The sequence below is a fragment of the Dermacentor albipictus genome, chromosome 1, assembly GCF_038994185.2.
Source record: "Dermacentor albipictus isolate Rhodes 1998 colony chromosome 1, USDA_Dalb.pri_finalv2, whole genome shotgun sequence".
In the NCBI taxonomy this organism is placed as follows: Eukaryota; Metazoa; Arthropoda; class Arachnida; order Ixodida; family Ixodidae; genus Dermacentor; species Dermacentor albipictus.
In genome coordinates this window covers 415,752,792-415,824,880 of record NC_091821.1, presented here as the reverse complement: position 1 = coordinate 415,824,880, position 72,089 = coordinate 415,752,792, and the positions used below count along the sequence as shown (strand labels likewise).

The 72,089-nt window shown below is 45.3% G+C and overlaps 1 protein-coding gene across 1 annotated transcript; it reads right to left on the bottom strand.

Annotated features, from left to right (window-relative positions):
* Positions 1 to 40,329: 40,329 nt before the first annotated feature.
* LOC135908842 (uncharacterized) lies at positions 40,330 to 45,829 on the bottom strand. Its single transcript, XM_065440688.2, has 2 exons — positions 44,110 to 45,829; positions 40,330 to 44,038 (listed from the first exon to the last, which is right to left on the bottom strand). The coding sequence occupies exons 1-2, from the start codon at positions 45,827 to 45,829 to the stop codon at positions 40,359 to 40,361; spliced, it is 5,400 nt and encodes a 1,799-aa protein (XP_065296760.2). The 3' UTR covers positions 40,330 to 40,358.
* Positions 45,830 to 72,089: the final 26,260 nt, after the last annotated feature.

Below are 72,089 nucleotides of genomic sequence, written 5' to 3'. Positions count from 1 at the left end.
CAAGATAGAAAGCATAATCATTAATATATTGAACATCATCAAAAATGTACTCGAATAAAATTATTTTACTAAAAACTTGAACAAGTTCAAGCAGACATAAACACGTATCACGGGACACTGGAGTGAAGAAGCGAGGCCGCAGCAGCGAGAGAATTGACCTTCGCGCTGTCTCTCGCTTGGACGCGAACTAAGCCGCCATAACATAGCGCTCATGAAGCTATGAGCCCCCGGCGCACCTAGATTAGGTGCTCTTCGCACATCGCGTTTAAGATAGGGCCCGCGCGGATGCGCCATACGCAGCATCTGCCAGAATATAACTGCCCTCCCTCCCCTCTATCCGGTGCCATGCGCACGACCGAATACGGCGCGCCCCTTCCTTCCCGCTTTCCTGCATTACACGCGCGAGACTGAGCCGCCATCTTCGGCTCACCCTCTCATGCTTTCGCTCTCGCGCACACAGCATACGGAGAGCGGCGACGATGTTATCGACCTTGGTCTTCATACGGATCACGGCGACGATGACGGAATAAATGCGCCTGGAGTGTCCATATAATTGATATCGCAACAAAATTAGCTTCTTTTTTTCATCCTGCTCTTTTTTTTGTTTTTTGCGAGCCCTTCGGTCATCGAGTTTATTTCCAGTTATCTCCCATCCCGATTCCTGAGATTTGCTGCTTAATACGAGAAACGTGATCGCTGTCCATTGCGACCAGCTTTTACTTGTACGCTGGGTCTCTGGCGCAGGGAATTTTTCTTCTATATAATATTAGCTCTTACTTGCTCCTTTGATAACAATTTTCGTACCATTTCTTGCATATATATAAATATACTTTTTCCTTCAATATTGTTGGCTTAAACCTTTTTAGGCTTAGATAGGTTGGAACGCTAAGCTTGCCTAAGCACAAATACAATGTGAGCGTCGTCTTTTACACCACGGAGGACGTCCAACTACAACGGAAAAAAAATACACGAAAAACAACAACAAAAGTGGCGCAAAGGAAGCGACAACTGAAGAAGAGATGAGAAGAATCCGGGACGCAAAGAGCGAGTGGCTGCGCTCTTGTTTGCGGAAATGTCCAAAGTCCCAGGCATACGGGAAGGGCACGCAGCCACGGCTGGTCTCCTTGGCTGCTCTGAAAACTGAATCATGGCACGAAATTGAATTACGCTGGTGAAAAACGCTGCAGTGGTTCTTCTTTCTCCTTTTGCTACCGCCGGCGGGATATTGGCTCCCGTCGCACGCTCAATTACTTGCATGCGCTCTTTTTTTTTTTTACCTCATATGCACTGTACGCGCCAACCCCGTCGCTCACCATCTGAATGCTCGAGTTCCCCGGTCTTTGGCTTTATAATTTTATGGATAAGCACCAAGTTTTCCGACATCATGTACCAGGTTCGTGGAGAAAAAATGTTCTAGCACTAGACGACCCGTCACAAAAAAACGATCTTCTGAATTACGCGTCTGGGAATTAAGTTGCGTGAGAAGTGGGTAATGATCTGATGTACCGAATAATTGTAATTGATCATCATTGTGACTCGCAGTTCATTGAATCAGATACACATTCAAAAGTTATATGTGATAGGTGCAGCCAACTGATTCCACACGAACAGAAACATGACAAGCCTGGCTTAGGAAAGCAAAGAAAGAAATGCCTACTTTCATGTCACATGTTTATAAAATTTAGGGTTAGCTAAGGAGAATGCTGGCATATGCGTTTTTTCTGTGGTTGTGAGAGCTATTATGAATTTCGTTAGCTTGTGTCGCATTATAATCAAACGAAAGCAGATGCGCCTACTCGGCAAGTGTGATGTGGTGCACTTGTAGGAGACAGAGAGAGACAGAGAGCAAATGATAAATGAGAGGCAGGGAGGCTATCCAGGACTGAGCCCGGTTGGCCACCCTACACGGGGGAAAGGGAAAATTGGAGGGAAATATTAAATGAGGAGGGGAAAGTCCACTAGGGATGTCGATCGGTCACTCAGCCCGGACCACAGACGGTGACTCTGTCCGGTAGCTTTCCAATATCACAGCAGCGCTTTTGTGGCCTTTTGTAGCTGCGATGTGCGCAGCTACACGGTTATGCAATGCTGTATTGGCATCATTGTTGCAAAAAAAAAAATGGATCTCTCAAGAAGACGTACTTATCATTTAGAACTTGATTTATTTAGGAAAGCGACCTACTTCAAAACGACCTCGGAAGATATCAGCAATGTGCTAATAAAGTTGTAAGTTCTTTGCTTCTTATGCATCGGTGCGATTGCCTCAGTGGGTCTCCTGTTAAAAAAAAAAAGAGATATGCAGAAATATTAGACTATTAAGCTTCGCCTTTAAAAGTGGAATGCGACAGCTTTAAAAAATCCCTGACCGTTTCTCACGCTTCCTGGCAACTGCAGGTTATGTAACCATAATGTATACCGGGAAACACTGGCGGCGAACGCTATGCACGAACGCGAGCTTTCTGACAGAAATAGGGCCTCTTGTTTGGGCCAATCCAGGGGGTGGCGCAAAGCCGCCCGAAAACAGTTACATCATTTTCAGTTTTCTGTTATTGTTTCGCACATTTAATATTTCGGTCTGAGAAGATTTAACATAAAAGGCACGTACTGTCGGTGTTTTCTCTTATGAAATTTGTTTCTGGGCTGTCATTCTAAAGATTCCGAGGAATAACTTTGTCAAGATTGCAAGACAATGTCTGAGAAACTTTAGTAATTGAATTATTTGGCAATATAACATGTCATATCGTCAAATATAACATGTCATATCGCAACGCATGGCATATGCATATACTTAAATTTATATGCGGCATTTTTCGCTTGCAGACAACTCCTCCGGCACCGACACTGGATTGCCTGCAAGACGGGGCCCTTAACGCTTTAGCGTTAAGAAGTGACCGTGAGAGCTTTATTACCACATGGCTGAAATTTGTTGAAGATATTCCCAGATAGATCGTTTCCACATATGAATCAAACAGTAATTGACAACTACGATACTTGCATACGTTGAATTTCTGAACTAAGACGTGCATGAATTACGCAGCACCAAGCGGACGGCCTCCAAGAGAACGTGCCATTCATGCAAATTTATTCGGTTCGCCGAACCACAAGAAATTCTTTCTGACTTTCACAAACTTATAACCTGCTTGAAGCTCCACAAACGTGATTCATTTTGGCCTGTAAAGCGTGCGATGCTGCAATTCGTGCGGTACTGCAGTGAAGCAATATCAGTACGGACGGACGAGCACACTTTATTTAGAGAGGCGATCTGGTAGTACCTAGAACATGTGCTGCGTAAAGGAAATAGAAAAAAAAAGAACTGCCGCGCAGGATACTCGATAAAAATTGCGCGCGCATGAAATTACTTTGCTGAGAAATAATGCCGCCTACAAGGACTGCTGCGGTGACCTAAAGTTGTGTAAGCGCTTTGATACTGTTTAATCTTATGCTTTAGCGAAAAATTATTTGCGTAAAGCGAGTAGTTTATTGTTTGTCACCACAACATTTAGGCAGTACACGCGAGCGAACATTTACAAAAAATATCAGCAGCTGCTAGGCAAGATCATTTCTTTGTCTCTTTCATTCTGTGACCATCTACTATTTATTTATTTTTTTATTTGAATATACTGCAGGCCCCTCACGGCCCGTGCAGGAGTGGTACAGAGATGCAATGAAAAAAAAATCACGATGACAAGTCAATACACTGAATGCAGTTAATAAAAGAGTCGATGTTATTGCAACACACAATATCGTTAGTTAACTTGTTCCACTGGGAAATGACTGGCGGAAAAAGGGAATGCTTGTGAACATTAACGTGACTTGGGGGAAGATAGATTGTTTTGGAGTGATTAAGTCTGGTTGAACGTTTTGGAGGATCTTGGAGGTAATGAGAACGTGCTATTTGGAAATGACCATGGTATAATTGATAGATGAATTTTAGTCGCGAAATTGCTCTTCTCTGCGAGAGGGGTTTTAGGTTAGCCCTTACTAGCAGACCCGAGACGCTGGATTGCCTTTTGTAGTCCGAATATACAAACCTAACTGCTAATTTTTGTATGCGTTCTATTTTATTTATAAGGCATTTTTGATGAGGGCTCCAGATTAGATCAGCGTATTCTAGGCATGGTCTTATTAGTGTTTTGTACGCGTTTATTTTGAGGTGTGGTGGTGCTGCGCGCAGTCTCCTTTTTAAAAAGGTAAATTTGCCTATGGCTTTTTGACACATGGTCGAAATATGAGGCTCCCAGTTAAGGTTAGGTGTGAGTTTAATGCCTAGGTATTTTACCTGATTGCTTTTGTTGATTGTTGACCTTCCGATCAAATATGAAAAGTTAAGCGGGAGTTTCTTATTTGTGAAAGACATGTAATGTGTTTTTGATGTGTTTGGTTTCATGCCCCAAGTGTTGCACCAAGAGTAAATTGTTTGAAGTGAATTATGAAGTTCTATTTGGTCTTCTTGGTTGTGTACGACTGTGCACACGACACAGTCATCAGCAAACAGGCGCATCTGAATTGAGTTTTTAACGCAGAACTGGATGTCGTTTATGTAAATCAAGAACAAAAGTGGTGCCAGAACTGATCCTTGAGGTACTCCGGAGTAGACTTCGAGTGGTTGTGAAAGATTATGATCGATTGAAACGCTCTGTTTCCGATTGGTTAGAAAACTGTTGATCCAGGATATTATTTTATTACTAATACTGAAAGCCGATAATTTTGTGATTAAATCATGGTGCGGAACTACGTCAAACGCTTTAGAAAAGTCTAAAAAAACTGCATCTAATTGGCCATCATTTTTAAGTACGTTAGCTATGTCATGAGCTAACTCTGCTAGTTGGGTTATGGTTGACAGGCTTGTTCTGAAACCATCTTGTTGTTTATACAGGAGTTGGTTTGTTTCTAGGTGAGTTATTATGGCCTTAAATATTACGTGTTCCATTATTTTGCCGCATGAGCTTGTTAATGACACTGGGCGGTAGTTATTTAAATCTAATTTCGAGCCCGATTTATGTATTGGAATTATTGCAGCCTTGCGCCAATCGTCTGGTAGCACTGATGTTTGAAGAGAAAGAGTGAATATTTTAAATAGATACTTTGATGTCCAACTTGCGTATCGACTTAAGAATGAGTTAGAAATTTGATCGGGGCCGGTAGATTTTTTAGGATCGAGTTTATGCAATAGAGACAGTATACCACCTTCACTTACAGTTAATTCTTCCATTGGTATTTTGACATTGTAAGGTGTTAAAGCTGCATTTGTAACATGTTTCGTAAAAACTGTCTGAAAGAAGTTATTCATCTCTTTAGCAATGTGTTCATGGTCCTGAATAACATGATTCGAGATTTTGATTTGCGTTATTTTTTCTCGTTCATCTGACAAATATCGCCAGAATTTGTGAGGGTTATGCGCCATAAACGAAGGTAATGTAGTGTTGAAGAAACGGGCTTTTGCTTCCGATATTTTTTGTTTGAATGTACCGATAAGATCGTCTAACGTGCACGTGATTCCCTTTTTCCGCCGTCTTTTTATTTTTATTTTTAGTTGGATGATTTCACGTGTTATCCGCGGGTATTCTCGGTTAACGCGTTTCTTTTTATTAGGAATGAAGGTGTTTTCGGAATAATTAACAATATTTCTAAAACGTGTCCAGACATGTACATTTGTTAGTTCATTGAATGAATGAAACTGGAATTCTAGGAAACCTAGTACAGCAGGATCATTTGCGCGTGTGTAATCCTTAAAGTATATAGGTTGTGGTTTTTTGTGTTTTCGCGTCGTTGAAATGGGACAGGTTAGAATGAGCGCTTTGTGGTCTGAAATGCCATTATCGATGGACACGGAAGATTCTTCGAATGTATCACTTATAAGAACTAGGTCAAGTAAAGATGATGATGTTGAAGTGATACGGGTCTTATCAGTTACCATTTGGCTCAGTGAAAATGTAAATGCCAAGTCTAGTAGTGATTCTGAACTTGAGACATCACGGCCGTCATGCGAGCGGCTGTTCCAGTCTATTCCGGGAAGGTTAAAATCCCCGGCAATAATAAGTTTTGATTTAGAATTAGCATGTTTTGAGAGGTAATCATGAATCTGATCAATGAAGTCCGGAGCTGCATTTGGAGGCCGATAAACGCCCCCTATAGCTATGTTTTTGTTACAATATGTTATTTTGAACCCTAAACTTTCATGGTCCGGAATACCATCAAGTTCTAAGGACTTTATATTATTTTTAATTGCTATCGCGACACCGCCGCCTCTTGATCCTCTGTCCTTACGGAACAGTTTGTACGAAGGAGGAATAACTTCAGAATCACGTACACCAGGGTTAAGCCACGTTTCTGTTATTACTAAAATGTGAGGTTGATGAGACAGGATTAGGTTTTCTAATTGAGCAAATTTATTTACCACCCTTCGGGCATTTAGGGGAACGATTCGTAGACTTTTGGTACTGGGCTGTCATTTGGAAACTTTCTCGTTTTTAGAGGATTTCAGCGAAGTGGAAGTGGGAAGGGACTGTTTTGAAACACTTGCTTTCTGCGGTAATTCAGTCCTAATATTCTTCACTGGATCTCAAGTATACACTTTTTCATCGATTCTCAGTTTGTCGAATGTTAGCCTAACTTTTGCTCCGTTTGCCCTTTCATTCACCACTGAATGCCACAAGTGCGTGCGCATTTCCCTTACTCTCTTAGAAAAATCTTCGGAAACGGCTAATGGTGTGCCTTTCAGTTTGTAGCAGCAAGATAAGATTTTGGTTTTTTCGGCGTAATCAAACAATCTAAGGATGATCGGGTGGTCTCGGCTACTTGTGCGGGTACCTATCCTGTGAGTCATTTCAAGTGTTTTCACTTCAACGCCTAGCGTTTCTTTTAAAATGTTTTCTCTCACTATCTTTTCGAGTGAAGCTATATCTTCGTTAGGTGTGTCCGCTACGCCGTAAATAATCAAGTTGTTCCGTCGACTTCTATTTTCTAAATCGTCTAATTTCAATGCCAGATCTTGGATTTGATTTTTCGTGGTGTCATAATTATTTTCACATTCGGCCAACTTCTCTTCGCAATACTTCAGTCGTTCCATGTCGTTTTCAATCGCGGCAAGCCTAGTTTCCATGTTATCAACTGTTCACTCAACCTTTTTCAAGTTAGTTACTAGTTCTTTTAACGTTTTGTTGGTTTTAGATTGTTCTTTCAGAATTTGTTTCAGAAGGTCGTTATTAGGATGAGTATCCGATTCTGAGTCTGACGTCGAACCGGGGTTAAGCTCGACATCGCCCGATGTTAGTAGCAATAGCTTAAATACATCATAGCACTCAACAATCAGTACAGCAAGGAAGTGTGGAATTGGAAGCACCGTCAACGTTACATCATTGTCCTGTATTGTACTGTACTGTACTGTAGTTATAGGAGGTCGAATGTGGTCTTTATGAGTCTAGCATTCACCTTAATCAGGCGGACAGGACACCTCATCCTCAGATTCACCGTCGCTATCGAAAGAAAGAAAGCAAAATATTTCCACCGCCGCGCGGGGATATCGAAGTGATGCTCTCACGTCAACGAGTTTAGACCGGAGCCGGGCGTATATAAGACACTGCGCCATCAGGCCTACTCATTTGCGTGGGGTTTTACACAGACTCTGAGACCACTGGCATGCGTGCATGGGTTTCGGAGGCTAGAGCGGGGCAGGACTGCTGCGGAGGAAGTCGATGTTGCGTGTATCTGAAAGAGGTCGTGCTTTAGAAGATTGCAGCGTCCTAAAACAACAGTGTACGCTGCGTCAGCCTGCTTTGGTTTTGAATGAGAAAGGAAGGAATCGCCTGCTGTTTCGATTTTCTATGCACTCCTCAAATATGGTTGCATTAATTAGTGCTGAAGCAATGGCTACTATTAGTTCTCCGACTGTTGCGTTCTGCTCACGAGCACGAAGGCGGGCGTTCAATTACCCGCCGTGGAGGCCGCACTCATACGGATCGCGTGTAGTTGGTAAATGTGCAAGGCTAAGCACTCCATGTGGGAAAAATCATTTTGGTTGCCTCCCACACGGCTTCTCCCATAGTCCATGTGTCGTTTTCAGGCGTTAAACGCTATGAATCTTCAAATCAATCTTGCGAATAAAACTGGTCCCGCAAGACTGCATTCCTGTTAAATGAAACCGTTGTGTTCTTTCTGTTTACATTCTGGATACCGCGTTATCGTATCAAGTCGACACGACTTTACGTGAAAGTAGTGCAATACCGTCCGCGCATACTTCAGCCCTAATCCATGTATGAGAACTGTGAGGCTTTTTTTTCTCTTTCTTTTCATTTTCTTTTGTTGTCTTCTACACTAGCCTAAATTTTTAATACGTAGCCTATATTATTACACGTGTATGTTAGCCACCGTTGTATTTCAACTACTGATGTCACCTACTAAAAACGCCTCATGACTTCCTGTTGAAAATGTTGGGCAAAAGGTCCATAATCAATGCCGTGTAATGCAGGGGACGATTAAGGAAACCATTTTAAACTTAATGAAGTTGGACCTCTAATTGAAGACAGACGACACGACTGAAAGTGGATCAGTGACAACCCGTGCATTTGCTATGTTTTACCAAAATAGGTTCTACGACTTGCTAGTTTGCTCCTGGTTTCATTAGCAAGCGATACTGCCACAGATGTCCTTGCTTGCTCGACAATCATCAAGCATAGAATACTGAGCAAAGGACACAAGGTGCGATGCTGTGACTCTGCGGCAGCGTCAGTAATCACGAAACCATCGTGCTCCGCAAACGGCACCGCTCACGTAATCGCGCTGTCTAATAAATCAGCCATATTGATGAAGTTCTCGATGTTTAACAGCTTGCTGCGAAACTCGTTACCCAAAACAACTTGCCTAACTCTCAGAAAAGGCCTATATTGACTTACGTAGTCACATTGATGCATGAAAGAATAAAGCATTGTTAACTCGCCTGTTAAAAGGTACTGAAATCTAATTCAGAAGTTTTACGTGCCTAAACCACGATATAACTATGAGGCAGGCGGAATTGGGTGAGTCCGGATAATTTTTACCTCTCGGGATTTTTTTATTGTGCGCCCAATGCACAATGCAGGGGCGTGTTTATATTTCCCTCTTATCGAAATGCCGTCGCCGCGGCCGCGATTTGATCCCGTGCCCTCGAGCTCAGCAGCGCAACGCCAAAGCCTCTACGGCACCACGATGGTTCACCTAGCGTATTCACGTGCCTTGATAAAGCACCACAGCTATAACGACTCCAGTCGGCAATGCTATGACGCAAAATTCCCCAAGAATAATTATCTAGAATCGGGCAGGTCCGAGAAGAAAAGGCAATAGAGCAACACTTTTTATATTAGACAAGAAAGAGAAACATTTCTACTTCGAATGCTGCGCAGAATTTACTAAAAGGTGTATGCTGCCTCGGATATTTGCTCTTGCACTGAGTATCATTGGATTTCAACTTGGGTTATAAACTGTGAAGTACGCTAACGTGCCTGTATTGAACTACGATATTTACACTAGATTGCTCATACCATGACTGGTTTTAATTTTTCAGCAGGCAAGAGAGTTAAACGGGTATGAATGCGTGCTACTTGTTTTGAAACCATAAGTGAAAAAAAATAGCGCGCATAACGTAAAAAAATGGAGGAGCAGCGCTTATACTGCATTCGTCCCTTGTTCTTTCACCGATGTAAGCAAGAGTTATTGAGGCTGTCCGTGTAAAGTAATTGGTAGTAGCTTTGTTGTTCATTGCTATTTACTACAGTCTTCAATGATTTCGCAGATTATTACCGTTGACGCCATTCTTTACGGAAGATAGAAAAGTGTAAAGTAGTTATATGTGAGTAAAACACATTTGAGTGTCTTAATGTTGAGCTCATTCTTATTTCAAGATCGTTTGCACCTAACCATCTGGAAGCCAAGATAACTCCCAACGACTTCCACTCACACTTCTGTGAAAACAGAGAAAATAACGAAAAGGAAGCGTGAACAAACATCAAATGACGAGAAAGAAAACAAAAACTAGTCTTTGCTTCTGAGAGGGAACAGGGCTCCCAACGCACATAAAAGGACCGGTCACCGTTTAGCCAACTGGTTTACTACCGCAATAACCACGATAGCCGACTTTTTGTAAAGCGAGGCAAGTTGGGAAAAGCGGGATCAAACTGCTGAAAAAGCCGCAGGGAAGTCTTTACTTTTGCCCTGCTACGTGGATATCTTGCGCCAATATAACCCCGCAGCACTCGACGTTCTGCCATCGACACGTTAGTGGCCCGTAATCTGCCAACTTTTTTTTTCAGTGCATGTATTGGGCTACTTTATTTTTTCGACTTTGCCTGCCTCGGCACAATGTTCTGTAAATGCGCTGTAATGAAACCCCGAACCGTGGAGTGCGTACATTTTGCGCACGGCTCAGCACAAGAAGCGCCTCAAGTGGGTTTTTCCGGACTTTTAGAAAAGGGAATGCGAACTTGAAAACAGCATGAGCGTGCGTGACGAGCAGGCTGTGTGCAGTGATGAAGCCTCGTGTAGCCAATTTTTTTTTTATATTGCCCTCATTCGGAGAACTGATGCCACCATTTAAGCAAACCATTTCGATAGCGGAAAAATGCACCTACGAGTGAAGGCAAGAGTTGACGGCACACGCTCCGCTGTCAACTGCTGTTTATTTTGTACGTAGCAAGTACACGCTATGGGACTAGATAGCTGCCCTGTAAACCCGAAAAGGCTGTGGGTAATGTGAGCGATATGACGATGAAAAGGCCGCTGCAGCGTACTGGGCCTACATGATCTCAACAGCATTGGTCTGCAAACTCACTCATGAGTCGGCTCAATGACAGACATTCAGGCTCTCAACATTCCGCCAGTCGGCTATGTGAGATCGAGTGGTCCATAGGGATGTGAGCCTGCAGTATAATTGCGCACAGCTGAGTAGAGTATTGATGAGCTCGAGTCCTAGCTAGGTACTATAATAAATAGCTAGGTACTATACTAGTAGCTAGGTACTAGCTAGGTACTATAATAAGTTTACTGTGAGTGAGTCTGAGTGAATTACATTTAATATAACAAACGACTTTTGGCCTATCCGAGACACATTGTCACATGTAGTTTTCTAATTCACCTGGTTTCATGAAAAAAAGGCATGCCAAGAGTCCCCTCCCCGTCGGTAGAATTGAATCTCTGACGCCGACCACACAACTTGATGCTCTAACAATTCGGCAAAGATCACACGCACACTTCTATCGTGCAAAGTAACGCCAACTACGTCACATAGCACCAGCTATAGCACGTGTATATGAGCTGGTTTACATTCGCCAACAGGCTTACCACTCATTTTTCTTCAATAACGAGTGGCAGCATGCCAATTTCCTCCATTATTGTCTCGCGGCAGCTGAATCTTTGAGTCGCTTTGTTGGACTGCATCCCCGCCTGCGGCACCGGCCCCCATTCTTCAATCCTTTCATCGTACCTCCTATCCGAGGACAGAAAACCGGAGGGACATTATATCCCTCTGATTTTCTCAACCCCTAATAAGCTGAAAAAACTGTGTTCTCGGATCTGCGCCCAAGGAAAACGCGGATGCCAGACATGGCATGAGTATCCCTTTGTAAAATGTTCCACTGGAGTCATTTACTCCACCGCAATGTCGTGCGGGAAGATGTACGTCGGCCAGACAGCAAGGTGTATTAATGATCGTCATAGGGAGGATGCTCAAAAAGCTAAAAAAAAGAAGGTGGATGAGCACGTACATCTGTTCGCCCACGTTTCTGTGTTTGACTGCGAATCACGACTTTCGGAGACAAAGATACTAAGCAGCAGAAAAATTTGCACGTCTTGGTCGGCTTTGGAGGCCTTGTTTATCGAAAAGAATACCTCTATTTGTATTAGCGAATCTTCGATAAGCTTGCTTTTGCTTGAGTACGAATTCGTGCCAGCCGCTCTTTGATACGCGAGTGCTTTGTGTCGCGGTTTCTTTGCTTGTGATGTGCTGATGCCACGGCACGCATGCGCGACAAATCGTGCAAATTTCGGTGGGTGGCATGAGCATAAACAGTTGCTAGTAGCGCCCGTCCTTCTTCACTTTGTTCTTTGTGTCTGTTAATAATTTGCCCTAATGTACCATAATTATAATACAAGAACAATTAGCTTAAGAGTCAGTCTTCCTGAAGTTATATGGTTCAGGCATGCTTATATCTCTATGCTCCACACGATGCTTGCGCAATGCACCGTCGAACTTGTAACTTCTACTACACTGACACTAAAACATAGACAACACTATTAAACTTTGCGCAAAGTGAACATATTCTTCACCTACGTCATGGTATAGCAAAGACTTGTAAGTGTGGAAGACAATTTGCAGGGAACGCCCCATTGTGCAGTCCAACATCAAACCATTCTAACAGCACAATGCCCCGAACAGTGCTTATGCATTATGATTATGCATTAATATGCCGGACAAAACATTTTTTTTTTTGGAATGGCCAGAAACTTTCCCGTTCCGAAAGGAATTGAAGATGGCTGCCGGTGATCGTCCGGCACTGGCTACTCGGTGTGCTGGCGACGATGGATTTATTTGCGTATAAGCACTTTTTTTTTGCGTGGCGCTGTTACGATGTTGAATCCTTTCGGCGCGTATACGACATCGCTCTGCCAGCTCTTCTTTGCTGAGGATCCGCTTTAGCGGCACTCTTAACCTTCCGTTGCACGCCGCCGCGATTTTCGACCGGCCACCGCAAGCGAAGCAAGAGGTAGCGCGCCAATCGCAGACGCCTACACGCCCTCCTAATCCGTTTATCTACTTTCACTGCACCGGCTCAGCCCCACCGAAACCCTCTCCACTTCAGCGCGCCACTCGCCTCTTAGGAGCCAGTTAGATAACAACCGCTCAATGTCGGCCGTGCTGTTCGCTCTGAAAGCAAAGTGACCTGCTACGAAAGAGGAGAGCATTTCATTGAGCTCTTGAAACAACGCTTCGGGTTGCCACCCGATGCCTGCGCCGGTGGTTACGTAAATTTCACGCCAGAAGAATCGATTGGTATAGTTTTACGTTATAGAGGCACTGTTCGTGCATTACCCTTGGAATGCCCAATCCCCTCCATGGTGGATTAGAGGCTGTGGCGTTGCACTGCTAAGCCCGTCGTAGCGGGATCAAATTCTGGCCGTGGCCACCGCCAGTGGTTGCACGTTAAGGAAGTCTGAGTGGTTAAGGTTATTCTGGAGTGCTGCACTACGGCGTGACTGTCACGCACATTAGATTTTGGCACGGAGAACTGTATAATTTATTATTATTTTTTTTTACATGAGGGATATCTCCGCCAAGTTTCAGTGCACCAGCTCCACTAATTCTCACATAAACTTTTGTCGGCATTTGAAGCCAACACTTTTCACAGAAACTAGTCATACCACTCGTATCATTGTCTGCTCAGCGGAGACCTCCGCAGCACTTACCTCGCTCCACTAAATCGTACCATCATTTACTTGCGCAAAAACACATGTGGTTTCCAAATTATTATTATTTTTTAAATAGCACTAGGAGAAATCATCTGTGACATTGCGGAGAAGGGAAATCAAGAGGACCTTTGACTCGGGTAAATTTTGGTGCATCATTGCGCCGCTATTTAGATGTCGAACGATATCGACGCTATATCTCTTAGCCCCGCAGGGCTGGGTTTTGTTAGAGCTGAGAGCAGAATACTCACAGAATAAATTTTCATTGTGAATAAGTGGATGACCAAACTCGTGGAAAAAGGCGAGAGGAGCAGCATTTTTCTGCGGCTGAGAAAGTGGGTCTCAGGGAAACTTTTTTTTGTGTGTGTGTGTGTAGTGTGGAACGGGCAGCCGATACAGGAGACAAATGACAAGCGGTAGGTTCATTCACGTGTGCGAAGAACTGCCAACTCCTCTCAACTCCGCTTGCAATTATTGCTGGCTTTAGACGCACCGACAGCCGCACCGGCAGATACGCAGCAAGTTTGCTCATGTCAACGTTATGCTGCCAGCGTTGGCACGTTGTGACGCCGTGGGTGCGTTCTTCTGCCAGTATGGTCTGTGGGTACGCCGTGTGGTGTGCAACAAACTTTGCTGGCATGGCAAATGTTTGGCAAAAATAAAATACTTTTTTATTCATTCTGTTTGGTTAAGGCTTTATGGTCTAGCGTCGGTAGCACACAAATCTAAGGTCTTATCAAACCAGTTTCTACTCATCGTAAGCTTCTCAAGTCGCAGATGACCGCTACAGTTGAGAATAAACGTGATTCAGCAATACGGTGTATCGCTACAATGCTTAAATGCTAATTGCTTGAATGCTAATTGCATACCGTCGACCGTCATTATGAGACGGGTTCTGTCATATTTTTTTTTCTGTTCCCGAATATATGAGGGTTGGTAGAGACGCTGTGTGTATCACGTTCCTCGCATTGGTCGTGGCATGGGTTATGTGTGCCTATGGATGTACGGGCAATTCCTGCCGACGCTTTCGAGTAGATATGTGTCTCACTTCATCTAGTGTGGTAGGAGTTCTTCTCGCCTTCCGCGTGTAGGTTTGGCCCAGATTTGTAACAGCCGTTGTTTCAGAAGCATGCTACACATATGGCTATTTTTGTAGTTTTCCCTTTCTCCCTTCCCCATCGCAGAGTAGCGAACCGTGTTTACTCTGGTTTGCTCTCTTGCCTTTCCCTTGCCACTGCAATCTCTCTTATTTATTTTTTTGTGCATCGGTACATTCGCTCTGTCAATGTCGTGCTTGCACAGATTCCTGTATAATAAATGGTACTAGTCTTGACGCCCTTAATATCCGTCAGAGATCACGCACGCCGGTTTCTAAAATGTCGCCGCTTTTATTTGGCGTTGTGAGCAGTATGCGAAGCACCTGCTCATCTTCCTTGAGCCGGTACCACATCGTTGCTCCCCCACTTCGGTACTGGATTATGCTGTAATTTTGAATTTTTGTCCTATGTGCTCTTTTCATTTCTCAAAGTCAGGCCAACTAGCGTGCCATCAGGTGTGCTTTGAATGACGTTCAGAAGTATATCGTAAATATCAGTGTTGGTTTCAAACATCCTTTGTTGATCAAAATCTGTAAAGTAGCTGGTTTACTGCGTGTGTATTGTGTCTAATACATTTCGTGGGTGTAGGTGTATGGGGCGCATAAATAATAAAATAGCTGTGGCTTAGCTAAGGTTAAGCCCAGTATGCGAAGCATACTAGCCTTTATTTTAGCTGTTGAACCACTGTTTAGCCTGGTGAACTGCTGTTGCTTGGCTATATTTGGTTCGGCTAGACGAAGAAACTTCTCATGCGTTACTCTGCGTATTCCTTTATTTTCAAACCAATAAATACGCCGTGGTGATCAGTAAAGTAGTGGCTCTTTGTTTGAACATCGCTTATCTCGTATTTTCTCGCCACATTTCTGTGCAGGATCAACTCTTTTCGGGGCCAATCATCGGAGTCAACACTTTAGTACAGGGCATCGGCCATAAAGGGTAGTTAAACCTACATCTTTTAACACATTTTTGTATTTTGGCAAGTACCTGCGCCTGGCCTGGCATCCATCCGCAGTCGACGCCCCCCCGCGACTCCTGCACAGACACGCAGCGACGAGCGTGCGGATCCAGACGCCGCCAGCAGTGAAAACGACGGCACCGTCTACGAACGCACGCGGCCCATGCCAGCCCGAACGCTCGTCGAGCATCGGGAATATGGCAGCTACCCGGCCGCGCGCGGCGCAGCAAGGAAGAGCGTGGTTGTGCGGCTAGTATGCTTCGCATAATAAGCGCCTGGGATACACTTTTCGGATTATTATGCGAAGCATATTACTAGAGCTCAACCCAGCTCCCCAGGCGCGGCAGTGTCGCCTTCAATGACCTTTGACCTCATGCCATATCACGTGACACCGTGACGTCACGACAGAGGAGAAACGGGGCTCCAACTCGCGGCGGTATATGAGCAGCTGCGCTTGTTTCTAGGTGGCTTTGGCTCAACTCTTGCAAGATGGGCTGGGTGGGAATTGGACCAGGGTCTCCGGAGTGTGAGACGGAGACGCTACCGCTGAGCCACGAGTACGATGCTTCAAAGCGGTACAAAAGCGGCTCTAGTGAATGCGGTGTTGCCTTAGAAACGAGCTGTTTCTAAGGCTCAGGCGTGCGTCGCTTGCTCAGGTGCACATTTCGTTGCCGCGCCGAACGCTGCGTTGCTCGACGCTCACCGCGTCCAATGCGGGGCGCGTAGTCGCTGCGCCGTAGCCCATCGTCTTACACCCCTTGGCGGGTCGACGGGAACGCTGTCGCGTTCTACTCTTGAAGGCGAAGCAGAGTAACGCATTTACACAGAATCTTTGTGTTTTCCATCGCTGGATCCTGGAACCGATTCACGACATGACTCACGCGTTTCACCAAACCTTACCTCTCACGGATATTGAATGCAAAAGCAAACTATTCTTTGTGACTATAATCATATCGCAGTGGCCTTGAATGATGTTCTAACTCCGTACGGGTGCGAGAATTGTTTGAGATAATTAAAAATAAGCTTATCCTTTTATTGCAGTGATTGAAAGTCGTTCCGGTCCTTCACCAGTAGCCGTTCACCTTTATAAATAACTGCATTTCCTAATTAAAAAGAACCTTCGTTCGTGTAAATAAATCCTTCAGTATAACGCACCACACTTCCACAAGAAAGAAGGAGCCGTCCGATTTCATTATTCATCTCATGTCGGGTATTAGGCAAGCAACCACTATAATGAATCATGTCTGTTTTGTCTAGGTATTTAAGTTATTTAGAGGTATTTCAATAACTTTTATTTTAGGTCGCATACGAAAGAGCCGCAATCAGCCCCACTGTGTATTCTGCTGCAAAATCGTTCCTCCATCTGAATTGATTACGTAGTCAGTATATCCTGAAAGTGTTTGCCGAAAACAGTTTCCTAACGCCCATGAACGTAAAAATCTCTAACTAGTTAACAAGACCTTCGCACTACCTTTAGTCTCTTGCGGGACCTTATAGGTGTGCTTTTAGTCGTATAAATGCGCTCGTTAGACGTGACTTAAGAGTATAATGGAATTAGTCGCAAGGTTCGATGAGTCGTATGTACTTTAGGCTTTGGCCACTTAGATACCTGTTAACTGGACCGGAATATCGGAAGAAGGAATGCGCGTAAATGACACTTGCGCCCTTCTATGTATGCCATATCATTAACATATATTTTCTTGAAATTCCAAGTTCCCTACACATTACACCGATCAGCTTTACAATGGAAAAAAGTAAAGAGTCATCTCACACGTGTGCATATACTCTATGCTGCTAGAATATATTGAACCACAGCCAAGCGTGCGTAGTGCACTGTCGACTACGTCGTTCTGCATAGTATTATCAGCAGTGATGGCATAGCCTATTGCCGCACGATCTTTCAATGAACAACGCATGAAAGTGAAGAAAGAAAAAAAAAGAAATATACAAAAAATATCAAAGGAAATAGAGATGGGAAACAGATGCCTAATGGTAAGCCAATCCGGTTATATTGCAAAGAAGGCTCCCACATGGGAGCCGAAATTTTTGTTTTCTTTTCACTTTATGTTTATGGTCAGCATCCGTTCTACCTTTTACTATTTAGCGTATGCCTTTATTGATCGTACATATTTCTACACCGAGTAGGCTGTTGCCACTTTTGTGCTGTGGGCTGTGCTAAAAAACAGACTTTGAAACCAACTCTCGGACAAACTTGGATCACTGATTATGTATTAGTGCGTACATACGTTCCGCTCTTCCCGACGACATGAGTCACTGTAGATGCGGGGCTGGGGAGGGACCGATGCTCGAAGAAACTCTTTGGCACCGGCTTGGACCCCTGGGCTTGTGCCACTCGTTATGTGCTGGTCTTCAATGAAACGCTTCGATGCCAACTTGGCAAACTGAGTATGTGGCCGTAGGTGTGTACCGTGCTTTAGCGCGCATCACTGACGCCAAGTTGGTCTAACTAGGTATGTGCCACTGGCTCCACGATGACGCAAAAGGATTTCTTAACATTCCCCGCTGTTGAGCGCAATTGAACTCACGTCGCAGGGGTTCCTCAAGAACGGCAAGCCGAGGCACTAGCAGGCTGCGCCACAAAAGCGCATGTGCGCATTCACTTTACTCGGCACTGAATAGCCGTCTTCCTTTAGCATACTTACCTTCTCTCTTTGTTCTGTCTCTTGTGAGATTTTAGCATTCGCCAACCATGAGAAATTAAAATTTCTGATCGAAATAAGTTGATTCCTTTAGCACTCAAAAGAAATGTCCATCCTCCTGGCTGTTGGACATTTTCACTCTGATCTCTGTAGTGATTCTGGTACGGTCTGACCACCACCGATAATTCTTTCGTTGCGATGCGTAAGGTACTGCTAGACAGCGAAGAAAAATTAAGGTTCCATTCCAACCCTCCTGAGGTGCTTCAATTGCATAGTACTGCAATAATATTGCACGTTATGGAGTGTCTCATATTCATATCGTGGTTTTGTCACATACAGCCCCAAAGTTATTATATATCTTTGCATACCTAATCTACCCCATGGCACATAGAGACATGTCCTCGTGGTGTGTATTAGCACCAACACTCTTTCACATCAGTTGGGAGCGTGCAGAACACGGAGAAGTGAACTAAGCAAACGGCACATGAAATGAATGGGAGACCGTGTAATCTATCGCCAAGCCCTGTAAGATCAGCTACGACTGATCCAACAAGCTGAATGGATGGCCCGTGCCAGTGGGGTCTTAAAATAGGGGCACCACCTAGCTCCCACCCCCCCTCTACGGCACCTGGGAGACTGGGGTAGGAGTCCATCCAGTTTCCCCAAAAAGTTCTTGTTTACTACTACTACTATTAGTACTACTACTACTGCTAGTGCTACTAATACTACTATTGCTGCTACTACTACTACTACTACTACTGCTACTACTACTACAGGGCATGCGAGGTGTATGAGAAGAGAGGTAACATCACCGAAGCGCTGTAGATGCAGCTCACTGATCGAAATATCTGCAGCATCTCCTAGAAAGTTAAAAGTCTCACCTTGGTGTGATGCCGCTGGATGCAGAATAATGAGGACGTTGTTAGCCGCAAACGGATCTACAGCCTAACAGGTGCCGTCTGCGAACCAATGTGACCGTGAATTTTCCCTTGCTTTCACCCCTACCTCTGGTAGAAGACTATTTTGCGTGTTTTGTCTAGTACGCGGGTGCTCGAGACTTGTCAATATTGTCGCCGTCTTCTTGTACTGGGTGCAACGGAGCGTCCGGAGTTGGCGCGAAAAAGGGCGCCGAGACCGCCCGCCTCGCGTGGTCGAGATTAACCGTGCGGCCATAGCTGGGAACTTTCAGCAGCGCCAATGAATGATCTGGGTGGTATCCGGTCACCATGAAGAGGAGGAGGCCGCGCACTGCAAAGAGGAGAGAGTGGACGGCACCGATGCTGCGTTAGCGCCGTCCACTCTCGTCTTTGTGTTGAGGCTTTGTGCACTACCCACTACCGGCACTTCTTAAAGACGTTGAGAACGCATACAGTGATTTCGCAGAACTTGTGGTTGTCTATAGGTAGCTTGTTTATTTAAAGAAACAAGCTGTACATAAACGCAAAATTGCGCATGAGCATAGCGCTACAGGAGGACTTATACAAAGAAGAAAGTTAAGGAATGATCCTGAAAAAATGAACTTGTCTTTGTTGTTTCTTCTGAAAAAGTACATGAGACACTTAGTTTTGTCTATGTGACACTATTTTGCATTCAGCGGGTGTGTATTGGGTAATGGTGGCCGCTAACCCAATTAGTAATACGATGGGAAGGCTAACGCTCCTATTGCCGTCATCACCATTTGGGTTTACCTAGTGCATGCTGACAAACTGAACATTTATCTTCCGGTTAGCCTCTCCGCCTTCTGCGTCTCATTTATCCCTCCCTCCCTCTCACAGAGCTTGCTGGTATGCAAATCCCCATAGGCCAAGTAAATGGCGAAGGCTAATATCGAACCTTACGCCTACCGAGGAAATAGCGAAGAAAAACAATAATGAAGATTATTCAAGTCAACATGAAAGACGGCCCTGACTACTACATTTTGCCCACGTACTTTTGCTACGCAAATCATAGATCTGATATGGCTTTCCGCAGAAAACTTTGCTATTTTGAGAGTTCTCTTCATTTTCAGGAGAGAAAGTGTTGTGCGTTACTATGACGGTAACATTTAAAATCGTATACATATTCAATAACGGTTTCACTGCATTATTACATTTTATTTTTGCCGAAGTAAACGAAATATTGTCTAAGAACCAGCCTGTTGTTCAAGCAGCACAATTTTAGACAGCGTCAAAAAATTCGCCGTTAAATCCATTTTTTCTCCAGCTTAGAAAGGAAATAGATGAATTGAACAAAAGAAACTAGTGAGATATGTGAAATATCTGTGGAACGTGATAAATTGCGACACCTTCGGAATCTTTGAACTTGTCAAGCCATACAAATAACCACGCTTTATTGCTTTGCTGCATTAAAAAACGCAACATACTCGATTCAAGTTTTGCATCATACCTGTCAGGACTAATACTTCAGAGTGGGGTGAAGTAAGAATATTCACAGTTCTGCGTGCAATTCGCAGTGCCATTCCACATGCAAATAACCTGCCAGAGGTAAAAGCATTGCTTTCGATGGAATCGTTGGTGCTTCCACAACCCCACCAACAGCTACACGGCAGACTTACAATGAATAATTGTTACAGCAATATTTTAATACTTCAGTGGAATGCTAATAGCCTTCGAAATAAGTCAGCTTATTTTCGCCAACTACTAGTTCAACGCAGCTTTCCTGTCGTATGCATACAGGAGGCAGGCATAAGAGATGACTTTCGTCTTTCAAACTACGTTATATATAAATCATTGCGCATTGCTGGAAGTAGCAGAGCGATGTTATTCGTGAGAAAAGATATGCCGCCCTTTTGGTACAGTCGAGCTATTTAGATATACCGGAGTTCGTAGCATGCAGGATATCTTTCGAAAATACATGCGTCACAATGATCAGTCTTTATCTACAATGTTTTAGCAAAATATCTGTAGACAGCTTGGTGAATGTGTTTGGTATCGCAAACTCGCATGTACTGATTTATGGGGACTTAAACTCACATAACGTCATCTGGTGGAGTGAATATAATGATTCCCGTGGAAGACGGCGGCGCAGAAAAAAGTAATTTGATCATGTTAAATGACAGCTTTCCAACGTTCTTGCGCGGGTTTCGTGACTCAAGCTGTACAGCTGTTACGCTCTGCTCACAAGACCTTCTTGATGGCGTTGAATGGTCAACGGACATAGAAACGCACGGTAGTGATCATTTTCCGATCCTGGTAAAACAACGTCTCATATGGAGTGAAGGGACCCGGCGCTACTCAAAATATACTAATTTACAAAGTTTTCTTTAATATTAGGGTCATTTGGGCGAAAATCCAAATAATTAAAATTTTTCAAATATATTGTGTTCGTCTTACGAGATCTGCGCAAAACAGGTCATTGTTCCAAATGAAGACGCTGCAGTTAACGCGGAATGTTATTGTCTAAGAGCCATTAGAAAACGTGAAGAACAAGCTTGTCGACGCAGCGGAAAGCAGGATGGCTACGCGATGGCACAGAAAGTTCAGTCAAGTTCGCGCTGACTCTTACAAATATTACGTACGAGAAGATGGCGAGAATACTGCGTGTCGTTGTCTCCTTTTACTCCAGTTCTCAGAATATGGTGAGTTGTCCGATTTTCTAGTGGTCCAGTTATCCAGAACCATGCTTTTCGAGCCCTTGCCGTACCTCGAAGCACTCCGAAACATCTGTTTTTGAGGAATTCTGTCAACTTAAATCCAGGTCAGGAATTCCGTTTACTTGCCTACAATTTAGAAGTTCCACAACACTAGCAGAACAGAAGGTTCGTGCGTGATTTATGTCACAACACCCTCAACGTGACGGTGAGTTTAGTTTAAATGAATTGAAATGTGCTCTTTCGTCATGCCGTACAAGACAACCGCAGGCCCAGATGGTGTTACGTATGTGGTGTTAAAGAACGTCGGTGCAGCAAGAAGAATGACTCTTTTGAAGACATTTATTGATATCTGTATAAAAGAGACTATTCCAGATTCATGGAAATTAGCTCGGGTTTTTCCAGTACTGAAACCAGGAAAGACTCCCCTTTGTCTTGACTCCTACCAACCCGTCAGTGTCACAAGCTGTTTTTGCAAACTAATGGAAAAGATGGCAGACAGTCGACTTCAATGGCGGTGTGAACACACAAGTGTGTCTTCCAACTACATGACTGGTTTTCGGCAAAATCGGTGTGCAATGGATGCAGTATTAGACATTGTCACATACGTCGAACATGAACGAATGTGTCGAATTGTGACGACAGCAGTATTCTTAGATATACAAAGAGCATTCGACACTATAAGAAGTCACATACACGTCCCTGCTGTTATGTTAGAGCTTGGCCTACACGGTCGATCGAACCCTGCGATGGGTATCAAATTTCTTGAACGAACTTAATTGTATTTCAATGGATACCTGGGTACTGCAATATTCCTCATAATACTGCAGAGGATGCAGCTGCGAATTGGGCGCCCAATAAGGCAGACACAACTAATCTTCCCCTATAGTGAAGTCTGTCAGATCCTGAGACACAGTTCCTGTTGTCTCAGCAAAACTGCCTGGCTTGATCAGCAATGCAGGAACTCGGAGTTATACTTTATATACCCATGTATAACCCTATCGATTCCGGAAAATCTAAGAGAAAACAGAAAATTTGAAACATTGGTGCACCACCTGCGGCTTGGTACTGTATTTACGAGACAGTTTTATACAGGATAAAATGAGCGTCTAGTCCGCAGGGTTCTTGTGACCATCCAGAGGAAGATGTGTATCATCTCCTCCTCGAGTGCACTAAATACCACCCACAACGAAGGGTATTGCAAGCAAATTTGTTGCCTTTAGGCAAAAGAACATTCACTCTAAAAAAGATGTTTGGTCCATGGCCAACTGCGCGCCTTCAGAAAAGAGCACTTCTTGCTGTGAAGAAGTTTTCGAAAACACCGACATTTTGGGCAAATATTAAGTTTCAGTTGATCCGAAGAAGCAAAATGAGTTGTATGGATGTTGTTCTGGGTTAAAGATTGGTTTATGCGGTGATCGTGATTTTTACGCAGTGTGATTGTGTTATGCGCTTGCAGTGTAATTACATGTGTTCTTTGATTGGCTGTTCAAAATATTTGTCTTTATATATGGCATTGTGTGCTAGACTCACGCACAAAACTTTGCAATTCATGTGCTGTTAGACTATAGTTTTTATTCATTTGGTGTACTAGTGAGTGCCACATTTAGTGTCATTATACTCCCTTTTTACGCAAATTTGTTTCGTTTGCTAAGTGACAAGGAGTAGCCGGTATCGCCATAAGGACCCCAACCTCTCCTAATAATAATTTCAATAAAAAATATATTGTCTCTTTTTCCCCTTTATTTGTATTTTTTGTGCACTTGAGTATTTTAGATTAAAAGCAAAAATACCTAATGACTCAGTATACCACAGCTTCTTATTTTTCAAATAATAAGGGCATCGCTGGGTTGGTACCTACGTTGTTGTCGTCGCAATGGCAATACATGACGAGAAAGCGCTTCGCTGTGAATTGAAGAATCCTTAACGCTCGACGACAAAGCAGCTTGAAAGTGCGAACACCCACTGAAAAACAGACATATAGTTCCCTACTTTTCCGAAGTAAATGAGAAAAACAAAGCATAAAGGACATGGGGGACGAGATCCTGGGCCGCCTGGTAAGCCTAGAGCCGGCAAGGTTCTAATGAATCTCCTCCCGCTAGGCAGCACTGTTTCTAGGGAGAAGCGGGTCAAGGCAATCGGGCACGACGCCAGCCCTGCGCCCAGAGATGAATCGGAAACGCCGCGTAGCCATGGAGACGAGCCTCGCGCGAGTCGGCACTTGCTGTTCGCATCCGAGAAGTAAGACGCTGCTGGGCTGTATAGTTCCAGGCAAGCTCGTAAGTGTGATGAGCACCGGGAATTCGAAGCGGCGCACCGCACGTAGTATCTAATAGACACGCACAGTGACTGGACTGCCTACGTTGCGCTGCTTCGTTATAGGAGGCGCGAAGAATGCTTCTCACTCGCACAGTTGTGTTGTTCGCGATATGAATGGATAGTGGCGGAGCATGCTCTACTTATTCGGGAAGTCACGGGAATTGTGTAAACTAGCTTTGCATCGAACATCTGACCTTTTCATTCTGCTAGCAGTTATCGTCTAACTTCGACCAAATAGCACGCTCGAAGTTCGACAAATTATGAAGGCGGTGAATGACTTATTCGTATTATAAGTATGTCACATTTGGCAGCAAGGAGACAATTTGTCATTTGGAAGCACAGCACGCATCCTATGCGAACTACATATGTTAGCAACCACAAAAACACCTCTGTACTGCATAATTTTTCTAATATGCTCAGTCGACAAACCCAGAGCTCACTAGAAAAAACATTAAAAGCAGAATTTCGGGAATGAATACTTCCAATATGCGCCAGGGGGTCTCGGTCAAAGTACTAAATGTCTGGAGAATGCTGCATTGGGTCGCGTTAAAGAGCAATCGCAGTAAGCTTATGAAAAGAGCAAAATATTTAGTCACCTGGCGTTCAAATTGTAACGCAAAGAAAGTCGCACACGTAATGTGAGTAATGTTCTTCTGAAACAGTATTAAAACTACAAGAAATCTGTATTTTTACGAGTAATTATTGATGACGGCGAAACTTCGCGTGGAGTGTTCATGTAACGCGCCAAGCTTCTCAACACGCTTGCTTGCACATGGGAAAGCCTCAAGGACGTTCCATTCCGTTTACTGAGGCATGCGCCCGTGGCATGGTTAGAGGACCGGGCTGTTGTGTTAGGGGTGCTCTGTTCGAAACCTCCCGTGGGACAATTCCATTTGTGTTTGTTCATTCAAAACAAAGTCTTTCTTTGCGACTTTACTGCGACTTTTCCGTATCGGGTACATTGCAAACCTCTTTCGTAGGCCAATCCCGGAGATAATGCGCAGCCTCACGAGTAAAATTACGTCACTTTCAGGTTTGAGTTCTCATAGAGTGTCGAACTTTTAATAGTCTGAGAAGATTTAAGATAAAAGACATGTGCTGTCAGTGCTATGTCTCATGACATGTTTTTGTGGGCTGCCATTATCGAACTTGGGAGGAATAATTTGATCAAGAATGGAACACCTGGTATAACAAATTTAGTGATATAATAGTGTCGCAATGTGTAGCAATAGTGTCGCAATAGTGTCGCCACTATGCACGACGAAATAAAGGGTGAGAACCTGACTACTGAACTGAAGGGTAACGCAAGTATTCTTGCGCCTTTATTTTTTGCGCCTTAATTTTCATTCCACGGCCGAAATGCCCACTGCATCGTCATACATCTGTCAGAGTGAAGATATCACGAGTTAGCTGTTGTATTCGCACCACTCTATTGAGATTGATTACCCATACTAGCGAAATTAGCGCAAGAATCAGCGCAAGAAGCTTTGAAAATCGAGGCAACAACCCCCTCCCTCTGCCCAGACCTCTTTTCGTTTAGGCATGTTGACGTATACACCATATTCTACTCTCACTCTTACTTACGCGCTGAGTAATTCAGTTCTCCGCCGCTGAATATCATACACACAAACACACACACACAAACGCACACACGCACGCACGCACAAGAACAAAATGCGTGAGGGGCCATTTCTGACATGCTCTCTAAATGAATACTCACAAGTGTGCCGAATCATGCTGCATAATCGGATTGAACAGGTCCAATGAACTTCGTAATGATGAATCACAAAGGGTGCTTGTCTCTGTCTCCGTAGTCATTGCACCGAGCACATGGTCGATCACTAGTTTATGAGCCATAAGATGTATGTCAAACACGACGAAACCAAAAGTTGTCCCCAGAAAAAAAAAGAGAGCTTAGCTCATAGTCGGAATAAGATACACGCCCACAACTGTCGCAGCTCCCTTCTGTGATCATCGGAATCATAGCAACGGTGTGTGTGCTTGAACGCGCATTCGCCGCATCCACAGGGATTGTTGCTTGGTATAGCACACCGCACCGCACATGTTAGCGCTCAATGTGTATGCAGCTTTTGTTGTTGTTTTTTCCTTAACTTAATGGCGCATTATTTGAGATGAAAATTTCGGCTGACGCAAATAATTTTTCCTTCAACCATATTCACCAGCTAATTGCTCTTGCAGCGACACCACCAAGCGTATTCTCAGAAACCTTAGTGATGCAGACGTTGCGCTATCGCGTACAGCAATTAAAAGTATTGCTCGATGGTAAATTCATGAGAAAACTTTCTATATGCTTTAGGCGTCACTTGAAACTAATGAAAGATGCTACTCAAGCGATGCTACTAACAGCAGGTTCTTTCGAAGAAAGAACCTGCGAACCTATTTAGTTTTAATTTTGTTTCCTCTTTCCAAATTTACTCGAGTCTACGTGAAGAAAAGGCTCAATAGGTCATAAATAGACGTTCCGCTAGCAAATTTAATTGAAAATACACGTCGAGAGTCACCAATACAAAGCGGAGACCTACCGAGCTACCGAAAGCGATTTATTCCAAAAAGAAAATGCGCCAGCCCATGCGTGAATAACAGAAGAGCCAAGATGATAATTGCCATGTACAGATGAAAACATTGAAATAAGTTAATAATGCTTACAATATGTTTAATTGTAGTATCAAATCTCTAACAACGATATAGAGAGCCTGTGTAGGGTATGCGTGCTACACCTTGAAAAAAAAAAGGAAGGCAGGAAGTTTTCTATCAGGGTAAAATTTACGAAAGAACTGCACTTTTACGCAGAAACACATTATTTCTTTTAACACTTATTCTATTAGATGAGCACGTCGGTGCAAATTTCGCGCAAAGAACCCTTCGTGATATTTTGCGCTTGTAGTCGTTTTGCTATCCGCCGCTCTTGCTCAAGGCTCCTCAAATTGCGCAACTCCTTAGCATCTCAATTTCTTTCACTTGGCTTTCCGCAAATGTCATTACCGCTACTCATCCTCATGACTGCAGCCTAGTGGTTTTGTTTCTTTCTGACAGCTTTCTATGGCAGGATATCTTTCTGATATCCTGCCATATGGCTCACCTTTTCTTTCGCTAGTGCTATATATCCACTTCTTAAGAATGGCACCCTTAACACACACCTCTAATGCAGTCCATTAAGATTACTGCCATGACGCAAGAAGCCTAAAGCGAAACCGTGCTAACGGCACAGCGTTGGAGGCGTGGTATTCAATTAAGTGCCAAAGGTGCGTAAGAAATGTAGGACTCGCAGAACTGGCTGAAAATTAATTTTCTCCGACTTGCCGGTATTGACTCCTATTTGCAGTCAGCCAGTAATAAAAAAAAATGACAAAGTTTTCTTACAATTTTGTGTTCTAGAGTCTTTTGGGACTAGCGAATATTTTGGGAGTACAGTTGTAGCAGCGCTTCTGAAAACGGTAATGCATTATTTCAAGTGTAGTTAGATTTGAAGCTTCTGTGGGCTAAGCGTCAGCAGGTGGCGGAATTTATTTGAATTTTATTCCAATAAATTGGTTCAGTTTGTTTGAACCGGGTTAATTTTGATATCTATTCTTTGGCTAAGCGGGAACATGCAGCCTGCACCATCACTATCATCATCAGCCTATATTTATGGCCGCTGCTGGGCGAAGGCCTTTCCATCCGATCGCCACTTACCCCTCTATTGCGCTAGCTGATTCTAACTTGCACCCGCCGTGGTTGCTCAGTGGCTATGGTGTTGGGCTGCTGAGCACGAGGTCGCGGGATCGAATCCCGGCCACGGCGGCCGCATTTCGATGGGGGCGAAATGCGAAAACACCCGTGCACTTAGATTTAGGTGCACGTTAAAGAACCCCAGGTGGTCAAAATTTCCGGAGTCCTCCACTACGGCGTGCCTCATAATCAGAAAGTCGTTTTGGCACGTAAAACCCCAAATATTATATTATTATATTCTAACTTGCGACTGAAAAGTTCTTAATTTCATCAGCCTGCCTAATTTTCTGCCGTCCTCTACTACGCTTCCCTACCCTTGGCACCCATTCTGTAAGTCAGATGCTCCACTGGTTGTCTACCCTACGCAATAAATGGCCTGCCCAGCTCCATAAATTTGTCCTAATGTCAGCTAGGACATCGGCGATATCCGTTTGCTGTCTGATCCACGCCGCTCTCTTCTTGTCTCTTAACGCCTAAGATTTTTCGTTCGATCGTTCATTGCGCCGTCCCTAACTTGTTTTCGAGCTCCCTTGTTAACTTTCGAGTTTCTGCCCCATATGTTAGCGCCGGTATAATCCAATGATTGCACACTTTTATTTTCAATTAAAGTGGTAAGCTACCAGTCAGGATTTGGTAACGCCAGCTGTATGCACTCTGACTCATTTTTATTCTTTTTTTTTAATTTACCTTGCCATGATCAGCCTGCCCTGCGTGTAATTGACCTAGTTAGACATATTCCTGCGCAAACTCCAGAGGCTGACTGGCAATCGTGAATTCTCGTTCCATTGTAAGGCTATTGAACATAACCTTTGTCTTCTGCATCACGCATCTTTGAAAGTTCTCTTGCACACATTTACTAACAACAAATAAAAAATGAGCCCTGATGCAACACAGGCCTGCGTATGGCCTGCGTAACTAATGCATGCCACAACTAATTGTATGAATGCGCTAAATGATCACAGCCCGACATGTGATCATGTGTATGTATTAATAACTGGCATTGTTAAAGAACCATGTCGCATACATGCATGTCCGCGTATCTTGTACCTACGCAATGACGTGTGCTCCCCTATACCTAGTCTAGTGTAGTTTACGCACTGTAGCTATCCTTTCTCACCGAGAGAAATAGAGAGAGAGAGAGAAAGAGAGGGGGGAAAGAAAGTGAAAAGGCATAGATGGTAACCATAAATGGTTGGCAACCCTATACGCAGAGAGATGGCGATAAGCAACTAGGGTTTCACCACCGTTTCACACCAGCTGTGCTATAAGAGCGGCGGTGTACACAAAGTACCTGAAGCTTTCTTCAGTTCATCTGTTACAGGAAAATAAGATTACCCACATCCTAGATTCTCATTCTCAACGGCTTCGTACACGTGTAACTATTGGAGAATCCCTAAAGCCTTTTAACGCAAAGAGAACAGAAAATTGCATGGTCCTGCTCAACATATGAAAGGACTCCTTCGGAAAAACGAGGTGACGGACCTCGGAATCGTCGAATAAGTTAAGCATTCCGCAGAGCCTAAGTGATAAACAATGACAAAAACGCTCATTAGGGGCCGGTCAAAATGCTACGACCAGCCTAATTTACACCTGTAGTGACAGTTCTCCTAGCTTATTGTTCCCTAGTATAGTTTCGGTACACACTTTATGCACGCACGTTCTACACTGAGCCCCTGCCTACCCATGCACTCGTGCTTAGCACTGTTGAGCTCAATTGTAGGGAAATTTAGTAAGTTTTAACTTAGATAAAGTCAGAAATTGCGGCATGAAGAAACTATAACGTACAGAGATAAATGGGAAAACCGTAGGTCAATCACAAAGCAAATACACCTCTTCCCGCGCAGTCATGTTTTTGTTCGAGCTGTTGATGAAAGGATCATCATCCCTTGCTTCTCAATTATGGAGAAGCTCTTTAGGGTCGAAATTCACTAAGAGAACTTACGAACAAATTTTTGGCGTAAGAAAAATCTTGCAAAAAAAGCGTACCGACAAAGCCAAAGCCTTTCGTAAGAGCAACAAGCTTGCCATGCCCGTCGCTGCAAAGATGAGCGCTGTAGTCGAAAAATTGCGTACATATAAGGGTAGCAAAGGTACGAACTTCGGTACATCCGCCAAAAGTAAGCGTAAGTCGAATTACAAAACCTAAGCAGCCATCGCAGATGAAGACTTAAGAAGAAATTTCTACGATAAGGGAGTAGCAGTCTTACGAACATAGTTATGTCTATCTGCTCCGCTCGAGCTGACGCAGGTAAGCGATGCAACGCGCTGTTGCGACTGATTGGCAAGGGGCCACAATTGATAGTCGAATATAGCGCGCGCTTTTGTCTATGTGGAGCGTTCGGATTTTTCATCTGAACGTGCACTGAGCTGTTTTTTGTATATTTGTATTGAGCGTACGATGCTGTGGAAGGCAGAAACATTAATGTTGTGCAGCGAGCTTCTGCCTTATGTATCATACGCCATGTTTCTGTATGCACGTAACAGCCTGGATTTTCATACTCTTCATGACACTCTATAGGGTGTTAGCAAATATAAGGGTAGCATCCGTTCCTGACAACCGTCAAGTGTGTGATTGATGTGTTTGCCGCACTCCTATCGCATTTTTTTTTCAGGTTTAGCTTTCTTTTGCTACAGAGCTGCGGATAACTATTTTTTCCAAATCTTTGAGGTTAAAACATACATTAAGGTAAAAGAAACGCCTGAACGTTTATAATTATGAGAACTTGTTGTTCCACAGTTGGCTATCATATTCTGTGCTGTTACCTTCAGCCTTTCATTATATAACACACCCGGACACGCGCTTTGCTAAAAACGTACGCAGCATAACGTTCATAAAGATACCACTACCCCGCAGGGGCGTCTGCGTCAGCAGGCGTTTGGTGGGTTGCGACACCACGGACCCGAGCACACGAGGGTTGGCCCCTCCCACGTGTAGCCGTGCGCGGCTTAGCAGTGTCTGGGGAAAGGGGGATCCTTGGGGTTGAGCCGATGCTGGGTGCCTGGACCTTTAAGGCCCCCCGGCGGAGGCAACACACCTCTTCGGCCTCGGCTTCACATAGACGGCACCTCCAGGCTGACCCACCTGGGGGAAATCGGCAGTCGCCTTTTCCTGTCTCTCTCTTCGCACATCTTCGTCTTTCCCTCTCCCTTTTAGTCTTTCCTGTCTTCTTCTCCTTCTGATAATTTCCAACATTCCTGGCGGCGAGGGTTAACCTAGTGTGGTATGACCTACCTTGGTTATACCATATGTGGTTATAGCGACGACGTACAGTTGGCATGGCAGGGCTTGTTTAACCACATACCTTGTCGTGTCCCCTTGTTGGGCTCAATGGTGGGTGACTGGCGTTGTCGCTATAAACTCAACATATTTCATGGGAACTTCCAACCCTTTTTCATCCGATCGTCCCTCTAAAAGGGGGCGCACCGATGCTACATTTCAGTTTTCTCTCAAACCCACCCAGACTTTCCCGAAATTTCATGTTGTACACAGTGATAAACCTGACAAGAAGGAAAGAACGATTTCCAAATTCATTGTGGCGAAGTATCTCACAGAGACCATTGGAGGCGGCTATAAAATCACCAAGCTGGTCAGTGGGGACCTATTACTAGAACTAAAAGACAAAGCACAGAACGACAAGCTAACGAACCTTGTACAACTTGGAGACATCCCTGTCAGTGTAACAGCACATCGAACCATGAACACGGCCAAAGGCGTAATCTCTGACATCGACTTGATGGACTTGACCGATGAAGAACTCCTGGAAGGATGGAAGGATGAAAATGTTATAAACGTACAACGAATAAAGATCAGACGGGACAACAAGGAGCTGCCAACTAAACACCTGATAGTCACCTTTGGCTCTAGCACGCTACCAGAGCCATTAGAAACTGGATATATTAAAATCAGAGTACGACCATACATCCCCAACCCGCGACGCTGTTTTAAATGCCAAAGATTTGGCCACGCTTCCCAGAGCTGCCGAGGGCGGCTAACATGTGCGAAATGCGGCACCAATGATCACTCTGCAGATGATTGTAAGGCTGAGCCCCGTTGTAGTAATTGTAACGGTGGCCACCCTGCATATTCTCGATCATGCGCAGTCTGGAAAAAAGAAAAAGCAATAATTACGATAAAGGTAAAAGAAAACATAACTTTCAGAGACGCAAGACAGCGCATCTCACCAACATTTGCACAGAGCACATCTTTCGCCGAAGTGGTACGTCGGGGGGCAGTACCACAACGGCACTTGGCGGACGCCACCGCCACGCATAGCGAGCGTGTGGCAACGCCACCCGCCCCCACGGTGGGAGCAGCGAAGGCTGCCCTACCTCTCCCGAAATTGTCCACAGTGGAGGCCTCTGCTGGTGCTGGCACCAGTCAGCCCAGCTCCGAGATCAAGACAAGCCCACCAACCACCAGGACGGTGGGCTCCAAGGCCTTGTAATCAGAGACAAGGCCTTCGCGGAAAACACACCGCTCGCAAGAGCGCGTGTCCAGTGCCTCTCAAGAGGCTATGGACACAACACCCAGTCAGAAGGCGCAGTTGACGCCTAAGGAGCGGCGCGACTTTGTCGACCGCTCCAGGAAAGACAAAACTCCAATTACAGGGCCTCAAAAGGGCGCTGTAAGCTAAATCAAATCCATTCTCCTTGACACACAGCACAACATTTATTTTAATATGGATATACACTAATTATTCACTGGAATATCAGAGGCCTGCTTTGCAACCTCGATGATGTCCAAGAAATCCTTAAAGAACTAACTCCAAAAGTGCTGTGTGTCCAAGAGACTCACTTGAAATCCCATCATAAAAACTTCCTACGTCAGTATGTTATTTTTCGGAAGGATCGCGATGATGCTCTCGCATCATCCGGCGGCGTAGCCATCATAGCTGACAAATCTATAGCCTGTCAACACCTACGGCTACTAACACCCCTTGAGGCAGTGGCCGTTCGTGCTGTACTTTTAAATAAACTGATAACCATTTGCTCTTTATACATACCACCGCATTTTCAGCTTCACAAACAAGAATTCCAAACATTAATAGATCAGTTACCCGAACCATATCTTGTGCTTGGAGATTTAAATGCACACAGCAACCTATGGGGCGACTCGCGCTGCGACGCGAGAGGTCGCCTGATTGAACAATTCCTTTTTTCTTCAGGTGCATGTCTTTTGAATGGGAAGGAGCCCACGTATTACAATCTGGCAAACAAAACATACTCCTCAATAGATCTTAGCATTGCATCTCCAACTCTTCTACCCCACTTTAAATGGAAAGTTATTAAAAACCCTTACGGGAGTGACCATTTCCCTGTGGTTCTAAGCACACCAATGTCTAATGAATGCCTTCCCCAACTACCTCGATGGAGAACTGACTCAGCTGAGTGGGAAAAGTTCAAAAATCTTGCTTCTTTATCCTGGGACGACATGTGTGCTTTAAGCATAGACGCTGCGGTTGAATATTTTACGGTTTTTCTTCTTGACATCTCCTCCAAATGTATCCCTGTAACAAGTGGATTGTCCACAAAACGCCTTCTTCCGTGGTGGAATGACGAGTGTCGAATAGCGCGTAAAAAGCAGAACAAGGCATGGGGTTTACTTCGGGACTCTCCGACTGCAGAAAATTTAGTCAATTTCAAGCAGGTCAAATCCCAGGGTCGAAGAACGCGGCGACAAGCTAGAAGAGAGAGTTGGAGAAAGTATATATCGGGCATTAACTCTTACACTGACGAAACAAAGGTTTGGAATAGAGTGAATAGAATAAAGGGCCGACAGTCTTACTCTCTGCCTTTAGTGAATACTCAAGGCGACAGCATGGAGGATCAGGCGAACTTTCTTGGCGCACATTTCGAACATATATCCAGCTCGTCGCACTACTCTGAAACATTCCAAAGATACAAAAGGCAAATAGAAGGACAACCATTAGAACGGAAAAGTACAAAATGCGAGGCATACAATAGACCTTTTTGCATGGCAGAGCTTCAGGCAGTCCTAAACAGCTGCAACAAATCTGCCCCAGGTTCTGACCGCATCCTATATGAAATGCTAAAACACCTGCCGTCTGAATCACAAAAAACCCTTCTTTGTCTCTACAATTCTATATGGTCTTCCGGCCACATTCCCTCTGCCTGGAAAGAGGCCATCATAATTCCTATTTTGAAACAGGGTAAGGACCCTTCTTTGCCAAATAGTTATAGGCCTATTGCATTGACGAGCTGCTTATGCAAAGTTTTTGAAAAGATGGTAAACAGTCGCCTGGTTCACTACCTAGAAATAAACAAGAAATTAGACCCATATCAATGTGGTTTCAGAGAAGGCAGATCGACTACAGATCAGCTTGTTCGCATGGAAATGTATATCAGGGATGCCTTTATCCACAAACAGCTTGTACTATCAGTATTTCTCGACATGGAGAAGGCTTATGATACTACGTGGCGCTTCGGGATCCTTCGGGATCTTTCTGCAATGGGTATTCGCGGCAACCTGCTGAGAATAGTTGAAAGTTATCTCTCTGACAGGACATTTCGTGTCAGAGTTGGCAACGTGCAATCTCGACCATTCATACAGGAGACAGGTGTACCGCAGGGTGGAGTACTGAGCTGCACGTTATTTATTGTTAAAATGAATTCCCTCCACACCGTATTACCTCGCACACTCTTCTATTCCGTCTATGTGGACGATGTACAGATAGGGTTCAGGTCATGCAATCTTAGCATTTGCGAGCGGCAGCTACAACTTGGCTTGAATAGATTCTCAAGGTGGGCGGACGAGAATGGTTTCAAATTGAACCCGCAAAAGAGCACATGTGTCCTGTTTTCAAACAAGAGAGGTGTACTACCACAACCCGATATTAACCTTAATGGAGAAAGACTAACTTTCAGCCCTGAACTCAAATTCTTAGGTGTTATCCTGGACACAAAACTTAACTTCATCCCCCAACTAAAATATCTTAAAGAAAAGTGCCTCAAGACCATGAACCTCCTCAAGCTGCTCTCTCGAACAACCTGGGGCAGTGACAGGAAGTGTCTGCTTACCCTGTATAAGAGTCTCGTACAATCACGCCTCGACTACGGAGCCGTGGTGTACACCATTCGGCAACTGAGAGTGCGCTAAAGATTCTCGACCCAATCCACAACCTCGGTATACGACTGGCAACAGGCGCCTTTAGAACTAGCCCTGTTGAAAGTCTGTACGTTGAAGCCAACGAATGGTCCTTACACCAACGCAGAACATTCCTAAGTTTTGCATATTACACCAAGGTAAAATCAGACACCGAGCATCCATGTCATTCCATAGTTAGCGACCTGTCCGCTTCCAGACTTTACACTAACCGCCCACGTATTAGAACTCCTTTGAGCCTACGCTTGGAAGCAATGGCAGAATAAACAAACATCCATATCCCGGAAAATATCCTTATGCCTCCCACTCGCCTTCCACCTCCTTGGGAATGGCAGACCATGCAATGCGATATCTCTTTTGTTGAAATAACAAAACATGCACCAGAGCCACACATACAGTCACACTTCCTCGAACTCCAAGCGAAGTACTGCTGTGCGGAATATTATACAGATGCTTCCAGATCATCTGCTGGTGTCGCGTATGCAGCTCTTGGGCCATGTTTTTCCACCTCGGAGTCTCTAAATCCCAACACAAGTATTTTCACGGCTGAGGCGTACGCGATACTGTCTGCTGTAAAACATATCAGACAAACAAATCTCAATAAGGCCATCATTTTCACAGACTCATTAAGCGTAATAAGGGCCTTAATGAGTTTTCGAAAACATAAAAACCCTATTTTTAATAATCTATACACAGAACTATGGTTAGGCTTAACATACAACCAAAACATAGTCATATGTTGGGTGCCTGGCCATAGGGGTATAAAAGGTAATGTAGCTGCTGACGAAAGTGCAACGTCAGTCGTCTTTAATGAAACGGATGTGAATAAACCCATAGCAGCTACAGAACTTAAGCCATTCTTAGGCCACAAGCTGAGGAAGCACTGGCAGGACCAATGGGATAATGCAGTAGAGAATAAGCTACACGTTATCAAACCAAAATTAGGCAACGGGATATCTGAAAGAACAGCAAGACATAAGGAAGTGCTTCTTTGTAGGTTAAGAATAGGACATACTTACGCCACTCACTCCTACCTTTTGACGGGAAGCGAACCTCCGACATGTACCAAATGTGGCAAGAGGCTTACAGTTATCCATGTTCTTATACAATGCACAGAAATAGAGGCAGAAAGAAAAAAGCACTTTCCCTCTGCTTATCTTCAACACACACCGTTACACCCAGCATTCTTTCTCAGCAATGAACCCCTTTTTACTTTTCAATCAGTATTAAACTTTCTAACTGAAACGGACACCTTACAAGTGATTTGGCCGGGCTACTTGTAGCATAGCCTCCACCTGGAGGTCGTAGCTGCAACGAAACCATTATTTAGAGCACGTGTCTCCCAGCCCTTGCTTTCAAGGCCTTGCTGAGGCACTAGTGCTACAGATTATACATATTTTACTGATCATCCCTATCCCGTGGAACATCTATTGTCATCAGAGAAACGATCAATCACTGTCATTTTTAATATGTAGATATTCTTATTTTATGCACTTTAGAGCGAATAAATTTTAGGTCCTTTTACATCTTCATTGCACCACATGCATGTTTTGCACATTTTAGTGGATATTTTAGGCCACTATACAGCCGTGTTTTATTACTCCTCGCAATTAACACTCACATATCATTAAGCACTGATCATCGACTTGGCGCTCTTTGGCCACATCTGGCCCTTGCGCCAATAAACTCTACTAATCAATCAATCAATCTTCAGGGGCATGTCTTTTGAATGGGAAGGAGCCCGCGTATTACAATCCGGCAAACAAAACATACTCCTCCATAGATCTTAGCATTGCATCTCCAACTCTTCTACCCCACTTTAAATGGAAAGTTATTAAAAACCCTTACGGGAGTGACCATTTCCCTGTGGTTCTAAGCACACCAATGTCTAATAAATGCCTTCCACAACTACCTCGATGGAGAACTGACTCAGCTGACTGGGAAAAGTTCAAAAATCTTGCTACTTTATCCTGGGACGACATGTGTGCCTTAAGCATACACGCTGCGGTTGAATATTTTACGGTTTTTCTCCTTGACACCTCCTCCAAATGTATCCCTGTAACAAGTGGATTGTCCACAAAACGCCGTCTTCCGTGGTGGAACGATGAGTGTCGAAAAGCGCGAAAGAAGCAAAACAAGGCATGGGCTTTACTTCGGGATTCTCCGACAGCAGAAAATCTAGTTAATTTCAAGCAGGTCAAATCCCAGGGTCGGAGAACGCGGCGACAAGCTAGAAGAGAGAGTTGGAGAAAGTATATATCGGGAAATAACTCGTACACTGATGAAACAAAGGTTTGGAACAGAGTGAATAGAATAAACGGTCGACAGCCTTACTCGTTGCCTTTGGTGAATAGTCAAGGCGACAGCATGGAAGACCAGGCGAACTTTCTTGGCGCACATTTCGAACAGATATCCAGCTCGTCGCACTATTCTGAAACATTCCAAAAGTACAAAAAGCAAATAGAAGGAAAACCACTAGACCGGAAAAGCACAAAATGCGAGGCATACAATAGACCTTTTTCCATGGCAGAGCTTCAGGCAGCCCTAAACAGCTGCAACAAATCTGACCCCGGTTCTGACCGCATCTTATATGAAATGCTAAAACATCTGCCGCCTGAAACACAAAAAACACTTCTTTGTCTTTACAATTATATATGGTCGTCCGGCCAAATTACCTCTGCTTGGAAAGAGGCCATCATAATTCCTATATTGAAATCGGGTAAGGACCCTTCTTTGGCAAATAGTTATAGGCCTATAGCTTTGACGAGCTGCTTATGCAAAGTTTTTGAGAAGATAGTAAACAGTCGCCTGGTACATTAGCTAGAAATTAACAAGAAATTAGATCCATATCAATGTGGCTTTAGAGAAAGCAGATCGACGACTGATCAGTTTGTACGCATGGAAATGTACATCAGGGAAGCGTTTGTCCACAAACAGCTTGTGTTATCAGTGTTTCTTGACATGGAGAAGGCGTATGATACTACGTGGCGCTTCGGGATCCTTCGGGATCTTTCTGCAATGGGCATTCGCGGCAACCTCCTAAGAATAATTGAAAGCTATCTCTCTGACAGGACATTTCGTGTTAGAGTTGGCAACGTACAGTCTCGACCATTTTTGCAGGAGACAGGTGTACCGCAGGGTGGAGTACTGAGCTGTACGTTATTTATTGTTAAAGTGAACTCCCTCCACACCGTATTGCCTCGCACACTCTTCTACTCCGTCTATGTGGACGATGTGCAGATAGGGTTCAGGTCATGCAATGCTAGCATTTGCGAGAGGCAGCTACAACTTGGCTTGAATAGACACTCAAGGTGGGCGGACGAGAATGGTTTTCAGTTCAACCCCCAAAAAAGCACATGTGTCTTATTTTCAAACAGGAGAGGTGTACTGCCACAACCAGACATTAACCTTAATGGAGAAAGACTAACTGTTAGTCAAGAACACAAATTCTTAGGTATTATCCTGGACACAAAGCTTAACTTCATTCCCCACTTAAAATATCTTAAAGAAAAATGCCTGAAGACCATGAACCTCCTCAAGCTGCTCTCTCGAACAACTTGGGGCAGTGACAGGAAGTGTCTGCTTAGCCTGTATAAGAGTCTCGTACAATCACGTCTCGACTACGGAGCCGTGGTGTACCACTCCGCAACAGAGACTGCGCTAAAGATTCTTGACCCAGTTCACAACCTCGGTATACGACTTGCAACAGGCGCCTTTAGAACGAGCCCTGTTGAAAGTCTCTATGTTGAGTCCAACGAATGGTCCTTACATCTACGCAGAACATTCCTAAGTTTAACATACTACACTAAGGTAAAATCAGACACCGAAGATCCATGCCATTCCATTGTTAGCGACCTCTCCGCTGCCAGACTTTACCGTAACCGCCCACTTATTAGAACTCCTTTGAGCCGGCGCTTGGAAGCAATGGCAGAAAACACAGACATACACTTCCCAGAAAATATTCTAATGCCTCCCACTCTCCTTCCACCGCCTTGGGAATGGCAGACCATGGATTGCGATATCTCTTTTGTTGCAATAACGAAACATGCACCTGAGGCACACATACTATCACACTTCCTCGAACTCCAAGCGAAGTACTGCTGTGCCGAGTTTTATACAGATGCTTCCAAGTCATCTGCTCGTGTCGCGTATGCAGCTCTTGGGCCAGTTTTTTCCACCTCCGGTACTCTAAATCCTAACACAAGTATTTTTACGGCTGAAGCGTACGCAATACTTTCAGCTGTAAAGCACATCAGACAAACAAATCTGAATAAGGCCATCATTTTCACAGATTCATTAAGCGTAATAAGGGCCTTAATGAGTTTTCGTAAACATAAGAACCCTGTTTTTAATGAACTATACACACAACTCTGCCTAGCATTAATGTACAACCAAAACGTCGTCCTATGTAGGGTACCTGGCCATAGGGGCATAAAAGGCAACGTAGCTGCTGACGAAAGTGCGACGTCAGTCGTCTTTAATGAAACGGATGTGAATAGACCCATAGCAGCAACAGAACTTAAGCCCTTCTTACGCCATAAACTGAGGAAGTACTGGCAAGATCAATGGGATAATGCAGTACTTAATAAGCTACACGTTATCAAACCAAAATTAGGGAACTGGATAACTGAAAGAACAGCTAGACATAAGGAAGTACTTCTGTGTAGACTAAGAATAGGACATACGTACGCCACTCACTCCTACCTTTTGACTGGAAGCGAACCTCCGACATGTACCAAACGCGGCAACAGGCTTACAGTTATTGATGTTCTTATCCAATGCACTGAAATAGAGGCAGCAAGGAAAAAGTACTTCCTCTCCGCTTATCTGCAACACATACCATTACACCCAGCATTCTTTCTGAGCAACGAACCCCTTTTTAATTTTGGAACAGTATTAAACTTTTTAACTGAAACTGACACCTTAAATGTAATTTGGCCAGGCTACTTGTAGCACGGCCTCCACCTGGAGGCCGTAGCTGCAATGAAACCCTTTTCGAGAGCACGTGCCTCCCAGTCCTTGCTTTCAAGGCCTTGCTGAGGCACTAGTGCTATAGCCATTTGTTGTTTTACTGATCATCCATATCTCATGAAACATCTATTTTCATCGCAGACACCATCAATCACAGTCATGTTTTATACTTGTATTTTACGCACTTCAGAGCGAATAAATTTTAGGCCCTTTTACAGCCACATTGCATCACATGTATATTTTCCACCTTTTAGCGAATATTTTTAGGACACTATGCAGCCGTGTATCATATACTCCCCACAATCAACACTCACATATCATTGACAAGCACGGATCATCGACTTGGCGCTCTTTGGCCACATCTGGCCCTTGTGCCAGAGAGAGAGAGAGAGAGACAGCTTCATGTAGTCGCCTGCAGAACGACACCACGACTAAATGGCGCCGTGACGCGGGCCCTGACGTCTTCTCAGCGGGTGGTCTCTACTCAACTCCAGCGCGTGTTACTCCCGCGGTTGGTCGCCCTGGGGGGCAACGTTCCGTCGGTTTCGCTCGGCCTTTGTCTTTCAAGAGCCGCCGAGACCTGCTGGACGGCCCAGGTTTGGCTTTCGTGGTCGTAGCATTCCGCCGCAGCCGCGAGTCGCGGAGGAATCGCTGTACTTGTCGAAGCCTCATTGGGAAACTTGGTGCAATCCCATAGGATGTGCGTCAGGGTGTCCCTCTCCCGCTGGCACACGCGGCACACATCACTCACATATAATTTAGGGTATAGATGAGTCATTAATACTGGGGTGGGTAAAGAACCAGTTTGTAATTGTCTGAACAGCACCGCCTCCGCTCGGCTCAGCCCCGGGTGCGGGGGTGGGAAAGTCCTTCGAGCCAGGCGGTGGAACTGGGTAAGTTCGTTGAACGTCGTCATGCGGTCCTTGGCACTACACCACGTTGGACGGTCGGTTGCAGCGGCGCGGTTGGTTAGCGCTCGCGCCACTGCGTGTGCCGTCTCGTTGTGGTTATCGTGCTTCTCGGACGCATCGTTGCCCGCGTGCGCCGGGAACCACTTGATTCTAACACACCGATTCTGTCGTTGCAGGTCAGCCGAGCACAGAACGCGCACAGCCTCACCACACACTTTGCCCTTTGCATAATTCCGCACTGCACTTCGGGAATCGCACAACACCGTCTGGCACCCGGGGTCGGCAATGGCCAGGGCAATGGCCACCTCCTCCGCCTGACACGCCTCGCGGACCCGTAAGCTCGCCGCTGCCCTCGTCGCGCCGGACGAAGCCTCGATGACGGTAGCTACGAACGCCGCGCAGTCTCCCTGGTATTCTGCCGCATCTACGAACCTTGCGTGCTCGTCCTTGGCGTGAAAGTCGATGAGGGCCTTGGCCCTCGCCGCTCTTCTCTCCTTGTTGAACTCCGGGTTCATGTTTCTCAGGATGAGGTCCACCCGAATCCGGCGCCGGGTTTCGTCCGGGACAGAAACGTCGCTACTCGCCGCTTTCGCTCCGGGCGTGAAGCCCAAGTATTGAAGTATGCGCCTGCCGGCTTCGGTCATAGAGAGCCGCTCCAGCTGGGCGGTCCGTTGCGCTTCCGCAATTTCGTCGAGGGTATTGTGTACCCCCAGGCTCAGGAGCTTGTTGGTGCTCGTACACTCGAATAGTCCGAGCGCCGCCTTGTAAGCTCGGCGTATCAGGGCGTCGATTTTATTCCTTTCACATTGCATCCAGTTGTGGAAGGCTGCAACGTAGGTGGCGTGGCTGATTACGAAGGAGTGCACAAGCCGAGTCAAGCTTTCCTCCTTCATCCCGGCCTTGCGGTTGGCGACCCGTCTGATGAGACGTATTGCGTTGGTAATCTTGGCTGTAAGGCGGGAAATAGTCTCGCCGTTGCCTCGTCGCTTGTCTATGATCATGCCGAGCACCCGGATTTTGTCGACCTCCGGGATCACGTGGCCGTTCCTCGTCACGATCTTGATGGCCTCGTAATCCCTCGCTTCGCTCTTCTTACGTCTGACGTATTTCGGTGGCAACACCAGCAGTTCTGACTTGCTCGGTGAGCAGATCAAACCGGAACCGTTCAGCTGGTCTTCAATCGCATCGACGGCTTCTTGCAGCGTGCTCTCAATGTGACCATCGCTGCCTCCCGGAACCCACAGCGTGATGTCATCGGCGTAGATGGTGTGCCGGACGCCCTCGACGCGAGAGAGTCGCTTGGCCACCCCGATCATGACGAGGTTGAATAACAACGGCGAGATGACCGAGCCTTGGGGGGTCCCGACACTGCCGAGCCTCTTCTCTTGGAGCCGTAGATCGCCGGCGCAGAGCTCGGTAGTCCGTCCCGTCAGAAAGTCCTTGATATAATTGTATGTTCTTGCGCCCATGTTGAGTCTGGACACCTGGGCTAGGATTGCAGAGTGCTTCACCTTGTCGAAGGCGCTCTGCAGGTCCAGCCCCAGAATGGCCTTGTTGTCTTTCGTTAGGGTATCTTCGTCAATTATATCTTTCTTCAACAGAATCATCGCGTCTTGGGTGCCGAGGGAACGCCGAAACCCGATGATCGTGGTGGGGTATAGTCCCGACTCCTCCAGGTAATCCTGCCACCTACACATGAGGACGTGCTCCAACACCTTGCCCACGCAGGACGTGAGCGAGATGGGCCGGAGGTTGTCCGTGTTCGGCGGCTTGCCTGGTTTGGGGATGAGTATGGTCTTGGCACTCTTCCACTGCTGGGGCAGTGACCCCGCACTCCAGCACTTGTTGTAGTAACCGGTGAGGTTTTCGATGGCCACATCGCTGAGGTTCTTGAGCGCTCTGTTCGAGATGTGATCCGGGCCGGCCGCTGACTTGCTGTTTAGTTCGTGCAGGGCCGCTCGCACCTCCTCGACGCTGATGTCGCGGTCAAGCTTCTCGTTGGCTTGACCGCCGTACTCAGGATGCCTTTCCGTGGGTGTAACCGGAAGATACTTGCTGTTTATGCGTCTGAATACTTCAGTTTCCCCGTTTTCCTTGACTGCTCTGTGAATGATCTTTGCGAGGCGGTCGCGTTGGTGGGACTTTGTTTTAGTCTCGTCGAGCAGATGCCGCATCAAGTTCCAGGTTTTGCCGCTATGCATCTGCCCGTCCGCAGCATTACAGATTTCGTTCCATTGTTGCGTGCAGAGCAGCCGACAATGAACTTCGATGGCGCGATTCAGCTCCGCCACCTTCTTCCTTAGGCGCCGATTTAGTCGTTGCTTCTTCCACCTGTTTAGGATAGATTGCTTTGCTTCGAATAAGTGCGCGAGGCGGCTGTCAACCTTGTCGACCTGCTCATCCGTTTCTATGATTTTGGTCGCCTCCTTGACCTTCCCCGCGATGTGAGCTGACCATTCTTCTATGTTATTGATTTCCTCCATCTCCGTTGGTAACAGGCTACGGAAGGCATCCCAATCCGTAAAATAATGTTTTCTGGTGTCCTCCGAGGCCTTGACCTCTTCCGGTATGATGACCTCTACGATGTAGTGGTCGCTGCCGAGCTCTGACCCCGTGTTGCGCCAGGAGATATTCCCCTTCTCGTCGTTCTTCACGAACGTGAGGTCCGGCGTCGTATCCCTGGACACAGAGTTCCCAATCCTTGTAGGATCAGTCGGGTCTGTGATGAGGGTGAAGCCCAGGTCTAATGTGTCTTGGAACAGGTCTCGCCCCTTGGCCAATTGCTTGTTATATCCCCATGCCGGGTGTGCCGCGTTGAAGTCCCCGCAGGCGACGAGCCTGTGAGTTCCCGCCACGGTGCTGGCTCTGTGAAGGAGCGTCTTGAATTTTTGCTTCCAGTGTGAAGGGCTACTGTAGACGTTAAGCAGAAAGGTGCTGTTCTTTTGTTTCTTGCCCGTAATGACCTCGATGAGAGTGTATTCAATTTTACTATTGTGCAACTCGTGCTCAATGAAGGTGAGTCCCTTGCGAACCAATGTGCATATCCCTCTGCCTCCGCTGACCTTTGGAGACTTGGCGTATACGCGATAACCGGGTAGCGACACTGTATCAGTGCGAGTCTCTTGTATCATGATTATATCAGGCTTGTTTGCTACTTGTGTTATGTGTTGCTGCAAGACTGCCTTCTTGCTAGCGAAACCGTTACAGTTCCAGTGCCAGGTCACGAGACCCTTCACTGCTGTAGTTGTTGTTGCTGGAGCGGCCATGATTGTTGCTGATTGTACTGCCGCGTTATTTGCTGTATTGCATTCGTTAACTGCTGACACGTCCGCTCGATGGCGGCGAACCTGTCGTTAATCATCGTGGTGAATGTTGTCTTAATATAATCTTCGAGCCCATCGAGGTGTTCCTCGATTTGGTCGACCTTGTCTTTCAGGTTGTCCACCCGGTCGTTGAGCTTGCGCTCCTTCAGGTTCTCGATCGCTCGTCTCTTGGGTGCCGGTTCCTTCTCAGCGGATGTTGATGGTAAAGCGCTGCTGATGCTGGGTGTTGGCTCACATGATACCGCTTGGGGCGTTTCGTTATTGGTGGAACGGGTCGTGAGAAGCTTCTTGATTTCCATGATCTCGTTTGCCACCTTGCTAATAGTGGCCTCTTGCCTACTGACTTTCGTCTCGAGCTCGTTGTTTTTGCGCCTGAGTTCCTCGTTGTCTTCCTGCAACATCCTCATCGCCTCGTCTTCCCTCGTCTTGCTCTTGTTGTTGCCATCGACGGTCTTGCTGGTGCTAATGGTCGTTGCGGTGGTCGTTGCGGTATTGGAGGTGGTGGTGGTGGCACCCCCCTGTGCTTTCTTGGCACCGTGCCTTGCTGCATCGGCCCAGCTCACGCGGTCACGTGACTGCGATCGCTTACGGCTAAGGCTACGCTGTCTACTCTCGCTGGCCCTGCGCTTCGAGACGGAACGTGACGCTCGGCGACCAGCTGGGCCGGCAGGTGTTGCGGTTGCTGACATCAGCGATGGAAATTCCTCAGCTCTGAGAGATGTTCGTTGTTGCTGCTGCACTTGTTGTTCGGCCATCTTGCGCTCCCATTGTCTCCTTGTAACTACGTATGGGACCTTGAACCTATTCTTGCAAACCTTGTCACCGGTCAGATGTGGCCCTCCGTACAATCGGCAAGTGGGGGTACAACTATGGTCTTCCTTGGGGTCAACGGCCCCGCAAGCAAAGCAAGCCCTCACGTGAGGGTTTGGACAAACGTCGCGGCGGTGGCCCACCTTTCCGCACTGCTTACATACATCGAATTGTTTTCGATATAGGCTGCACTTGGTGAGAACGGGACCATAGCACACGTAATTCGGGACCTTCAGGCCCTTGAAAGCCACGATGACTGTGGTCGAGCTACCAATCCTCTTCGCGCCAAGTGCCAAGGGATTTCTCGAGTTTACAATGTTCCGGTCGATTGCGTCCGTGGAGTCCTCTATTGGGATACCTCTAATAATGCCTTTAACGGTGCCATATGGCGCGGTTTGATATGCGCCAACCACGTGTTCCTTGCCACCAATGCAGATCGATTTTATTTCGGCGTAACGTGAAGCACGTATATCGTCGGGGGTACTCACCACCATGATGTTTTGTTGCAAGTTGGGGCAGAAGGTGTCCGCTGCTCCGTCCTCCCTTGATACGTTCGCCGCCGTCATGATGGCTGATGCCACGGTGGCGGTCTGGGTCCTCGCGATGTTAAGGCCTCCCCGAGGCCGCACTATCACCTTGGTCTCCTCCCTCGGTAGCGCGTCCGGCATCCTTGCTGCCCTCGTCACCGAAGCTTTCACGTTCCTGGCAAAGTTCTTCGTCGTAGGTCTTGACTGGTGAGCGGCAGTCCCCTGGCTGGCCAAGGTCTTTATACGCCGGCCTACATGCGACCAGTCTGCATTGTCGTTGAATTCCTCGGAAGAAATTTCTTCCCCTTGAGTTTCAACACACATCTGGCTAACGCCGGAATTCGCCGGGTCCCGAACAATGGACGTCTCCATCTCGGTCGACATGTTTGTATAGCCGCCGCCCGAAGACGACGGCCTTTCCTCGCAGAGGATGGGCCTGAATATGGGCAGATCCAAGCTGTTCGATTAGGCTTACTGGAACGGCGCCGGCCTCCAAGGAAAGTCCCGGGAAATTGGCGAAAAATCGTACCTTTGGTAGCCACCGGTACCGGTTGATGACCCGCACTCTCACAGACACAGTGGTAATAGTTATACCACGGTAAAAAATAATTAGCACTGCAAAATTGGTCATAAAATCCGGAGCCGATGTGAGCACGTCAGCTCAAACCATGGCTCATCGCCCTTGTGCCAATAAACTCTACAAATCAAAGATGCCACTAAATTTTTGTTCTGCATGCACAGAGCCAGTAACAGGCAGCAGGCCATAGGAAGACCAGACGACAAAAGAAAAAGGGGGGAGGAGGGGGCAACCACCGACAGCAGTCGTCTTATGACTATACCTGAAGGTGCTCATTCTAAACTACACAATAAGAACAACGCAAACAAATATATATTCCTGGTGATAACGTCCAATATATTGACGGGTTTCCGTGGAGGTTTGGATTAGTGAATGTTATAGAGTTCTTACCCAAATGAGAAAAATCACCGGCGATCACGATACTCCCTAATGAGAAATTTCAGCGTACATGTATAGGTGTGTTCATTTCACGATATATTGGCTGGCACGGACAATCTGACAGTTTAGTCTGACAGTTCCGTAGCTACACATAGGTATGAAGTATTAATAATTTTCGCGAAATAAGCAAACAGGAACATCCTGAAGTTCGCTGTGACATTGAGCTTCAGTTATATTTTCTAGATTAGTTAATAGGTGCACGCTTTCGTGGTAGTATCTTACGCAGCGCTGTCAACACTCCTCCTGCCCTGATCCCTGCTAACACTTCGGCATAATTACATGAGAACCGGTGCGCCATTAAAAAAAAAACATTCCAAGCAATTCCACTCTGTGAAGGTCGATGACCAGCGAAGCTGCGTATGTGGGCCCCGTAATGGCGGACTGCCCGTTGCCGTGCGTGAAGCACCGTATGCACATAAATGGAAGGAGAGGCGCGACTAGTCGCTCCTCCACGATGTTGATCCTCGGAAGATCATGAGGCACCGGGGGGTATACATACCCATGTATTGTTACAAAACGCGGCACGATACACTTTACTAATAAATCCCAGCACGTAGAACAGACACGCACCTCACCGGTCTCCGAGGGCACACACTGCTTTACCACAGCCAAGGCTGTCGTGCGTTCGTTGACGTCCCGCAGTTCAGTAATGGTTGTGAGATCACTCGAAAACCATAAGCCGTCACACACAACTCGGACCACACAAAATTGGTTGCCCACAAACTCCCTCTGACACCTGGCCATTGCTCCGGGCCGTTGCTCCAGGCCGGGGCCACGTGGATGGTTTGCATTTCTTTCCGCCTCGCGATTCTGACGGGCAGCACGCTTACGGGACTGCCCCTGCGGTAGAATGGAAGGAAATGAAAGGAGATACGCATGCGCTTGGAACGCCGACAAAGAGAGCGCGGTGCGAACGTAGACATGACCGACGGGGGTAAAAGTGAAGTATCTGTTTTTATGAGCTTAATATTAGGTGGGGGTTGTATTTGGACTTCAGATATTACTTATTTTTGCAGGTTGACGGAGGGCTTAACGCCTGCTTCACCTCCACCGCGGGTCAGTCTGGTATTGCACTACCTTCAGCATCAGCGCACGTACGCGGAGAAATTCTCGATCTACGCTACTCGGTAAACGTATGAAATTCTTTCCAGAACATAGCCATACACAGCTTCGCTGTATGAAAAAATGACTCAGTGAACAAGAATTGAAGTGAGGGTGGTTTGGAACTACGCGATCGAGTCAACGTAATAAGGAAGTCTGCTGTGATCTGAAGCTTTGTAACAGGAGACTCAAATTCCTTCACTCTTCGCTCTACGAATGTCAGCTGCCATTGAGTAGTATCCGTGCTATTTTCATGAACAAGCGTCAGGACTTGAAAGGCAAATAAAATAAAATTTGGGAGAAGCCTTTTCAGGATGATTGTTGACGGAAATTCGTTTATGATCGAATCAATATGGCGACAAAATGCCTTGCCGCCATCGAAACAAGATATATGAAGTGTGTACTGCAGTGGGATTATTCTTTCGCTCTTCCCTAAGAGCACTTAGCGCCATTCAGCGCCGCCACCACGAACGCTGTACGTGGCCTCCGAAAAGCGTGGCGCGCCAGTGCGTGTGAATACTGAGAAACGCGTAATGCGGCAGCCGCGATCTTTCTAGCGTTTGTTTCTGAACACGCTGCGCCATATAGTAGCGCTGCCGACAACTCCGGGTATGGCCTCCGAGACGAGAAGCGTGGCGCGCTGGTGTTTTCGAACGCTGAGAATTGTTCCTTCGGTTGCTGCACAGCATATATTCAGTGATTTAAGTTCTCGGGATATTGGTTGCAGAGCGGAACATACGCAGTACATTCGTGGCGCAGCTCGCTAAAGCGTTGGCTTGAAGACATTCACTGAAAATTGACACGCACGCATTGAATTTGTTGCGAAGCCTGCTGAAGCAGTGTGTTGCTGCCCTTGAGGAACCCTTGTCACGTGGGTTCGATTCCGCTCAACATTAGACGAATGTAAGGGATATTTTTCATTCCTTTAGAGTGGCACAATCTCAGTGGCACATACCTAGTTATCCTAGTTGAAGAAAAAGACGTTCATTGAGAAACGGGACACATGTACTAACACATACCCAGTGAGGCTAGCTGGCATCAAAGAGGTTCATTGAAGACCCGCACAGACCGAGTCACACATACCCAGCTTTCCGTGTCGGCATCAAAGAGCTGCTTCTAACGGCGATAACTACCCAGTCCCGCATATATATTGACCGAGGCTCGTTGAAAAGCGGCACATATGTACGCTTTGCCACATACTCAGTGTCCCAAGTTGGACCGATGGTTGGTTTTGAAGCCTGTTCCCTCAGCAGAGCAGCCTGATGTGCTACCCATTCGACCACAGATTATCGAGTGACCCAGGTAAATGGGAAAACGGTAGATAGATAGAGAGAACGTTGGACCCCGAGAAATGCGCAAAGTACCCTAAGAATACGCTAATGCATAAAAAAAAAATAACTGAACGAGCCTGCCCAGGTACCTTCGGCAGGACGAGTACCTGGTACAGAATGCCTTAAGCAGATTTCGTTGTTCATATACAATACAGGGTGACACGGAGCTAAGAAGAAGTGATTATAGTTTGGGGTTTCAAGGGTCTGCAACGCCCGATGGTTGTCTGTTAGGTCTCCAGCAGCCGGCTCTCCGGCGTTTAGTCAGTGGAAGCCAGCTGCGGTTTATAAAAAGAAAGTGTCATAATTGAAATACGCTTCGTTACGAAATAAATGTGACAAGACATACTACAATCTTTGAAAGAAGCTTTATTTTTCTTTAATTTCGAACTGCGCGAGTGGAGGTGCTTTCAGCGGCTTTAGCGTAATTGAAGGATAGTATGTCTTGTGGTGTCTAACAGTGAGAAAAAAAGACGAATGACGAAGACAGATGAGGAGGAGCACTCACTTTCAGTTAAGGCTGAATAAACAACAAAAACTTCAGGAGAGCTTGCTCTTCGGCTATTTGGTACTTATCTATTTATAAAAAAAAAGACAGCGCATAGAACGGGTCAGGAAAGCATTGTATTTGTCTTACTTTTTGTCCCGTTGTGTGCGCTGTTTTTCGAACATAAACTTCGCACGTACCAGAGAAAAGTTAAAGAAATGATAAAATGCACAACTGTTTCCCTGCATGGGTGGGCGCAGCTTTAAGTATGTTTTATTTTTCTCTAGCATGACTAGTTCACAGGACAAACTTTTGAAGTTGTTAAAGCGATGTAGGGTAACAATACTACTAATCTTCCTGGATACGCTCTTCGTCGTAGGCAGAGCACGTCCTAGTAAAATGACCAGGGCGTGGTGCCATATGACGTGGCGTCAAATGACTAAAAACTGCAAGCAATATTTTGAATAAATAACTGACAAAATCAAGACGCTCTAATGTAATTCCGCAAAGAGTACTCTGGAAAGAGGGAGGGAGATAAACGGGATGGGAAAGGGAGGGAGGTTAACCGTATGAAATTCTGCTTTGCTACCCTGCACTGGGTGAAGGGTACGAGAAAATGAAAGACGAAAAAAAAAAGCTGCTGAGAGAAAAAAATCTAACTAACGGAAAAAACATGTAGGGAATGTCGTGAACGTCCATGGGAACTACAGTCTTTCCAATAGGCCGTTCCAGCTTAAAAATTTCAAGAGTGCCTTCATTGTCTTGTGGTGTGACGACTGCATAGGTTGTCATTCCAGGGCTCTCCGCTTCTACAAAGGCCGGTCGTGCAGACGCGCCAGCGCAGTCGCGAGTGACTGACTGCCTGTGCGCGCTGTATCGCGGACAATGACAAATAACATGTTCGATAGCCTCCTCATCGCCGCAGTGATCACACGCTGCTCTATCCTCCCATCCGATACGGAAAGCAAACGACTTCGAAAATTCGACGCCAAGCCACAATCGGTAAAGTACCGTTGTCTCGGGCCGGGATAGTCCAGGTGGATGCTGAAGTTGTAAACAGGTGTCCAATCAATGTAGACGAGTCTTCTGGAAACTAGGTGTGTCACACAACGATCGTAAGGCATCATACGGAAGCATTTGAAGTTGCGCTACTGCGTCTGTTCTTGACTGCGAGATTGGCTCCTGCATGCCATATTCATGAGCAGATCGAGCAATTTCATCCGTCTGTTCGTTACTCACTATGACACAGTGGCTAGGGAGCCACTGAAATGTGATGTCGTGCCCTTGCTGGACGAGACAATGAAAGATCGCTCGGATTTATAGCACTAGTTTATATGGTCCGCGGCGTAAGGCACAAAGCAAGCAACAAGACCTTAGAGTCGCTGAAAATGGTCCACTTTTAAGGTGGTTCCTTTCGAATTATGCCGAATGCACTACAAAGAGCTCCGTGGCTGCGACTGAAGTCTGATGCGATGTATTCAAGTTAAAGGTGTTGACTTGCGCAGGAAAAATTCCTGATCCTGCAGATCCGTCCATGGTGGTTGAACCATCACTGCATATATGGATATGATCGTTGTATTGTTCATACAGCAAGAGCAACGAAAGTTGTTCGAGAGCTGGTGATGAAAGTTGTGCCTTCGTTTGAATCCTGGGTGCTGTCAGTCGAACTTGTGGCTGAGCCAAGCACCAAGGGGGAAGCACGACTCTCGCTGCAGCTGTGTAATATGATAGCATGTGTACACGATAAGGCAGTATCGACTGAAAAAGAAGAGGCACGTACGTGGTCTTCTGAAAATGAGGCGAAATAGCGGTGAGGGGCGCGAGCAATGTCCCTGACGTGTACTCTGAGCGCTTCCATAACAATGTGAATCTTGGCTGGGTAGTCATGTGCAATCGCAATGGTTTCGCATGTTGATGTACATTGTGGCAGCCTTGGGGAACCCTAAGCGCCTGGCCCTGAGCACTTTCGAGTGTACGGATGTTAGTTATGCAGGTAATGGTCAGCACTTACAAGCTGTACCTGAGATACCCAAGAAAAAGCGTTCGGTACAGTTGCATCATGAGGTCTACTCAAGCACCCCAGGCTTTTCCTCCAACAAACTTGAAAAGATGAAAGATGGCTGTCAGGAGCTTCTTTATGTAGGCCACATGGGGACTCCAACAGAGGTCACAGTCGATTATTACCCCTAGAAGCCTGTGCGCCCTTATATGACATAGTTTGTCCATCGATGGGTACGGCGTACGAATTATTGGCTTCCGGCAAAATGCCACCAATGCACATTTATCTCGAAAAATTCTGATGTCTTGTTCCCGAGGTACGTCGATATCAACGTTGCAGATATTTGCAGCCTTACATGCACTTGGGAATGCGTCACACCAAATGCCCAGACTCAGATGTCATCAGCATAGATTGAAACTTCACGTATTTGGTAGACATTCTATGAGACCAATAAGCACAAGGTTGGAGAGTTCGACTCAACACACCACCCAGTGGCACACTCCTCGGTCTGTATAATGTTGAGAAGTTGGGTCGTCTTCGATATTCACAAAGAGAGACCGCATATGTAAGTAACTGCGTGTCCAACTGTAGAGTCGACCGCCGAGGCCAACTAATTCTAGAGCCTCTAATATAGCCTCATGCCATATTGCTCACTCCTTGTGATATGTTTCTTTGATGTCGAGGAACATGGCGATAGATAATCGCTTGCATGCCTTTTGATGTTGAACGCACGTAACCAAATCAATGACGTTGTCAATGCAGCATCGCAGACGTCAAAATCAAGCCATGGTATCTGGGCACACTTCATAGCGTTCAAGGAACCATTCACGTCTGGCAAGGATCATTCGTTCCATCACGTTCCCAATGCAAATTGCCAGTGCGATTGGGCGATAAGAAGTAACCTCTAGGGGAAACTTGCTATGTTTGAGGAGCGGTACCAGACAACTGGTCTTCCAATCTTGAGGAACGTCTCCAGCCTGCCAGGATTCATTGAAGATGTGCAGCAATGCACATCACGCCTGTTCACCGAAGTGACGCAATACACGGTTAGATATACCATCTGGGCCAGGTGTTGATGGCTGATTACATATGGGAAGTGCCGTGTAGAGCTCTTGAGCGGTGAATGGCAGATCCATGCTTGAATCTCGTGGGCCTCGAAAGTAACTAAACGTAAGGAAACTTGTGCACGTTGACTGGTCTGCAATCATAGCACAACACTTTTCCACTACGTCGAAGCCTTGTCGGCGTAGCAAGAGCGCTAGGGCTTGGAATGGGAAGCGTTGTTCCGGAACAGAACGTAGGCCTCTCACAGTTCTCCATACATGAGACAATGGTTTACGGGGGTCAAGGGACTCACTGTTTTCTCCATCACTCGAATGCCCACACGACGTTGTATTTTTGCTTGAATGCGAAGGGCTGTTCTTAGATAATGAATGGACTTGGTGCATCGGTATCTTCGTTCGGCGCGACGACGAATCGTGCGAAGTCGTTCCAGCTCCAGGTCAAATTGCGAGAACAATGAAGGCGCCAAATGGAAAAACGGACGAAGGAAGGAGACACGAGACAACTACATAGGTGCACTAACTGAGCATTTTCATTGTAATCATGCATAAACAACTCGCCCACCAGCATGTGCTCTAATTGCGCATTCGTCGGTGAGCACACGAACGTGTGCATAGCGGACTGCGCCGCTTTTGTTATAGCTTCTTGCAGTCCGTGGGACAAGCCTTTCTGACAAGCGTCCTCCAGTAAGTCTTTAAACACAGTGCAATCTATTCTTCGTAGTGTGGTAGGCGGATGAGTGTTAGACATCCCTTCCATCTTAAGGTAAGTGGGTATGCAATCACTCCCATGTGCATCAATGTCCAAAAACCACGTAACGCGCGTGGCAAAGTGGCGTGATACAAAGGCCAAGTCCGTGCAGCTGCTGTACACTGTACCCCGTAGAAATGTAGGCTAGCGTGATTCAGCAGCAAGAGGTCGTAATTAGAGACACATAAAGCGAGTCTTCGTCCCTTTGCATTAGCTCTTCAGCTTCCCGAAATTGTGTGGTGGGCGTTAAAGTCCACTGCGATAATCCAAGGACCAGGATATTCTTTTATTATGTCTTGTAGTCTTTTGATGTCAAACGGGCGTGATGGAGATAGGTAAGCGCCTACGAGTGTACGGGCAAGCTTTCTATTTTTGACAGTTAGGCAGACATATTGATTGTCGTCATGAGGTTGCACAGACTGGACGACGTAAGTAAGCTCATGGTGATTAAAGACGACGACCTTGCTACGTTCATTGTTGCAAATTGACTTGTTGCCGGATAATCTGATCAGATGGCGTAATTTTGGTTCGCAGAAAAGATAATTAGAAAACGGTTAACATGGAGAAATTGGCGAAAATGAGCAATGCGAGATCTTAGGCCTCTGGCGTTCGCCTGAATAATCGATGGATCTCTGACCTCCTTGCGAAATGAGTGGTGATTATAAGCCATGGTTCGCTCGAGGATTGCTAGAATAGGACTCAGCGAGTCCAGCACTTCCAGTCCCCTTCGAGCGGATGGAGTTTCGATGCTGGCCAACATTACTCTGATGACATTGATTAGGGAATACAGCATCGGAATAATTTGGCGGTCTACTGTTGGCACATCACTAACTGAACTTTGCTTCGGTGGAAGCATCAAGCGTGTGGGCTCCTTGGAAGACTGGGTGCTCAGGAGTGCCAGTCAGTCTTCTACAGAGGAAGACTTTTCCGTTTGAAGCCTCTTTGGGATGTCGGGTCTGCTTGTACTAGAAGCCGATGTGATCGGCACAATCTGTGCATGAACTGCACCTTGCGTTGTACTCTTCCGTCGATGACAACGCCGACGCCGGATCTTTTTAGAAGCTTCACTATGAGATGAGCTGTCCCTAACATTTGTTTCAGGATAACAACTTCTTTTTTGATATGACGGCAATCTTTACAGGTGGCTTCATGAGACCTATCACAGTTACCGCGCCCTTATATTTGTTGCGCGGCAGACGTCAGCAGTGTTCGATTCCGAGCATCGGGGACACACCGCAGATATTGCACAGGCACCTTTGACATGCCCAATCCCGGAACACTCATGGCCTAGAAACGCCTTGGGGAAAAATAATCCAAGGGCGTGTCGGAAATGACCGACTTTGACATGCGAAGGGATGGTGTCCCCCTTGAACACTATCTTCACGCAGCGGTTGATTCCAGGTGGCATACACGCGTGGTTAACACTCCTTCATACGCCGGTTTGATCAGAATAGACAGATGCGAGTTCGCAATTGCCAGAGCAATGTCGTAGATGTCGTCGGTAGTACAGGTGCCTTCCAGGGGTAAAACTGGGCGCACTTTGATGTTCCGCAATTCTGTAATCTGTCGGAGCTTCTCTAGCGCATTTGCACGGGTCGAGTCAACATGCAAGAAATTCTTCCACGTGTTTAGTCGTGCCTCCTTAATTGCATTTAGTGTTATTCCCTCAAGGAAAACGGACAGAGCATTCCTGTTTAATCCTCGAAGGCTGGTGGAAGAGTCCACAGGTATGAAGAGGATGGTGTGCGGCCTGCGGTCATGCTTTGCCTGCAGGGTTGATGTACTAGGTTGTGATGACGTCTTGATGAGCCTCCTTTTGGCCTCTCAGCTCATCACCGACACAAAGCTGTCATGCGACGAATCATCGCCTGAGACTGAACTGAATAAATCTCAGTGTCTTCGCTGGTGCAAGACCAAGTATCTCGATGCCTTCAAGGGTTCATCAAAATAGACCTCTGGCTTGCCGGGTTCGCAAGCTCCGCGTCCATTGCCACAAGAGCAGGAACCTCAGTGGAGTTTTCACTGCTGGTAAACCAGGTCTCATGAGTCAAAGAAGAACTCGCTGTCGTAGTCCTCTGGCCATTGGGCCTGCGGGAGGCTTCTCGTCCATAGCCGCAAGGCAGCACGCATAAAGCACCGCGGAAATCGTGTGAAGTGCTTTCGCGAACAGGTGCCCAGGCGTTCTCTTGATTGTTCTTACCTTATCAAAAAAAACAATTTCAACTCTTCCAGAAAAATAAACAGATATATAAACAAATAAAAAACTTCATCCACCTAAGAGGGAGCTTATATTCAAGCTGTTAAAGAAGAATCACTTGCTAAGCGGCTAGTTGGTGTTCACCGACTACTTGCACAAACGAGCATGTTTTACGGGAGTGGTAGCGTTGACGTGATGCGAGAGAAAAAAAGGATTACAACATTGGCATCCTCATTACGGTCAAGTAGTTGCCCACAATTTTCATCTTGTCTTTCCTTCCAGAAAGCTCAATTTTGGGTTATCTTAACTTGTCCTTGTCGAACACACTTGCAATTTATTGTTCTTTAAGCTATCATTAAGTCAGATCTTTATAGCTCATTCTTGAGTACATGCGCTCGTGTTTTAAAGCTACATTATAGCCCTTCTGAGGTAGGGATAGGACTGCTTTGATTTACATTTAACATCGTTAATTGTTTTTTCTAAGTACGCCAAATACTTTACGAATTCAGTGTGTATGAGCAAACGTCTATTGGAGGCCCATTGCTCCTAAATGTTGCTGCTTTTACTTGAAAGAGCGTAGGTTAGGGCGTGTTGGTATTCCATAACTGAGTTTTTTTAGCTCACGAAAAGGGACAAAAGACAATGGCAAGACGCGGACATAGCGCTGTGTCCGCATCTTGCCACTGTCTTTCATCCCTTTTCGGGTGCTAAAAAACCTCTGTTTTTACTTATTCTGCCCTTCTACGATTGCCGTGCATGATTGTGCAGGTATGCATTTCTGACAGCTTTAAGGTTAGTCTTGACACGACTATTACTGGTGAAATATTGAGGATCTCATGCTCATGACTAATGTATTACTTGAATAGCGCTGTTTTGATGGCCATGCAATCTAGAGTAGAGACAAAGACTGCGGCATCACAATTTTGGGCTGAGTTCTAGGTAGAAAATCCGTAATATTTCGCAGGCGAATTGGCATGTAATGCGCAAGCAGGAATCTATTTATTATAACATAGCAGGAAATGTATATCTAGAAATCTAATGAATTTTTGCGGATTGCCCTGTGGACGGTTTATGCACTGTTCTAGCTGACTGACGTGGAAAAATAATAACAAATGGCAAATCACGCTTCCTCTGAAAGAGTGTAACGCTTTTGGTCCTTTTAAGAAAGGTGTCAAGATCTAAACGTTCCAAGTATATAGCTTCCAAATGGCACCCACAAATCAAACGAAGATAAAATACAGTTCAGCAGTTATATACCTCGCTTATGCCGCAATAAGAAAAAAAATTGATATAACAAAGGTTTCATCAGAAGCTGAGACGAGGTGATGAAATTAAAAAGAATGTTTTCTTCAATCATCGTATTTCCTTTCCTGTGAGTTTTACGCAAAGGACTATCTAGGCACAGCCTGCCATTTATAAGAAATCGCTGCAGCAACTGTCGCAATTATGTCTGTTTGATCTACTTCGCACACTATAGGACACGGTTTTTATCTCTTATTTTATTGGACTACGAAGAACACGTACGAATGGCAATTGTCTCGTGCAAGATCGTTTGAGATCCCAACGTCTTTGTTTATGCCTTCGTTTCTGACTGTAACAGGAAAGGATAGTGCTTGCAGTGAATTTGCCTATGAAAAAATAATGAGAAAAAAAATGTCCTAAATTTTCTTTTGCGGGGTGATAGCGTGAGTATTATTACCCCATCAGTTATAAACGGACGTATTGTTTAGTGGCACGGGTAACTATTAACCCAATGAGGTTTATGGGCGCAGCCTAATGAAACATAGTAATATGAATAATGATCTTATTTAAAGCATCCTTCCAGACTCGTACCCATCTTTTAACAGTGGATACATGGGTAAATTTGCACTTGATCAACGGAGCATAGATTGCGCCCCCATTGATTCTTTCAGCAAATAATTGCGTGATATTTGAGCCGAAGTTACTCATGCACTACTTCAATCATTTTGTAATATCCTTGTAATTTTCGTGTCAGCTACAGAGCGTTATGCTTTCGCAGTGTATGCCGTAAGTCGCATGTGGCGTCTGTAAACTATTGGCACCAAACGTTAATTCGTACGAGTAATATTGCTGTATTCATGTGATCTTTCTCATTCAGGCAAATTCTGAAAAAGAAAGAAAGTGTTTGGCTGCCATTGCTTCGTTTTGTGCATTCTTATTTCAGAAACTAGCTTTAATGGGGTACACCAACTGTAGCATCAGAAAATATGGAGTTCTTTCTTTCCTGATTAAAATTAAACTTTCAAATAACTGCTGAATTAACAAAACATACCGCAACTGTGGTTTATGGCTACCGTAAAGTACGTAAAGAACAGAAGAGTATGAATAATTTTCATGGCCTTTCACGACACCAGAGTGGTCAGCTTGATGCAGATGCCCCAGATGGTCACGTCAAATGTAGTAGCAAAAATATAAATTCGATTCTTTTGAGATTGCAATGTAATCCTAACAAACTTTGTTATATGAAGTAAATGTGCTATTCTTGTGGTTTGGGGACGCCTTGAAACGTATAGTGCCAAAGAAAATTTTATGTTATCCAAGGGCTAAGATGTACCACTCTAAATTGCCTTGATGAGCGCGCCTCTCACATTGCGGGTACATCTTGCATAAACACAGAGTACGTTTCCATTCATACTGAAGTCCGCGGAAGAACAGGCGCACGCGTTCTTTCATGGACTTAGATATGAACCGAAGCACATAGTGTTTTGTATATAGTCGCGCTTTTAAAATGCAATGCATTAGCGAAATTTCAGCCTCTGACAGTGTTGTTCTTGGCTGTTCATACCCCCTCCTCCTCTGACACACCGCAGAACTTCAAAATTCACCATTTCACTCACTAGGTTGTCAGTGACATGGTGAATATTAAACTGCGACTTGCAGGGCGAATTCGCTCGCTTGCATGGGCAGAATGTGACAACGGTTACTAAGCAGCGATCACTGAACCTCAAGGCAAGACAAATCTTGGACTTTTTCTGTAAACGTTTGATCACATTTATGAGGGCGGTTGGTATAGGCCGTGTGTATGGACTCATGTTATTGCAGCTGCTTCGAGCATTCATTCATTCCGAGGTCTCTGCTCAGTCTTTGCTAATATTTTAACGACTGCTTGAAAAAATTATGATGGAGTGTACTGGTTCCTAATCATCATCATTATGATTAAAAGCCTACTATACGTGCGCTGCAAGATGATGGTCTGTTTCAGCTACCACCAAGCACACCTGTGGTTCCAAATGACAGTTAATTATTCCGCAAGAATCATGAACAGACGGAACAAGATGGGACAACTAATAAGAAAAGGTGCACAGTGCTCATTAAGGGCCCCTCAACAGGTCTGGCCATATTGAGCGGACAAGCCCAGAGCATACAATGTACGCCAACGATCGTGTTTGCAAAGAATTACATCGCTACGCGCCTCGGAAAGTTCGGAAATTTCAATCTGAACGCCGTTTTCCCTTCTCCTCATGGCCGCTGCATTCCAAGCAGGACAGTGATATACTCGCGTCCCTGCGCCTACGTACTCGGGTCCGCAGTGTGACGTCGCTCGTGGTGACGCGCGACTTCGAGAATTATTCAAGGCGTCATCTGTTATTTGTGTGATCTGCTGCTTGAATTGGCGAATTGAAGATTAGGGGAATAATAATACACACAACCGGAATGTCTGCGTGGTTTTTTTACTTCGCACCGAAGCAAGAGACATGTACACCCGCCCACAAGAGTTTACGGACTACAGGATGTTGGAAAACGTTCAATTCTCGAGCAGCCTGTAGCAGCATCCATTAATACTGTATACGAAGATTTTTCCTAGCATATTCTAGTGGAGGCCCGAAATGCTAATATTAGGCTGCGTTGTGAGGCTGCGGAGATATCCAGATTTTTCTAAGATATTGTGGTCCGTAATGTTTTGTGGCCGGGTGTACTTCCGCTTCGTTTGCTTGTTCGCAGGGTCATGCAGTCACGTGCGTAGGTACCGAAACTATGCCATTTTATACCATGTTCCAGAGCGTGATCAAGCTGTGCGATCCGCTTGTTCTGCCTCAGTATTCTTGTAGCACTGAATTATGCCACTAGTCATGTGTCCTGCACAGCGCGCAAAGTCGTGCGCTGCGCGAACGAGACAACACCTCGCGCGCGACGCTGTCCGCAAAAATTTTTCTCAGATTTTGTGGTTCGTAATGTTTTGTGGCCGGGTGTACTTCCGCTTCGTTTGCTTGTTCCCAGGGTCGTGCAGTCACGTGCGCCGAAAAAAAAGCGAGGACAAGAAAAAAATGAAGGCAGTACCTGTGATGTATGCATCACGCGATTCTTGAGCTCCGGTATGGAAGAACGCAGGGAAGGAATTCCGCTTGCTGAGGCTAGACGGGGAGAGAGCGTCCGCTTGACAGTGGAGCCCACCTGTTGAAATCATGGGTTCGCTGAAGTAAAATATTTCTACCTCGGCTATTAATGAGCCGATTTGAAAACGTTTTGCAGCAGTACACTCCCTAGATGACATGTAACAACTTGCAGCCTACGACCAAAATTTGCAATGGGACCTGTTGAGGGGCTCTTTAACGGAGCGAATGTAGAAGCGTTCTTCTGGTGCTGCAGTTTTTCCCTATTTATGAGCTTTTCGTTCATAAGTAACAGGCAACGACATTTCTGCTGAACCTTGAAGGCCCTGCTCTGCTGGGAGAATTAGTTCATTAGCCCAGAAAGCAGTTCGAGCGCTTTTTCTCTACTTGAAAGCAACAGATTTGACTGCCCAACTATAGACATCTTACACCTAACTTACTGCATGTGAAAGTGTGGTATAGGCTCATGTTCTCTCTCTCTCTTTTACTCTTCATTCCCTCTCCACGTGTGGGGTAGCAAACTGGACTCAGTCTGGTTAACCTCCCTGCCTTTCCTACTTCTCTTTTCTCTCTCTCTCTCCCCGCGGAGCTTGCCATGGAATATATGGTCTTGGACTCGTCTGGCGGTCAGCAGTGGCCGCCCGCGGCTCGGAGGCGACTCAGGTCGGCAGTGTGATCCGACGCTTCTGATTGTGAGCTTTCTGACCCAAGATCATAAAATTCGGATTCTTTCATACCTGCCAAGCACCGCCGTCCAAGACGGACGTCTGCGGCATGGTCCTCAAGTGAAGCGGTTATCATATACGGCAGCATCAAGACTACGACAGTAGTTTTCATGCCCGTCAACGCGATGACAAGCCCGAATGCTATCTCCCGACAGAAACTTAATAATGACAGTTTTCATAAAAAAAGCGCCAAAGACAAAGACGAAGTCGGAGGAACGCAGATGACAGGACTGGCGCTACTTTCAACTGGCGCTTATTACAAGCGGTCATCTATTTATCCTTTACGCAACAGGTACATCATTCACTGATTATCATAGACACGAAGATTGAAATGAATCATCTCATACACACGATTGTATGGTCGATCAGTTCAAGTGTCTAGATATCTCGACAGAAACGTCACTTCTTTTTCTTGCAAAACCAAAGATGTACAGCTGACACACTCGTCGCCTGCTTTCCTTATAAAATATGCCTCAAGTATTTCTCTTTCGGTTTTTGTGTTTCCTTTCTCCAAGGAAGCTTGTGTCACCAAACATGGGTGTGCATGCGCACGTTTTGTAGTGCTCAGCCAAGTGCTGCCGTATCCTTTTCTAACATCATTGTTGTGCTGTTTAGCCCTGTTATGGAAGCACTGGTCAGTTTGTCTGATATAAACTCGTTCACACTCTAAGGGTGTTTGATACACAACATCTCAAGTGCATTTGGTGGAATTGGTCCGGTGATTAGTGTGACATTTCATGCGTTTCTGGGGCTTCTTCTTTAAAAGGTAACACAATGCTGACAATTTGCAAAGCACTGAACATACTAGGTGATAACAGGGTGACCGACTTCAACCCGGAGAAACAAAAGGAAGCAGCACTAAAACTGTGAAAATACCTGCAGTTGGACTCTTTATAAAAGCGGGTGACATCTGCTGCAAATAATTACCTGGAAGCCATCTTTACATGCAAGACCCATAAGCCCGAATATTCTTTGCGCGTGATCGTCTCAGAGAAGGTGTCGTGGCAGCTCCAAGTGGGACGATTCATGAAAGCGCACCCGAAGCGGCTACCAGTCGAAGACCCCTTCATGGCGAGGTGCTCTGATGACATTATCTTAGAGCTGCGACATGGCCTGGCATCCGTGGCTACAGCTTTCTCACTAGACGTTGAAGACTTATACTATTCTGTGATGAGAGATGGCATTCTATGTGCTGTTCATGAAAAAAATTGATAAAGTTAGTGAACTGAGAATTCTTTAACCTTGATAGAATTTTACTTGGATTCGATTGCCAGTAATCACAATGGCTGTTATTACATTCAGCGCACAGGAATCTGTATTGGTCCACCAATAGACCCAATATTATGTGATATTTTTTAGCGTCCTCTGTCAACCGCATTAATGTGGAACTACCGGTGAAATCAATCATTCGTGTATTTGGGTATGTCGACGACTATTTAATAGCCCTTAACAAATCACCAGTGCTGTCTCTTGACGATGCTGTAGCAGATTGTATAAAATTTTTCACCAAATATTCGCAGGGGCTCAAATTTACTTTTTAACTGCCTAATGACAATTGTATTCAGTTTCTAGATCCTAAAATTTTATTTTCCTCAGATGACCACGTATGCTGGAGATACAATCCAAGGTCAAAGAAAAGTGTTTTGCCTTTCTATAGCGCCCGTTCGAAATTGATAAAAAGGGGCGTAGCCACCACATGCCTTCAGTGTGCTTTGCAAAAGTCATGTGTTTACCAAATTGAGCATAGTATGTCAAGCGAAGTGGACAGATTGAAACTTGCTGGTTTTGCAGTGTGTGTAAGTTCATCTGTTGTGTCGATAGTATCTCTTCTATTTACCATTCTGTAGTTGCGTGACCTTCAGTGAGCAGCCCTACTGTGTGTGATCAGTACTGTGCGTCCTACTTTATTCGTTTAGATTTGTCCTGTTGCTCTTCCTTTCCTCTTTCCTCCCCTCCTTCCTATCTTCCATTTCTGTGTTGCGGTCACCTCCTTTCTGAAGAGTAGGCAGGTGTTGTGCCCCTTCCGGTTGCAGTTGCCAGCCTGCTCCTCGCTTTCCCTTTCCTGTATTGTATTCCTGTATTTCCTGTTAATTGTATATATGTATTCAACACAATTTATAATAACTATAATTATAATTATAATTATATGCCTACCAGGGACACGGAACTGAAAAATAATGATCTATTTAGGCATACGCGTGCAAATAAAAAGTTGATCATAGGTTAATACTTAATGACATACATATGGGCGGGCATTGATACCTGCTATCCATACGTCACATGGATAAACAGGACGGGGCGCCTTTTTAGTGAAATCGGCAATTTCGCATTCGCGCAAAAAGTGGCCAGGCTAGTGTTTCTATATGAGTGACGATAATCTCTCTTCGATCAGTCGGATACTACAGGAGCTGTTAACGGCGTCATTTGGGGTTTCTACATTACAACATATATCTCCTATTCTATATTCCTGAGCAAGACATTAGAGGAAAGAGCCTGTGCCGGCCAAAGACAGGGAAAATATACCCTGGATGACTCCAGGGCTATATACTATGCGCTATTCTTTGCTCCCTAGTTCTCGCCCAAGCGGGCCGGGCACCAGACGCTCCTTGTTCTTCGTGGTTTTAGCAGCAATCATTAGCATCCCACGTCGGAGGCACCCGCAGCTCTTTTATTTCTCGCAGGCCTACGCGACCAGGCCAGCACGAGCCTCGAGAATCACCCACATCTAGGCAACAGCTGACGAAAGCGATGCCCAAGAGCAGAGCACACTTGGCCGACGAGATCGTCTATGCTAGCTAACGCGATGGAGATATCGCGTTCGCTTGCCGCTGCGAAAAGCAGCACTCTATAGACACACCGGTCAACCCAAATAAGGAAAGCCATCAACGCGGGGGGAAGCAGCCTCTCTTTCGCAAAGTGCTCCTTCCCTCGTGACGCCAACAGCTGTATTACTGCTCTCTGGTCACCGAAATGACACACTGCCTGTCATTGCCAGATGTTCAGCTGTAGGCCCATAGCATTCGGGATCCAGAGACCGTGCTCTCTGGCGCCGTTGTCGCCTACTACACCGTCCATCCCAAGAGGACACAAGTGCCGCCATTAGCAGAGGTCTGCAATCGACGCTTATGCCCTCGTGGCCCCTGTGTGTAACGTGCAGTTGACGGTGGCTAAGTGTACAGAGCACGTTATGTCCTGTCATAGGGAACGCTATTGCGCCATTACTGAAGCTTGGTCGGGTAGCACATGACCTAGTTTATGTTAAAAGATCTGAAATTCTGCATTCAGGGTGCAAATGACGTGCGCTCTGCAGCATTCCATCCTTTGCTGTAATTCACAAGACAAGATGGCACTCGTCATTATTAACAGAGATGCTTCGGAGTGTTTAAAACACCCATTCTTAATTTTACTACCAGAAAAATGAGTTCAAAAACCCCGGAATGTACCCTGTTGCAAGTCGATCCCACGTCTGCCCTATTCGTTCAGACTTCACGGAACAATTAAAAAAACCATATAAAAAACAAAGGTCACATAGACGTGCTTGTAAGGTAAACACGTGCGAATTCGAACCATTACGTTTGACATTCCGTCAATCTATACATATATGTTGCACACCCAAGGAACAGCAGCAGTTTAAAGCCCAATGACCCAATACGAAAACATTCGCCCCTCCGAGGTCGCGGCCACACTCCCAAAATTACCCTAGGGCTATTGCCCTTGTCGCTTTGACGCCAACACAAGATTTTCATCAACCTTAGCAACACGCTGCGTGTGGCGAAGTATTTTTGACGCCTATTTAAAGGTTACAGTTAAAGGTTACAAAGTTTCAACTTGGTCACAGACAGAGGCACATGATTAGAAGAATCAATCAGACATCTAGTAGGTTTAACTATTAGACCACATGAGGCCCTCAAGAAAATGCGCCTAGCAGGATGTACTTGTGACGATAATGGTACAGTCGTTAGGAACGTTTTCTCAGTGTAGTATAACTACTCCAGTTAGACTTTAGGCAGAGTACCTTATCTCTATGAAGTGGTGAAAAGGCGCATTTGCGGCATCTACAATAGAAACAAAGCCAATGACACGGAACGCCAAAGCATGAAAAAGAGAATATGGGGGAAAAAGTGATGACAGATAATCTTTATGCTTGAGAGAGTTGCTTCAATGTTCTCGGTCCCTGTTCACCCTGAACATATGACAAACACGAGACGGATACACAATACGACTAAATTTGCTTGTAACTAGACCTAATTTCCGTATAACGGAGCTAATGTTTAGTTCGCACGTGGTTAGTCTGCCTGTGTATTTACAGTACTAGGTTAACAATGTGGCATTGTACAGCGGCATCATGTGCTCGAAGAATATGGCAAAGAGTGCACTTGCAAATGTGATAAAAAGATTCTTATACCCTCACTCCTCTCTTGCACGCCAACTTTGGAAATGTATATGACCTGCTCTGTTATACACATTCGCCACAATACAGTCACAATACTTAAAGGAGGTCTTTCAGCTTTCATAAGCAAAGTTCGGGGGCACGTCTGAGATATTATGTACAGTATTTCTCCCTTGTTTTTAAAATAATTTCCCTGACGACAGCCAAATATATTAGATGGTTGCAAAATGCATCAATGATTTCGCTATTGCCGGTGCTTCCCTAAAGCTATGTTGAGTTCACGAACCTAAATTATTTGTCGCTAATTCCTCCCGTATATCGGCAACGTATAGAAGTTTGTGAGCGTTCACACTACTAATGTCCATTACTGGAATGTGCACATTACTCTAATATTGACGAAGTCCGGCCCACTAGGTTTGCTCCACCGGAACATTCTAACGTGGCAGTGTCCTTACAACTTTTCTGCAAGGCGGTAGTTCCATCAAATATTAGATATGCTTCTTTTGAATCGATGCTTTATAAAGTTTTCTGCACGAATATATCATTTTTAGCCCGCTCCTAGTATTCAGCTAATGTATTTAGCAGATGCCTGAAGAACTTGGCGCCTTATCTTTTTTGTTGACCGCGGCAAAGAGCTCTTAAATAATGCCGCCTAATTCGCTCGTAAAGCATAGCGAAGGTTCGAGGTTCGAGGCAATTTGCTTCAGAGTGGTTTGCCGAGTGGCAGTCACACGCAGTCGTATACACCGCGGGCTGCCTGTGGCCGGCGACACAAACTGAGCTAGTCTGCGTGTCGCGATTAGCTACATCATCACTTTACATTCCTCTCACAGCTATTACACAATAATGGGTATGAACCAACTAGCCTAGCAATGCCTGGCAATTTACCAAACTTGCCTAACATTAGGCTTGAGTTGTTCGTACAGAGGTACTGCGAAAGTAAACTGCAAGACGAGACGAGCGAGTTAACTGCGTTGGTCAGCGCTTCTTGCAGTGTCTACACTAAGCAAATCGTCTCGATCTGGCAGCCTGCAGTAAACAGCCCGTACAAACTGCTCAATGCACTGATGAGTATGGACAAATGTGTAGATGGCAATGCACAAATGTGTAGATGGCTGCACTCCAAGCAGAAAAAGATATGCGGGATATTTACTTTCCCAACCTCTGAGTGACAAGCTACCTGCATAGAACAACTGCAGCCAGAGGGCAAGCCGTGTGGCTTAGAACAGATGAAGGGAAAGAAATAACGCACAGAAACGCATCGAACGCGAACAAGTAAAACTCGTGGAACACCTTCTCATAAATATGATGATTGCGCACTCGGCTGGGTAAACAAGCAGCCGCAAACGAAAAGATGAGGCACGAAATTGCGCGGCACACGGAAAGTATCTTTTTTCAGGCGTGTACATGGTCATTTTTTTTTTTGTGCCGTTAACGTTAGCTCACAGTGTGCGGAATCAGGTATACAGTAATGAGCGCTGGCCGACGAAACATAGCTCGCGGAACTACTAATCATATTGACATAATGTGTATACAGACATGCTAGAGGATATAAAATACTAGAAGAGGATGAGGGTGGTGGAAGTTGTGGCCTTTGGCTGAAGTTCTGAGTTGTAACACGGTGGTAATTGCTTGTCCTGGCAAGCGGAGACGCGAAGAAAACGATAAATGTACCGAGTTATGCTGCACCACCTTTAGCCAGCGCAAAAAAAAATATAAAAAAGCCTCTGTATAAGTGAGCTGCATTTGGAGAATAGTTACAGGTCTGGGCGTACCATGTGGCACGCGGGGAATTCTGCACAGTGCAACGGTTGACGCTTCTAACACTTCAGTTCTGTAACAGTGCTACCTCAAAAACTGGAATTGTTTTTTTCTCTGAAATTTTCTCCTCTACCGACATTGCGGACTCCATTCTCAAGAAGAGATCTGAATTCATGATGTAAGTTCGAACGCACTGCGTTAACGTCAAATTGCATGTTGTGCCATTGTGGTTGCTTTGGAATGCATCACCCTTGACGCGAGCGTAGAAGGTAAGCAAGAAACAAAACCACAATGAGGAACAGTAATCTTCATGTTGAAATCGCCACACCAAGCTCTCCCGAACTAATTTTTCTGGCAGCATCTGCAATGCGCTATTTAATCAGTGCAAACATTGAAACAAATATATTGCACTCTAAAGTTCGCGAGTGCTCACCACGACTATTGTAGGTTTCTGCTGCAGAAAACGCACCACGATCCCAGAAATTCTTAAATTCCAAGAAAGCCGTACTGAGGTTGTCTGCGTCGAGTAACAAGTGCATGTGTACTTAAGAATAACTTGGAGATCTCTTGCCCTCTTTTGTGAGCCGAATGTAGACTTCATTATTAATTATGAACAGAAAAAAATAAGTGTTGCCATATTTATGTATAAGGTCTTCTTTAGGCTTTATTATAGGGTGCCATGGAGCAAAAACAATCTACCTTGCGCTTACTGTTACTGAACATCCTCATCAGCAATATAAAGTAGTTTTGTTTGTCTTAGCAACCTGATGTATCGCGGCATACACCCGAATGCAATAAGAACACTGTGAGGCAAATGTCTTTCCATGACCTAAATGGTTCTTCGGCTTCTCGATACTTCCATTACGTTCAGCACAGTGTGCTCTAAGTGATGCAGAAGCCCAGCTACTACCCAAAACCTTTCCTGAATTCTTTATTGGGCATTTTATGCTTCAACTGAACGTGGCTGCTGATGTTTTATGGCGTGAAGAAAAAAATACAACCGCGTTTGTCTACAGCGGCTTAAAATCTGGAGGCCAGAATTCATCCCGCGCTCTCAACACGTGCACGTTCGGAACTAAACCGAAAACCCACTCCCCTCCGATGTTTGCGAACTTCAGAAGGTGACATTGTTAATTTAAAGCCTTTAGCAAAGAGTAGATATAAGCGCTTCTATGCGATGTTGAACTAGAAAGCGTGTCGTCAAAATGTACACCTCTACTAACTATCGTTATGAAAGCATACGAATAATTGCGTGATCTTATGTTATGGTGAAAGAAAAATAAAAGTGTCCCCTAGACCTAAGTGCAGCACGAAGCTCCTAAAGAAACCGATGAGGCTTTCTCAGAAAGACAGCTTCCCAGCTGAAAGAAAATTCGTAGTGTTCCGGGGGATCCAATCAGGCACCAACGCCTTTCAGGGGTGGTCGCTCTATCTTAGATGGAAGTTACTCCATTTTGATGGTTCCGGCAGAACAATTCATATTCTTTGAAGTGCATGCATTTGCTGATCAGAAAATGCAGCGATTGTATTTGAAGTCTCGGTTTCCGTTTTGACTTCGAAACTGTCATTTCGTGTTTGTTTCAGTTTTGACATCGTAAACAATGCAGTTTTATTCGCGTTACAGGTATACAAAACCTACAACAGAAGTTTTGTATACAGGTATACAAAAGTTCTGTTGAGTAATACGTTCAGCAGAAGCACAACTTCACGTCCTTGCGACAACTTTGTGCAGGACTCGTTTCCAGCCTATCGCTGATGCTGTATCTGGCTATTACTGAAGGCATCTCAACTTTTATCAGAGCATATTCGTGGATAATTCGGCATCCCACTTAAGACGAAGCTTTTCCTTGCATGGAACTCCAATTCCGCCTTTTCAAAAGTGCATGTCAAGCACAGAAATTGGAAAGCTTGGGGGATATCTAAGCCCTCATCTGCACAAATTACTTCTGAAAGTGTTCAACTTAAGATACACTTCATAATTTAAAAGTTGCATTAAGAACAGTAATTAAAACACGCGCGCTTAATAAATATACTAAGACTACAGGCAGTTTCAAGCTGTTTGCCTCCTAAATCTGCAGTATGCGTAGCCCACGCATTGGGTAACCAGTAGAAACGAAGCTTCTTTGGTGCAGGTGCTTGTGTTGAAGCAAAATGTATTGACGTCGAGAGGTGTTACACAAATGTGGATGTTGTGTTGCCCTAAGTCGAAGCCAAGTTTACTACGCGTTGACACTGGGCCCAATAACGTAAAACTGTTCCAATCTATATTTACTCTAATCTCCTGACGTCAAACTTACGTAACTGCCGACGAAAGCACGGGGCGGTGACCCACAGGATTGACTGAATAGCCCAGTCAAAGGCTTTCTTCGTTCGTAGGTCACTTTTGCTTGCTTTAAAAACGAAGAACATTGCCTACATTGAGCTGTTTTTTTTTATCTAATTGGCTGACAAGAGGCGAGAAGCATGCTCAAGTGGAGATGGTATCAACAAGCCGAGTCAGTGCAGTGAAAATAGATAAGCGGAGGAGTAGGGGGGTGCCGGCATCTGCCATTTGTCCGCTACCTCTTACTTTGCTTGCGATGGCTGGTCGAAAATTGTGGAGGCGTTCAACAGAAGGTTAAGAATGCTGATAAAACGGATCCTCAGCAAAGAAGAGCTGACAAATCGATGTCGTAAACGTCCTTAAAGGGCTGGATAACGTTTTACTGCCACGCAAAAAGCTTTAATATGCGCAAATAAATCCGTGCTCTCTGGCAGGTGCGAGTAGCCAGTACCTTATCGATCGGTTGGCAGTCATCCTTTATTCCTTTCAGAACGGGACAGTCTCTGTCTCTTCAGAAAAAAAAAATCATTTTTAGTCGGCATGTTAATGCATCTTTAACGCGTACACATCACTTTGTAGCGGTCTGTTTTCGTTGTTTTGTGGCGTTGCCTGACAGACAAGTGGAGTGCGGATGGCCCGAACATTCTTTTACCATCGTAAAGGGCTGATCGCATAATTGGAACAGGAAAGTACGGAATAGCTTTGCGTTGTAGGGCCCACTGTGTTGATGTAACGCCCGCGACCAGACTGCTTGTGTTGAAACAATGTACGAGAAAAGATTAGGTCAAATTACTTATTTCTTCAATGAAACGAGGGATCACCACTGCTTCCCTAGCAGGCGTGCCCATATCCTTGACAGCTTCCGCCGCACTCTTATTATATAAAAGGAAGCTGTAGATCACGTAGTGCAGGTAGCATTTCAAGTATACAGATGCATGTACAGTGAAATAGGAGACGTGATGATTGACGTTTAGCGAGTATTGCGGAGACGCGACCAATCGCTACTCCCCGATTGACACGTTCATATGGATCACGTTACAAGTGTTTCCGTGCCATTGTCCGCATCGCGACGCAAGTAAACTTCTCCATGCGAATGCGACGCTATCGCGACAACTGTGTTAGAGGCTCTCTGCTGCGTCTACTCGACGAGGGGCCAAAAAAAGAAGTAAGCTAGTTGCGCAAGCTACACCCTGAGGGTATGTAACGCGATAGCGCTATCACGATTGGCCCACCTGATACTTTGATTTCTCTGCCTGCAATATCAGCCCGCTTTAGAGACCATATATAGAAACCCTTGCACGGACACGTAGTGTGCACTCGTGTCGGGAACAGTACACCGAGTCACCACCTATGATTATATAGCGTTTATGTTAAATTTTTTTTTATCTCCTTTCTTCCCCCCCCCCATTTTTTTAACCTTATCGCATCTTTTTATCTATCACATTTCTCTCCCTTTCCCTGGAACAAGGTTACGAGCCGGTATTTAGCCTTTCGAATGCCACGGTTTTTCTTTCTTTTTGAATCTCTCTTCTGTCTCGCTCTGTGGCAAAGCTGGCAGTGGGATTAGCGCGGCTTTAGTTGCACGGTCTCTAGAACAAGCCAAGTTTGCCAATGCGCAGCAATCAATGTGCAGCAAACGACGGACGCCAGTCCAGGCAAAGGTGCAAAGAAAACTGCTCTTTAACGTGTACTGCTGTTCCAACTGTGATCATGCCTGCAAAGAGAAAGCTTTAATGAAACGGTTACTTGGAACGACAATATGTTGTAGGAAACGGTAATGTAGAATATCTTTCAAGTTATGATTAGGGAGGTTCCTGGTGGATATAACTTTACTTCATGGAGTCAACCTCGGTATATTTGAACATTCTGCCTATAGTGAATCAAAAATGTAGTTTGCGCACTTGAAGAAAGCAGCCTATTTATAATAATACGTGTCTTCCTGCTAATGCCTGCCTGGCCATGTAGTCTGGCAGCAAAAAGTGCAGTGGCAAAGTTATACGGCGCTCTATTCTTTAATTGTTCCACTTAACAAAGAAATTACAATGCATATAGAACACGATACAAGATAATGCCTGGAGTATAGGAGGCTGAATGCATGAAACGAAAGAAGGCATGTAAAGGAATAGTAGCGTTATCCACTAGTAAGATGGAGGAAAAAAAATCAGGACGTCAATCAAAACAGAAAGTATGTTTTGTAACATACGCTAGTAGCCGAGGAATACGAAGTAGAGGTGCAAAAAAGAAATCTGGATAGAGACACTGTGCATCTGTATACACAGTCACAACCTTCCACAACTCTGTAACAGCGCACACTTGCCGACCTACTGAAATATTTTCAGTAAAAAAAAAGAAAACTAGGAACGAGTAGACCAGTCTTAGAGTTAGCTTACGGCAATCAGAAGTGGAGCATGGGTGTGGGTGTTGGATGCACGGGAAAAAAAAAAGACAATGCGAAGCGCAAAGGCAATGTGAAATGACTCTTCCTGCCTTAGTACGAACTTAGACTGCTCTTTTGTATACAGAAATCGGTTGGAGACTCGCATGAAATATTGATAACAGCATCACCAACTTTTGTGTTCTATTTCTACTTCGAGTTCCAAGGATACGTTATCCCAATAATATCGCATTAACATGGCTATGTCAAGACAATGATTGAACGCAACATTTCCTCGTATCTTACAGGCTTATGCCGTTGTGAAGATAAAATGCATAGTCATTCTGCTTTCTTTTTTTTTTCTTTCGAAGAATAAACGAATTTTTTCCTCCCTGTCTTCCTTGCAAGTTTCGCCATGTTCTGCTTATCCTTATCGCTCTCTTGCGAGCCAGTACGGAGTTTAACTTTCACCTCTTCAATTTGTGTCACGCTAGTATTGATTATTGATTATTCTTGGGCTGCATAGCATAAGAATTCCTTTTTATGAATTTTAAAGCGAAAAAAATTATTTTGCCTACTTTCCCTGATTTTGCATGGCTACTGTGTGCCGGGCCGGTCAGTATGTCAGCGGGTATGTTTGTGGATATTTACACGACTGATATGTGTGCTCCGATTGCTAGCACCAGCGAACGGGCGTTCTACGGGTTGAGTTCGAGTAAGTACACTCATGTTATGTGTGAAAAAAAATTGTTGCGTGAAGAGTTAAAAAGTAAAGTCGGT

Excerpts from the sequence above, each read along its gene's own strand:
- LOC135908842 (XM_065440688.2), bottom strand. The coding sequence starts at position 45,829 with ATGTCGACCGAGATGGAGACGTCCATTGTTCGGGACCCGGCGAATTCC. Across the intron at positions 44,039-44,109 it reads CGCCGCCATCGAGCGGACGT|CAACAACAACTACAGCAGTG; the intron begins GTCAGCAGTTAA and ends TGGCCGCTCCAG.